This window comes from Zingiber officinale, chromosome 4A, assembly GCF_018446385.1.
Source record: "Zingiber officinale cultivar Zhangliang chromosome 4A, Zo_v1.1, whole genome shotgun sequence".
Lineage (NCBI taxonomy): Eukaryota > Viridiplantae > Streptophyta > Magnoliopsida > Zingiberales > Zingiberaceae > Zingiber > Zingiber officinale.
Window position 1 is genome coordinate 988,669 of NC_055992.1, and position 71,765 is coordinate 1,060,433.

At 39.6% G+C, this 71,765-nt stretch overlaps 4 protein-coding genes, 1 long non-coding RNA gene and 2 pseudogenes across 7 annotated transcripts; 3 read left to right on the top strand and 4 right to left on the bottom strand.

The window, feature by feature from the left end:
• Positions 1-21,412: 21,412 nt before the first annotated feature.
• On the bottom strand, positions 21,413-22,647 carry LOC121969176 (caffeoyl-CoA O-methyltransferase 4). Its single transcript, XM_042519131.1, has 5 exons — positions 22,490-22,647; positions 22,322-22,401; positions 22,103-22,247; positions 21,904-22,035; positions 21,413-21,822 (listed from the first exon to the last, which is right to left on the bottom strand). The coding sequence occupies exons 1-5, from the start codon at positions 22,574-22,576 to the stop codon at positions 21,529-21,531; spliced, it is 738 nt and encodes a 245-aa protein (XP_042375065.1). The 5' UTR covers positions 22,577-22,647; the 3' UTR covers positions 21,413-21,528.
• A 1,037-nt stretch (positions 22,648-23,684) lies between these two features.
• On the bottom strand, positions 23,685-30,744 carry LOC121969175 (transcription factor SPATULA-like). Of its 3 annotated transcripts, none has more exons than XM_042519129.1 (7): positions 30,429-30,741; positions 30,252-30,353; positions 30,081-30,146; positions 29,935-30,000; positions 24,520-24,825; positions 24,273-24,342; positions 23,685-24,161 (listed from the first exon to the last, which is right to left on the bottom strand). In XM_042519129.1, exons 1-7 carry the CDS (start codon positions 30,612-30,614, stop codon positions 24,010-24,012), a joined length of 948 nt encoding a protein of 315 aa, XP_042375063.1. In that variant the 5' UTR covers positions 30,615-30,741; the 3' UTR covers positions 23,685-24,009. The 3 variants fall into 3 exon arrangements, 2 of the variants coding, with proteins under 2 accessions (XP_042375063.1, XP_042375064.1); XM_042519130.1 differs by having other exon boundaries at positions 24,019-24,161; positions 24,675-24,825; positions 30,429-30,744; XR_006108517.1 differs by lacking the exon at positions 23,685-24,161 and having other exon boundaries at positions 24,520-24,610; positions 24,675-24,825; positions 30,429-30,743.
• Positions 30,745-32,848: 2,104 nt separating this feature from the next.
• On the bottom strand, positions 32,849-34,817 carry LOC121969178. Its single transcript, XR_006108518.1, has 5 exons — positions 34,675-34,817; positions 34,516-34,600; positions 34,386-34,441; positions 33,150-33,191; positions 32,849-33,061 (listed from the first exon to the last, which is right to left on the bottom strand). It is a non-coding gene; the product is annotated as an uncharacterized LOC121969178 (long non-coding RNA).
• Positions 34,813-35,507, top strand: LOC121969177. Its single transcript, XM_042519132.1, has 2 exons — positions 34,813-35,025; positions 35,104-35,507. Exons 1-2 carry the CDS (start codon positions 34,949-34,951, stop codon positions 35,378-35,380), a joined length of 354 nt encoding a protein of 117 aa, XP_042375066.1. The 5' UTR covers positions 34,813-34,948; the 3' UTR covers positions 35,381-35,507.
• Positions 35,508-36,040: 533 nt separating this feature from the next.
• On the top strand, positions 36,041-42,893 carry LOC121969179 (annotated as a pseudogene).
• Positions 42,894-46,045: 3,152 nt separating this feature from the next.
• LOC121969180 (pyrophosphate-energized vacuolar membrane proton pump-like) lies at positions 46,046-52,263 on the top strand. Its single transcript, XM_042519133.1, has 8 exons — positions 46,046-46,404; positions 49,138-49,712; positions 49,837-50,216; positions 50,287-50,373; positions 50,460-50,790; positions 51,131-51,541; positions 51,634-51,693; positions 51,769-52,263. The coding sequence occupies exons 1-8, from the start codon at positions 46,161-46,163 to the stop codon at positions 51,973-51,975; spliced, it is 2,295 nt and encodes a 764-aa protein (XP_042375067.1). The 5' UTR covers positions 46,046-46,160; the 3' UTR covers positions 51,976-52,263.
• A 1,916-nt stretch (positions 52,264-54,179) lies between these two features.
• On the bottom strand, positions 54,180-54,359 carry LOC121974003 (annotated as a pseudogene).
• Between the last annotated feature and the right edge of the window lie 17,406 nt (positions 54,360-71,765).

Here is a 71,765-nt window from a genome sequence, read left to right on the forward strand (position 1 = left end):
TTTTGTCCGTTATTGGACCGAGCGGGAGAGCCGCTCGGCCAGTCTATCATCCGGGTGATATCATGGCCGGGCTGATCGTCCGCTCGGCCAATGGTCTGCTGTCCAGCTCCGTCCTATCGAGCGAGGGAGCCCTGCTTGCTTGGTCAGGGCTGCGCCCACTGTTTAATCGAGCGGGATGATCGGTCGGCCTTCATCCTTATATACTTGAGTCTTTTGAGTGTCGAAAGCTCGGTATTTGGCCGAGCTGTCGAAGTGTCGGATCGACTACTTTTCATGCCGATCGGGAAGGTGGTTAGCTCCGATCGGACGAGTGCCCAGGATGTTGACCACTTTGACTATGACCCTCCACGTGGCGATGACCTTCTATAAGGCGGGCTTCATCCTTACCACCGGATCACGTGTCTCCTCTCAAGTCTAGTCAACGGAGATTGTAAGTCCAGCTGACTGGATAAGTAGTCTAGTGGCCGTTTGGCCGATCGGCCAAGGGCTGGTTGCGTCCCGATCGGCCCACGTAGGGCTGATCTCCAAGACCGTTCGGCACCCTGAGAATTTACACTTGGGAAATTTCTCCTTCGGCATCTTCAGATGGGCGCGACTCGAGCGGTCAATGCTGACATCGCCCAAATCTCCTCGGAATTCGTGTAAATCCCTCCATTAAGACCTTCTTGTAAGCGGACGCCACGTGGCGTCGCCGCCGTCACCGCACGACTGAAACGACAGAGGCGATGTGACGTTCGACGGTTCAAATTCAATGACCGGATCTGTACTTTGGATTATGTGCTCTAGATCGGACGGCTCCGGTCGAATGACTTGGATATGAATCGAGAAAATGCTATTATCTGACCGGTGAGACACTGAGCTTCCTTTAAATTTCTTAGAGGCGGATGTCTTACAATGCCTTTACTTTGTTGGGGTTCGCCTCAATACCTCGCTCGGTGACTATGTAACCCAAGAAACGTCCGCTCCTTGCGCCGAACAGACACTTGTTCGGATTTAGCTTGATTCCGTACGTCCTAAGTGTCTGACAGGTCTCCGTGATATCTGCACAGAAGTCAGCCACTTTGAGGGATTTGATCAGTATGTCATTGACGTATACCTCCATATTGCGGTCGATCTGCCGCCGGAAAACCTTGTTCATCAGCCTCTAGTAGGTGGCTCCGGCGTTCTTCAGTTCGAACGACGTCATGTTGTAACAGTAGGCTCCATCAGCCATAATAAAGCTAATCTTCTCCTGATCCTCCTTGGCGAGCAACACTTTGTGGTACTCCTGATACGCGTCCAGCATGCATATCAGCTCGCACTCGGCAGTGGAGTCTACCATCTGATCGATCCGGGGCAAGGGATAGAAGTCTTTCGGGCACGCTTTGTTTAAGTCCCGAAAGTCAATGCAGAGCCGTCATCTGTTGCCTGGCTTGGAGATGAGCACCATGTTCGCGAGTCAGCTCGGGAACTGAACCTCCCGTATGTGGCCGGCCTCCAGGAGCTTCTCGACTTCCGCCCGGATGATCAAGTTCTGCTCAGTACTGAAGTCTCTTTTTTCTGCTTTATTGACCTAGCATCTGGTGACTGGTCGAATGTGGAGTTCATGTTACACGACGCTCAGAGAGATGCAAGGCAGCTCGTACGTTGACCATAAAAAAACGTCATGATTCTACTGGAGGCAGTTGATCAGTTTGGCTTTTTGCTCGGCCCCCAGGTCAGACGCTATGAAGGTCGTCGCCTCTGCTAGGCCAGGATGTATCTGCACTTCTTCCTTTTTCTCATAAACCAGACTAGGAGGTTTTTTGGTTATGGCGTGTACCTCTAGCCGGGGCGTCTTCCGAGCAGACTTGGCTTCTGTCTTGACCATCTCCACGTAGCAGCGTCAAGCAGCCAGCTGATTCCCTTTGACTTCCCTGACCTGATCTTCGATTGGGAACTTGATCTTTTGACAATAGGTTGACACTACTGCTCAAAATTCATTGAGGGTCGGTCGACCCGGAATGACGTTGTAGGTGGAGGGAGTGTCCACTATGATGAAGTTGGTAGTCCGCGCCCTCTGGAGTGGCTCCTCTCCAAGTGATGTGGCCAACCTTATTTGGTCGATTAGCTGAACCTCATTGCCGGTGAACCCGTACAGAGGGTCATCATCGGTAGCAACTCGGCACGGTTGATCTAGAGCTGATTGAACGCCTTCTTGAAAATGATGTTGAATGAGCTCCCTGTGTCAATGAATATGCGGTGAATAGTATAGTTGACAATTACCGCTCGGATAATGAGGGCATCTTCGTGCGACACTTTAATTCTTTCGAGATCCCTGGGGCCGAAGCTGATCTCGGGTCCGCTCATCCTCTCTTGATTGCAGCCTACGGTGTGGATCTCCAACCTCTGAGCATATGATTTTCGGGCTCAGTTGGAGTCTCCGCTGGTCGGTCCACCAGCTATGATGTTGATCTCCCCTCGGGCGGCATTGCTTCTGTTCTCCTCCTCTCGAACGGATGGTCTGCCTCGTTCATGTGAGGCTCGGAGATGGTTGTCACTCCTTGGCTGATGATGGTGCTGCCGCTCGGGTGATCGCGTGGTCTCCTCCCTCCGTCCGGTGCTCTGACGCCTATGTCACCGATTGAGGGAAGGCGATCGGCGGTGATAACTTCTAGGGGTTGTTTGAGCGATCAAGGGAAATCTGCGACAATCGCGGGTGTTGTGGGTTGTCGACTAATGGAAAACATAGAACATAGGAGTCCATACCTTTCCCTTTGGCTTTGACCGCTCGGAGGCCACGTGTTGGGCGGCGTGTGGCCTTGCTTCCTGATGTGGTCGCGCTCCTTCGGCTTGGGGCTCTCTTGGCGGCTGGTGGCTGGTCGACGACCTTCGCTCGGCCGACAACCTTCGCTCGGCCAACGCCGATGGTTTTGATGGCGCTTCCTTCCTTCTGGCCGCCTAGGCTTCCTCCACATTTATGTATTCATTGGCCTTCTTCAACATATGGTCGTAGTCTCGGGACGACTTCCTGACGAGCGATCGGAAGAAGTCCCCGTCCACGAGCCCTTGCGTGAACGCGTTCATCATGGTATCGGACGAGATCGAGCAAATATCCATCGCTACCTGGTTGAATTGCTTGATGTAGGCTCGGAGAGTCTCTCTTGGCCCTTGCTTCATGGAGAATAGACTGACGCTTGTCTTCTGATAGCGCTTGCTGCTCGCGAAGTGGTGGAGGAAAGCTGCTCAGAAGTCCTTAAAACTTTGGATCGACCTGTCCGACAACTTTCGAAACCAGTGTTGTGCCAAGCCGAATAATGTAGTGAGGAAGACTCGATATTTAACTCCATCTGTGTCTTGATGAAGAGTAGCGACATTGTCGAACTTACCAAGATGGTCGTTTGGGTTGGTTGATCTGTTATATTCTCCAATCGCCAGAGGAGCGTAATGCCTCGGCAGCGGATCTTACAGTATCGCCTCAGAGAGTTGGCGGTTGATCCGCTCGGGAGATAAATCAGCTTTCGGCGCTTTGCCTTTCCTCGTGTCCTGAATGGCCGCTTTATCTGACAAAGAACCTCGCTCTTGGTTTGCTTGAAGCAATCTCGGAGGGCGTCTGGAACAAAGCCCAGTGGAATGGTATCGGGGCGGGCGGCACCTCCCCTTGCGTGTCGATCAGCCCTTTATTCTGTCCCCAAATGGACAGCTGTTCCGGCCGATTTTCCTACGCCGCTCGGCCTCCCGAGGCTAACGTCGCCTGTTGTGCCAGCTGATCGACCAATGCTCTTTGCTACTGCTGCTCGACTATTTTTGCTGCTCGTACTTGTATGAGCGTGTCGAGCTCCTCTTGAGTGAGCATCATGGTGTGAAGTCGCCCAGCTTCTTTCATCTTCTCGACTCGAATGCAGGTGCATTCCCACAGACGGTGCCAAATTTGATCATGTTCGAGAGTTGAGTCGAAGGACGTTGGGGGGATGACGCTCACGTTGACTGGATGTAGACCGAAGATGACATGGACCTCCGACGAGCTAAGCCTGCAATCACAAGTTGTTAGTGTCGAGCCGGGGAGGGGTTCCCCGACGATGACCCTCCGACACTCAAGTCAGTCACCGACAACAAGTGAATGAAGAGAAGAGAAACGAGAGTAGCGTAACTGTAGCTACAGTAGGAGAGAGCATACCTTCGTCGAAGTCTGGGGGTCCTTATATATGGCTCCCGAGAGGCACGTGCACGCTTTCCAAGTAGTGCACGTTTCTCGGAGCATACCTGGAAAGGATGTGTCAGAAAAGTATGTCTGACGTCATATCTTAACAACCCGAGTATATCCCTAACGTGACAGTGAAAGCTTCTACCGTACGATTCTCTGTCTGACCATGCCGCCTGCCGGCGACACTGTTCCCTAGGAAGATATTCCCAACTGCTCCTTTTGTTTGTTATTGGGTCGAGCGGGAGAGCCGCTCGGCCAGTCTATCGTCCAGGTGATACCATGGCCGGGATGATCGTTCGCTCGGCCAATGGTCTGCTGTCCGGCTCCGTCCTATCGAGCGAGGGGAGCCCTGCCTGCTTGGTTGGGGTTGCGTCCATCGTTTAACCGAGCGGGACGACCGGTCGACCTTCATCCTTATATACTTGAGCCTTTTGAGCGTCGGAAGCTCGGTATTTGCCTGAGTTGTCGAAGTGTCGGATCGGCTACTCTTCATACCGACCGGGAAGGTGATTCGTCCTGATCGGACGAGTGCCCAGGACGTTGACCACTTTGACTATGACCCTCCACATGACGATGACCTTCTATAAGGCGGGCCCCATCATTAGCACCGGATCATTAATATCTAATTATACAAAAGTAATTCTTCCAATTTATCCCATAAGTGAATTAGAGAGAAGGTGGTTTATCTTCAGAATTAATTAAGGGGGTGTTTGGTTAATGAGTTTGAGAATGAGAGAGTGAAATAATAGAAAAAGATAGTGTTTGATTGTGGGTTTGAGAATGACAATTTGAGAATGATTTCTAAATTTATAGGAATCAATCAACTTATATAACTAGGTGAGTTTTATTTCTATTCTCATTTTTATTCCATCTTACTATTAAATTTATATTCATAATCATTCTGATCATTCAATTAAACGCCACCTAAAATTTATAGATCTAGATTATTTAAAACAATAAGATTTTTGTTTTTGTCAAAGCATTTTAATGGTTAATGTTGACCATTTGGATAAATAAATGTAGTGAATATTGATACTAAGATGGGGCCATATGTAATTTTTTTTTTATTTCTGTAACTTTAATATTATGATCCAAACCGTAGATTTAAAGACTATATCCTAAATTTTAAATTATATATATAAAAAATATTGTAATTTTTATGTTTACTAAAAAAACATAAAAATAAAAATATGGTGCTCACAAGGTGAGCACCGCAGGATAAATTGGTAACATTCTTGTAAATCTAATATATAGAAAAATGTTTTTAATAAATGCATATGTTAAAGGTTCTGTTTGACATAATTTAATTTAAATTATTTTTAGTTCGTAGAACTCAATTGTTTTTTTTACAAATTTAATTGTACTTTTATTTATTCAAAATTATTAATGCAATCATTCCATATATATGAAAATTTTCAATGATGGACAATTACTTAAGTTTACGTTAATATGTTAGATCTAACTTGAATTATAAATTTGAAGAATAAAAGAAGTCCAAGAAGATCAAGAATTAGATTCTGGACAAGAAGAAGTCCAAGAAGGTCGGAGATGAGATTCTTGGAAAGATTAAGTCATTGCAGGTCGGAAGATCTGTGTAAGGTAAGACTGTTAGGATCTTTCGTATGGCTAGAGAGGGGGGTGTGAATAGCCGACCCCAAACTTTCGCGTTTCTTCCTACGATTAGGTTAGTTGCAGCGGAAATACAAAGAAGAAACTAAGGATAAGAAAGCAAACCTCAAACGCAAGGATGTAACGAGGTTCGGAGATTAGGGCTCCTACTCCTCGGCGTGTCCGTAAGGTGGACGAGTCCAGTCAATCCGTCGGTGGATGAGTCCCCGGAGAACCGGCTAATACAATATACTCCTTGTGGGTGGAGAAACCTCGCCACAAACGTTTGCAACAGCAAACAAAGAGTACAAGAACAAAGAGTAAGCAAGAAATACAATAAGAATACACAAGCACTCTACCAATCTTGCTTTCTCGTCGACTGGAGTCCGGATGAAGCAGCAGCTTCAAAAACTCTAACAGCAGCAGCTGTTCCAGTCGGGGAAGCTCACGCGAAGCTTTGGACGAGCTCAACAAAACTCAAGCACAGCAGCACTTAGCAACAGGAAGGAGGAAGAAGAGTTTAGGCTCGCAGCAGCAGCCCTCCTTTTATACCGCGAAGAAAGCGAATTTGCAACACACCTTTAATTCTAGCCGGTTTGTCCCGAACTCACTTTCCTTCTCCTATTTCCGGACGATCAGCTTCCTTTGCTCTTGCAGCGGCCAACAGATTAGTTGTTGTCCTCTTCGAGTAATAACAGGTCCAGCATCGATCCCGAGCGGTCTCCTCGCAATTTCTCATCTCTCCTCTATTTCGTCTCCGGACCCACTTAGATAAATCAATCGATCTCTTCTCGTCCCTCTTCCCTATTTTCAGTGCCCTTTTCCAGCCGTAGGAGCCTCTCCTCGTAATCGATTAACACAAACAATAAAATTCAAATGAGTTAATCAGAAAACAAAATCCCAAGTTAAAAGAAAAAACCTTAATTGGTACTTCATCCCTAGCATCTGGTCACCCCTTGACCTGCTAGAATTCCCCGCCAAGTGTCCGGTCAATCCCTTTGACCTACTTGGACTTTCCTCAACACCAGATGTCCGATCATCCCTGATCCATCTGGATTTTCCCTTGCCTGGCTTCACTCACCAGGACTTTCACCTGGCTTCACTCACCAGGATTTCCACACTGCCTAACATCCCAGTTAGGACTTTCTCACTGCCTGGCTTCACTCACCAGGACTTTCCCACTGCCTGGCTTCACTCACCAGGACTTTCCACACTGCCTAACATCCCAGTTAGGACTTTCCCATTCACCTAGCTTCACTCACTAGGATTTTCACCTGGCTTCACTCACCAGGATTTTCCACACTGCCTAACATCCCAGTTAGGACTTTCCCACTGCCTGGCTTCACTCACCAGGACTTTCCAATCTGCCTAACATCCCAGTTAGGACTTTCCCATTCACCTAGCTTCACTCACTAGGATTTTCACCTGGCTTCACTCACCAGGATTTTCCCGAATGCCTGGCTTCACTCACCAGGACTTTCACCTTCACCTAGCTTCACTCACTAGGATTTTTCCCCGTGCCAAACTCCCTGTTTGGACTTTCCCCGTGCCAAGTCTCCATACTTGGACTTTTCGCGTGCCAAGCTCCCTGCTTGGACTTTTCCGTGCCAAGTCTCCATACTTGGACTTTTCCAGTGCCAAGCTCCCTGCTTGGACTTTTCCGTGCCAAGTCTCCATACTTGGACTTTTCCCGAATCCGGTCAACCAGGTCAACCTTGACCTACGGTTGCACCAATAATCTCCCAAACATCTATTCTTGTCCCATATCAAGAATAGAACTCTCTCACGAGTGTCAATCATCAACATGCAACTCAACTAGGTCAACCTTGACCTAAGGTTGCACCGACAATCTTCCCAAGTCAAACATCAAAATACAACTCGAGTCACGTCAACTCGAGTCGGGTCAACCAGGTCAACCTTGACCTAAGGTTGCACCAACAATCTCCCCCTTTTTGATGTTTGACAAAACCATAATCAAGTTAGGTTAACCCGATAACCTAACTTAGGTTTTCAATCATCTTTCAATGTCCAATGTTCTTTCCTTGAACATTCTCTGGACATTCTCCCCTTAGGTTAACCCGATAACCTAACTTGGGTTCTCCAATAATTCTCCCCCTTTTTGACATACATCAAAAAGAATTCCAATGTTCTTCCTTGAACATTCTCTGGACATTCTCCCCTTAGGTTAACCCGATAACCTAACTTGGGTTCTCCAATAATTCTCCCCCTTTTTGACATACATCAAAAAGAATTCCAATGTTCTTCCTTGAACATTCCTTGACATTCTTTCCCTAGCTTAGGTTAACCCGATAACCTAACTTGGGTTCTCCAATAATTCTCCAATGAACACTCTCCCCTTTTTGACACACATCAAAAAGAAAAAGGAGAGTATCAAGGTCAAGAATTTCTTCCTAATGAAAGTCCCATACCTTTCATTGAAACTCTTAATTTCCCCCTTTATACTAAACTCAACAATCAATTTAGTGATAATCCCATATCACTAATCCTCAAAAGTCTTAAGGAGTACAAACTCCCCCAAAAGGTCAACTCCCCCTTGACCATTGCACCAACAATGTCTGTGTGAGTTCCAAACCTTTAGAAATTCATAAAACCCAACTTCTAGCTGAACTTTCAGACAACAGACTGAAATCAGCATTGGCACGTCGGTCCCGGACCGATCGAACCCCATGGATCGGTCCCCGGACCGATCAGCGGTCATTCACCGATCCAGCGGCTGCCGGATCGGTCCGCAGACCGATCCATGCTTCATCGATCGCACTGGATCGTCACTAATCGGTCGGTCCCCGGACCGATCCGACCTCTCTGTATTTGAAATTTCCTTCCCGAAATTCAGAAACTCCTAGAAAATTCCAGAAAATTCAAAAATGTGAAATTTGAGGATACATTCCTCATAACATATACTACCATGGAAAAATAGTTTTCTATGAAAGTAGTTTCCATTTTTCAATCTTGATACAAAGTTCAAAAACTTTGAAAAAGTTCAAGTTTAACTCAACTTTGTATCACAATGTTCAATGATGAATGCTATCACTAGGAAAGCTTCATCAAGGTTTTTAAATTCATTTTTAAATTGTTTTAAAACCATTTGAATTTAGGACCATAATCTTAGGGCTATATGCACATGACTTGTACACAAGCTTTCCCTATGATCCTCCATATCTTGAATTAGGCTCATCTAGGTACAAGAACTATGCACCTTGATCCTAATTCATGATCCTAATATCTCACACACATCTAAAGTGTATCAAGCACATCCATGTCAATTTTGATGTGAGATATGGGTTTAGGTATCTTAGGCTAAGGTCTCATGCATTTTCTAAACACAAATTTGATCTCAATATCAAAATATGTTTTTCATCCTTAAATCAATTCAATTGATTATTAATGCAAGAGATGATGACATGGCATAAAATGGTATCATAAATGAGAACATGTGCCAATGTCATGATGTCATGGCATAAAGTTTGAAACTAAACTAACACATGACATATAAACTAGCCTAAGTATTATCATGACATTTCAAATGATAATAAAATAAATATGATGTCATGGCATGGCATATGGCAACCAATCATGGCAAGTTAGCTCAAATAAAATACCTAAATCCGTATCTAAGTATCCTTAGCCTTAGCTAACTTAAAATCTAACCCTAGATTGCCCATATATCCCTAAGAGAAACCAAAATCCCAATTATGGTATTTCTCTAGGTTTTCCTCAAATTGTGCCAATTAAAATCATTCTTTTCCATAATGGCACATTTTACTCTTTAAGGAGTAAATAATAATTCTTTTTCATTTCCAAAGGTTATCAAGACCTTGAAAATGCTCCTTGAGTGTCAATTTCCTCAAAGTTGGGTTAACTACCCTTCTAATTGAGTTGACACTCTCTAACCCATCTATGGGGTAGAGAAGATGCTCCTAGGAACCCAATACCTATTAGAGCTCATTGGGTTCACTAAATATTCACTAGGGATAACTTCCCTAGCAACCCTCCTAATGACCCTCTTAGGCTTTAAAGCCTTGGTCATTTGGGACTCATCAAGATCAACTCTAGGGGTGACTCCCCTTGTGACCTTGGTGATGGTCTTCCTAGCCCTAGATTTTGTTCCATAATCGAATGGAACATTATGATAAGTGGGCTTGACCACTTGGGACTTAGGTTTGTGACCCAAACCTTTCTTGTCCTTGGACATTGGTTTTTGACCCTTAAACCCTAGAGATGACTTCTCCAAGTTCTTAAGAGCCTTTTCCAAAGTATCAAGTCTTGACCTCAAGACTTGATTCTCCTTCTCTAATACCTCAATTTTTGATTTGTCATTTTTCTTTGAGGCATTCCTAGGCATGTGTCTAGTTGATTTGGGATTCCTACCTAGGTTCTCCTTAACCTTAGATGAGGTAATTCTAGGGTTGGCTTTCCTAGTGTTATCCTTATCTAGGCTCACATGTTTGGCACCTAAGCATGTGTATCGATTTCTAATGTTATCATGCTTATCATTATTGACTAGTGCAATAAAATTTCTAGCATGTATCTTACTAGTATTGCACGAATGAGACTTAAATGATACCTTAGGGTTTGCCTTAGCTCCCCCTATAGAAGTGCTCGGTCTCTTGCCCTTGTGAGGTTGCCTCCCCCTCGGACAATGACTCAGATAATGTCCCTTTCGCTTGCATTGGAAGCATATCACGTGCTCCTTGCCTTTGCGTGTCGGGACTCCGGCTACCTTGACCTTTGGCGCCGGTGGAGTCTTCCTTACCCTCTTTGGACACTTACTCTTGTAGTGCCCAAATTCCCTACACTCAAAGCATATTATATGTAACTTATTTGAAATTGAAATGCTTGAGTTACCTAGGTTTGGGGATGGGTGTGAGCTCTCTTCCTCATCCCTTCCGGAGGTAGATGTCTCTTCTTCTTGCTCGAACTTGAACAAGAGGAACTCTCCTCCTCTTCTTCCTTGGATGTTGAGTAGCCCTCAACTCCCAATTCGCTCCCTCCATGATGTGAGCTACTTGGCTCACTAGGCTCCTCTTCATGGCTTGAAGTGGAACTCTCCTCATGGTACTTGGCCAAGTTATCCCACAACTCCTTGGCATTGTTGTATTCACCTATCTTACGCAAAATATTAGTAGGTAATGAAAATTCAATTGTTTTAGTTACCTCATTGTTGATCGTGGATTGATGGACTTGTTCCTTTGTCCACTTGTTCTTCTCTAGAGGCTCTCCTTCTTTATCCATTGGAGGAGTAAACCCTTCTTGTACACAAAACCAGTTCCACATATTAGTCCTAAGAAAATACATCATCCTTACCTTCCAATATGCGAAGTTGTCATTGTAAAAGGGTGGAATGGTGATGTCTTCTCCGAATTGATCCATCTCTAGCTTTGCTCCCACGGGTGTTAATCCGATGAAGAGCGACCTCGCTCTGATACCACTTGTTAGGATCTTTCGTATGGCTAGAGAGGGGGGTGTGAATAGCCGACCCCAAACTTTCGCGTTTCTTCCTACGATTAGGTTAGTTGCAGCGGAAATACAAAGAAGAAACTAAGGATAAGAAAGCAAACCTCAAACGCAAGGATGTAACGAGGTTCGGAGATTAGGGCTCCTACTCCTCGGCGTGTCCGTAAGGTGGACGAGTCCAGTCAATCCGTCGGTGGATGAGTCCCCGGAGAACCGGCTAATACAATATACTCCTTGTGGGTGGAGAAACCTCGCCACAAACGTTTGCAACAGCAAACAAAGAGTACAAGAACAAAGAGTAAGCAAGAAATACAATAAGAATACACAAGCACTCTACCAATCTTGCTTTCTCGTCGACTGGAGTCCGGATGAAGCAGCAGCTTCAAAAACTCTAACAGCAGCAGCTGTTCCAGTCGGGGAAGCTCACGCGAAGCTTTGGACGAGCTCAACAAAACTCAGCAGCACACACTTAGCAGAAGGAAGAAGAAGAAGAAGAAGAGGTTCAGCAGCAGCCTCCCTTTATACCTGCGAAGAAGAAACAGCGAAACAACGAAGAAACTAGTCGTTGCGTCGCCCGGATCGATCAGCTTTCTTCACGTAAAGTCGCCCACTTCGCGCGGTTCGACGTGGCGGTCCTGTACAGGGCCCTCGGCGTCATGCCGAGCCCGGTCTACTGCACCAAGATCGCCTCGAAGCTCGCGCGCACCTACACGGATCGCCACGGGCTGAAGGACGTGGTCCGCGAGCTGGTCACCGGACCGATCAGTAACCGAACAGAAAGCTTCTGTTCGGTATCTGATCGGTCACCAGACCGATCAGAACAAACTGAGTATCACTGGATCGGTCTGGTGACCGATCCAGAGCTTGGTTTTTGTCCAAACCAAATCCCAAGACTTCCAAACCAATATCCGGTCAACCTTGACCTATTGGTACTTCATCCCTAGCATCTGGTCACTCCCTTGACCTGCTAGAACTCCCTGCCAAGTGTCCGGTCAATCCCTTTGACCTACTTGGACTTTCCTCAACACCAGATGTCCGATCATCCCTGATCCATCTGGATTTTCCCTTGCCTGGCTTCACTCACCAGGACTTTCACCTGGCTTCACTCACCAGGATTTCCATCTGCCTAGCTTCACTCACTAGGACTTTCACCTGGCTTCACTCACCAGGACTTTCCCACTGCCTGGCTTCACTCACCAGGACTTTCCACACTGCCTAACATCCAGTTAGGACTTTCCCATTCACCTAGCTTCACTCACTAGGATTTTCACCGCCTAGCTTCACTTTCCATACCGCCTAACATCCCAGCTTAGGACTTTCCCACCGCCTCGCTTCACTCACGTGACTTTCCAATCGCCTAACATCCCACTTAGGACTTTCCCATTCACCTAGCTTCACTCACTAGGATTTTCACCGCTTCACTTCCCAGGATTTTCCCAATGCCCGGCTTCACTCACTGTGACTTTCACCTTCACCTAGCTTCACTCACTAGGATTTTTCCCGTGCCAAACTCCCTGCTTTGGACTTTTCCCCGCCAAGTCTCCATACTTGACTTTTCGCGTGCCAAGCTCCCCTTGGACTTTCCGTGCCAAGTCTCCATACTTGACTTTTCCCGTGCCAAGCGGACTTTTCCGTGCCAAGTCTCCATACTTGGACTTTTCCCGAATCCGGTCAACCAGGTCAACCTTGACCTACGGTTGCACCAATAATCTCCCAAACATCTATTCTTGTCCCATATCAAGAATAGAACTCTCTCACGAGTGTCAATCATCAACATGCAACTCAACTAGGTCAACCTTGACCTAAGGTTGCACCGACAATCTTCCCAAGTCAAACATCAAAATACAACTCGAGTCACGTCAACTCGAGTCGGGTCAACCAGGTCAACCTTGACCTAAGGTTGCACCAACAAAGACAAGTCCAAGAAAACCGATGATCGGATTCTTGGTAAACAGTGGAAACCTGAGTAGATCAGATGCAAGGGTAGATAAAGACCCAAAGTTAAGAAAGCTCCAGACATAAAGTCCAAGGAACAAAAGGTTATTTGACAAGAGGTAATAGGAATCACTTGATGTGTTTATCAATTGATTGGTAATCATTCGTGAGCATAGACAATAGTTAACAAAACCATTGTCGTATCTAAAAAAATGCTCAATGTCCGAAAAAAATCTCTAATAGACAATGATTTTTAAAAAATCATTGTCTTTGGTTAAAAAAAACCTTAAAGACAACAATTTTTGTTAAAACCATTGTTAAAAAGTAAAATAACAACAGTTTTGGATAAAATCATTATATTTTGAGTGTTGTTAAATAAGAACTTTCTTGTAATAGAGGTCTTCTACAGGTCAATCATTAAGCCACTGTGCCCAACGTGTCATCTTTGTAGTTTTCAGACAATATCAATGGTCAGTCTAATAATTAGGATATTGTTAGAGTCATTTTTGATGTATGATAAAGAGGAAGAAGTTTAAGTTTAAGTGGGAAATCTATATACCTTTGCAAGGAATCCTAGCTCAAGGGGAGCCAAGGATTAGGTTCCATTGTATATGCACGAGTAGATTGCATATTTATTTACATATATCTTGCATTATTTATTTTCCTAACCTAAAGGGTTGTCCAACTTCAAAAAGGGAGATTGTTGGAGCAATCAATATACTCTTAGATTTTGATGTCTGGGCAAAGGGTTTAAGTTAGTGTTTGCATCTGTATTTGATATGTGTTGTTAAGTGTGCAGGTTACAGGTGCAAGGAAAAACTAAGTGTGATCTTGGCAAAGGTAAAGTCCAAGCATGAGAGTCTTGGTAGTGTAAGTCAAAGTGTGACTTGACAAGGTGAAGACCTAGAGCAAAGGGCTCTTGGTAAGGATAAAGTCCCGGAGCAAGAAGCTCTTCGCAAGTGAAGTCCCAGGAGTGAGGAGCTTTTTGGCAAGGATGAAGACCCTAAGGTAAGGAGCCTCTTGGAAAATGAAGACCCAACAATAAGGACAAGGCCAAAGGAAGTTCTTGAAGGTAAGATATAAAGGATGAGGAAGCATTCGAGGGACGTAAAACTGATGGAGGAGGTTAGAAGGCAGGGTCAAGGTTGTGCAAGCGAGGACGAGTGCATAAGTGATTATACTCAGTGGTAAAACCCTAAGTTAGAGTTTACCAGTCGATTGATATATGTCTGAGTCGACTAGTGGTTGAGAACCATTAAACCCGGAATGAAATTCTAGGATTTGTGGTTCTAAGGTTACTAGTTGACTAGTAAAATTACCAGTCGATTGGTCTAGTCGACTAGGAGCGAATAGAATACTTTTGTTTGCTTAACCCATGAAGACCATTCGACTGATCCATGGTGAGTAGTCGATTGGAATAGAGCTGTTAGATTATAATGGTTGAATTCCATAAAGGTCAGTTAACTGGTAAGTATGATAGTCGAATGGTGGCAGAAACATAGCGTGGGTGTTTCCTCCCAAGCTCTATATAATGGAATTCGGATTTGCTTGCTTTTGGTGGCAAAATTAGAGGTAGTTAACCCCTAATAGAGTCTCCAAAGCTCAGAGCAATCTAAGAGTTCTTAATCGAGTTTATGATGAGGTTTCACCACCAATAAGAAGGATTGAGCTAGCCAAAGTTTCGAGGACTAATCCACCGACGGATTGAGGAATTGTCCACCTTACGGACAGCTGTAAAATAGGAGCATCATCTCTGAACCACGTAAACAAATGTGTTTGGGTTTGTTTTCTTTCTTCTTATCTCTAGGGTTATCTTTCATATTTGGTTGTGTGTATTTTCGCTGCACTAACAAGTATAGGAAAGTGAACGGAGTGGGTGCATGACCGTTTATTCACCCCCTCTAGCTCTACCAGAAGGAATAACCACTGATTGTGCACAAAAGTCATGTGGGTGGAAAATTGACTTCTAATGAAGGAAGTGGGGGTTCCCATGTCTAGATCAAGATGACCAAATACTAGATAGAGAAGTCATATTTGCGGCTAGACAATGATGACCTAGTAAGTCAGTTGGACTGAGAGGCAAGGAAGTCCTATTAGATTTGGTAGATCAAAAAGTAAGGAAGTCCTAGTGATGTGGTGATAAAGGGGGGCCCCACCTGGCATGAGTCAACTGTCGAGGTGGAGGTCAAAGTCAAGGTGGTCAATGTCAGGGTATCAAAAGACTCACCTATAATGTTCGAGAGGAGGTCAACTACAACGGTCGGTCGGGGCAATAAATGTCCGATCGGCAAGAGATTACAACGACCGATTGAGTCGATCAGTGTTCGAGCGGGCCAACCGTCCAACTCGGGCTAATACGGTAAGACAGACAAACGCTCAGTGCGGAGCAGCAAGACGCTGAGAAGATGGAAGAGTTTGTCCGAGTGGGATGGACACACTATTACGCCTAATCATCGTAAGGAAGAACAACTGAGACCGACAGAGTAGAGGAGTCCCGGTTGAGCGACTACCCCGCTCGGCCAAGCAGTGAAGCCATTGTTATCTCTCTAAGGCCGACAAAGCTGAGGTGTCCCGATCGAGCTGCTACCCCACTCGACTAAGCAGCGGGACCATTGTTATATCTCTTGATATCCTTTTGGGAGATAGTGCCACTAACACGAGACATGGTAACAGGTAGATCATACGGCGGAAGCTTCTACTGTCTTGTCAGGGATATGCATGCTCTGTTAAGGTATAATATCAGAGACACTTTCCTAACATGTCCTTTTATAGATACATTGAAGAGCATGTTCATGCCTTGAGGAGCGTGCACGTCGCCCACCAGGGCTCTATATAAAGAGGGGTCCAAGCACAGGCGGAGGCACGTGTTATTACTGTTTGCGCTTGCGTTACTATTGTTCCGCTTTCCTTTACAGTTCCCGTGATTAACTTGTGCATCAGAGGGCCAACACCGGGGACTCCTTTTCTAACTCAGCACTAACGTTACTTGTTTTATAGAGCGGAGTGCGGTCTACTGGTAGTCAGCGCAGCAACCACACCCCCAACTAACTTTCCATCACCCCATTGTCGAACAAGGTCACCTAGTAAGTCGGATGGACTGAGGGGTGAGGAAGTCCAAGTAGGTCGATTGGACTGAAGGGTAGGACAGTCCTGGTGGATCAAAGATCAGACGACATCAAATGATTAGGCTTGAGAGGATGGTCCTTCATTTGAAGGGGTAATTATTGGGTTGCAATTGTTGTAAATAAAGTTCCATATTGAAAACATATGAAAATGATCATGAACTTATAAGGGAAAGATATCTTCATTGGTATGAGATTTTTTAGATAAAATTTAAAAATAAAAATATAAGAATTTAGATTTAAAATGAATAATATCAAATTATTATAAAGATAAGTTAGGGTGTCATAATAAAAACTATTACTATTTTTATCCATTTTAATTATTCGGTCAAATTTAGTAGCAGGAATTTAATGATATTTGTACGTGTCTACAATTTTTTTAACTTTTAGCAAAATTAAAAAGTGTTTACTTTTATTAATTAGGATATATATTTTGGATATGTAAAAAGGAGGTATTATTCAGAGCATTATTTATTAAAAGGTCAAATGGCCAAGCTAACTACTTGTGTAAAAGTATTATTAGAAATTTTTGTCTATCTAATAATGATTCTGTCCATAATTTGAGTTAGATGGAGGTCGATAAAAATAACATTGGTGTCAATAGAGAGATAATTTTAACGCACCCTATGTATGCACGTCGGAAAGGCAAACCTCCACATGGAACCTCCAATGGTTGTGATAGAAAAACTGATGGTACTTAGATTTTATACACACTCAAACAGGCACATAAAGTGTTAGAAATCAAAAATCAGGAAAAATGTCTCTGGCTCAGGCTCTCCGACATTCAAGTGAAGTACTTTTTCCGTGGAAGAATAGTATATGATGGGAAAAAGAACTGTTGAAGACGAGTGCGTATGTATGTGTCCCTGGACAAGGAAGAGGACATCCCATTTTATATGACTTTGCATACATGTTGCACCTAACTGCTACTAGAGAATGTCGGATGTCAGGGCCTGTTGGTGAGAGAGGATATACGGTGGCCTCCTATTGGTGGAAAGAAGCTAAGGTTCTACTCTCAGGGAGTGACAGACCACTGGAATATTCCCTGACGTATGCCAGTTATTTTCTGACAGGAGGTTACGATTCCCTGACATTGTTGTCGCTTAATACTTTCCGTCCCACCCGAGTTCAGCTACAGACAGCTCGGGATGATTACTCAGATGTGCTACTAGGACTGAGCCTTGATGAAAATGATGAGCTGTGATGAACGGACCAAATTTTATATGAGACTGCGACGAGAGACTCATCCTTCATGATTTGACCGTTGAAGAGCCGGTCGGGAGTTGTCTTAGTAAAAGTACCAGGACCATCTATATAGCCCGAGCTTGGGAGATTCGATCAGCCAGGGGCAGGTCAGGAACTAGTCCAAACTTCGTCTTACGTCTCAGATCTGGGAACCTATCCTGCCTGTGACCAACCAGGAATTATGCGGATCTAGGGATCTGCCCTGCCTGTGACCGATCAGGAATTATGCGGCTGATGACGCTAGACGGTCTAACTCCCGTCTCTCTTTGACTATTGATTGTTACGTTCCTTTGACTTTTGACTATCACGTTTCCTTAACTCTTCACTACCTGACAAGTAAATTATTTATTAAACAATGAAGCCTTTCATGGTAAAAGAAAACAAAAACTATTAGTGTTGATCTTATGAAATTATCTGATAATTTCTTTGATGATTTAGGATTTATCTCATTTTCTCATTTACATTGCAACTACTGTTTATTCACCGATTTCCTTCAAATTTCGACCTCCTCACGAGCTCACGTTCAAGCCATCATTCAATCTTCAGCCAAGCCACTATGATATTGTGAGTTTGTGACTAATAAAGATCTTCAGTTTCATGTTTATTGGTGGATTATGTGACTTCATAATGCATGACTAAATGTGTTCAATTCTAATGAGGCACTGAATTTTTAAACTCGTTAAAAAATCAACTTAATTTTCTTCATGAAGTTTACACAAATTTACATATTTCCATGAAAATCTAAATATTATTAGAATTGCTAAATAAAGAGAGCACACTTAAATCCAATCCAAAACTGAAATCTATTTCAAGTTGGATTTAATTAAATAGGATGTGATCCGATGGTAAGGACAGGGGATCCTCATCGGCGGGAGGTCAACGACACGTGGAGGTCAATAATCAAGAAGGTCAACCCCAAGATCGTGCCGAGTGGATAGAGGTCGTGCCGAGTGGAGTAGCGGGCCGACCGAGCATCCGATCGACCGGACAGTCAAGTGGACAGAGGTCGTGCCGAGCGGAGTAGCGGGCCAACCGAGCATCCGGCTGACCGGACAGCCGGCCAGGGGTCTCCCGGACCGGACGAAAGACAGTCTGGCCAGAGGTTGGGTTTCCGATGCTCAAGTAGAGTCTATGGGCCGAGCGGACCGCTCGGCCGAGCCGCATGACAATAAGGCGCAATTCCATCCGAGCACATGAGCAGGGCTTCCCCGCCCGGACCGAGGTATGCGTATTCCCAGAGGCCATGAGCGCCGAGCAGCTGGTCCGCTCGGCCCGGGAGTAGGTAAGAGCGTTAGGAGATAAAAAGGACAGCTGGTAACTTCATCCTCAAGACACCTGCCACCGACAAACAGCATGGTCGGCGGTCGGAGTGGACAGAGTATCGTACGGTGGAAGTTTCCACCGTCACATCCGGAATATGCTCGGACGACTGCGGAATGACGTCAGACATGCTTTTCTGACACAACCCTACTGAGGTATGTTTGGGGAAGCGTGCACGCATCGAGAAGCGTGCCTGCGCCTCCCCGGGGTCCTATATAAGGACCCCCAGACTTCGACAGAGGTATGCAATTCTGATCACTGTAGCCACAGTAACGTTACCTTGTTCTTCTTCTTCGCTGCCTGACTTGAGCGTCGGAGGGTCGTCGCCGGGAAACCTCTCCCGGCTCGGCTTCTTTGCAGGTTCGCCGGAGATCCACATCACCAGTCGAAGACAGCGAAGAGCATCACGTCCCCATCGTCCATCAACCCAGCGCTCGGACAGGATCAGGATCTAATCTAATTTTAAATCTATGTCTAAATAAAAAACAAACATTTAATTTAGCCAAAATTAGAAGCCCACATTCAAATTTTAGTTTTAGTTTCAAAATGAGAACACAAAATCTTTAGAAAATTTGTATATGCCATTTTTTAATTGTATTTTCAAACTTTTTTCGCGCCGAAATAGGATACATATAGCACCCGCATAAAATATAAAGAGTTTATATATTTCTACCTTGATATATCTATCTAAAAACGTTATACTAATAGAGATATTTTAATTCTTTTTCAATCTATAATTTTTTTCTCTGTCTTTTTAATATGAAATTTTGATTGTATTCCTAACAGTTCTCCACTCAAACAAAGAGTTATTATTACTCTCATGGTTCGGATCTCTCCATAAATATCCGGTCATTCGTGACATGCTCCATACCTCTCATAAACATACGATCACTTTTGACCTACTTCAGACCTACAAGCATCCGGTCATTCTTAACCTGATTCGTGCCTCCCCTCGAGTTCGTTCAAAGTCACTCCACATGACATTCGATTTGGATCATGATTTTGATATCATTTATTGTGCCTAAAAAAATTTATATATCTTCACAATAATATGATATTATCCATATTAGACCGCATACTAACTAAGATATTTTTATCTTTTTAAAATCTATTATCTTTTTTAATCTTTTCATTATAAAATTTTGATAGTATTCTCAACCAACTTGATTTTTATAGCAACTATTTGCACCTGGCCGCAAAATCAAGGCCAACTCTTTGCGGCATATACAAATCTTTGCAAAGTAGCTCACTCTTCTCCTACTGCCGATCTGGCCTTTGAAAGATTGATTTCGTTGCATGATTCGATCTGTCGGAACTCATTAGTTTGGTTAAGTCTGGTTGGATGGTTAACTTATAAAATTTTTGGGGATGGGGTAGATTTTTCATGGAGTCATGTTTCTTGATGATGGTCGAATCACTCCAACATATGAGTTGATTTGGCACTCCTACCACTCCTAATCAAGCTAAACACTTTAATGTGGTTGGTTTTGTTTGACAAATTGAACACTCCGAAAAGAAGAAAAGAAAAGTAGGTTAGTTGTTGTTTTCCACTTGTTTAATAGCAAGAGTAGGTTAGCAGCTGACTTTCAAGTCTCCAGCTTATCTTGGGTGCAGTGATGAGTAAAATTAAATCGGTTAAATCGAATTAATTGACGTCTGAACGAACCAATTCAAAAGTTTGATTTGGTTTATTCAGAATTTTATTTCTATTTTTTTAAAAAATAGTAATTATCTTGATTCCATCTTGATTTTCAAATTTAAAAATCGATTAAACTGAACAGAACAACTATATTATAAGCAATGTTGCTAGATCGATCATTTAAATAAACAATTTAGTTATAAATCGAATGCCTCTTTCTATTTGATGTGTTTCAATCTTATGCTCCTGAATTTGGTACGGCAATGCCCCCTCGGAGCGGTGTGATGGTTAAGACATGAAATGTTGTCACATGAGGTTTTGGGATCGAAACTCGGCATGACCGAGTATAACCTCTCTCATGTCTTGACCATTTGCACTAATGACTAATAACCATCTGTGTTGACCTAGAGACGGATTAACGGGGACATTGAGAATGAACGAATCATCTTTTACGATATGAATTTGGTATGACAAGTCATCAACCATAATTTTTTTTTTTCTCTTTTTTTTTGTCTCATCACATTGACACTTGTAGTTTGGTGAGCCATCCCTTTCTCAATAAGTGCTAGGCCATGACATCAATAATTGAAGTATTTATACATCACCCCAAGCAAGATATTTATTACCATGATCAGCAACAGTTGTAGCAGAGGTGAAACTGCTCAAGCAAGAACAATGTTGAAGATTTCTCGCAGGCTCAGAAAGAATAGAGAGAGAGAGAGCGCGCGCGCAATAATAGATATGAAATTTTAACCAATTATTGCATGATTGAGTGAAGCAGGGCATATTCTCTCTTTGGGCAAAAGAAGAAACAATGCAAGAAACAATACATTTTTCTTCCCTTTCTTTAAATGAAAACACAATATAAATGCAAGCCTTCTTGTGGAAATTTCCCAGAAACTCAACTGAAAGGGAATTGTTCGCTGTGATCACACACCATCAAATTAACGTTGTAATGAAACAGGGAGATAGATTTATAGATTTGCAGTAGCAGTAGCAAGTTTTGGCGATTAATTATCAACTCATTTGACCCTACGGCAGATGGTGACGCCATCGCCGACGGGGAGCTGGCAGATCTCGATGCGCTCGTCGGCGGCGAGCGCCTTGTTGAGCTCGATGACGAAGTCGCGGTAGTAGCGGATGTACTTGCGCATCGGCGCGTCCGGCGGCGCCACCACCGACCCGTTCCACAGCGTGTTGTCGTACGCGATCACGCCGCCCACCTTCACCAGCTCCAGCAGCCGCTTGTGGTAGTTGATGTAGTTGTCCTTGTCCGCGTCCACAAACACGAAGTCAAAGGACCCGTGATTCTTCGCCTGCGCACAAAATTCAATTCTTAGTTCGTCAAGCCTTGGATTGATCTGGAAATCCGAGATCTGTAGTCGAATCGAGTTTACATCTTCGACCAATTGGTCGAGGACGGGGAGGGCGGGGCCTTCACGGAAGTCGATCTTGTGGGCGACGCCGGCCTTCTGGATGACGGGCAGCCCGATCTCGAAGTTCTCCCGGTTGATGTCCATCGCCAGGATCTGCACAAGACAAACCGAATCAAACAACCCAATCCCAAATTAGGCATCCAAAACCTAGAAATCAGACCTTGCCGTCGTCAGGGAGGGCGAGGGCGGTGGCGAGCAGAGAGTAGCCCGTGTAGACGCCGATCTCCATCGTGTTCTTGGCGTTGATGAGCTTCAGAAGCATCCCCAAGAACTGCCCCTCGTCCGCCGAAGTCGTCATCAAGTTCCTGGATCTCACACAAATCAAACCATGTCTACAAAAAAAAAAAAAAGTTTAACTCGGATTAGAAGAGTAAACTACCATGGATGCTTGGCGGTGATATCTCGGAGCTCCTTCATCGGCTCGGGCTCGCGGGGGTACACGCTCGTCTCCAGAATGTACTGCGACGGCGATTCACGCATCCAGATCGACGAATTAAAGCAGGAAGTTCAAGATCAAGATCCGCATCAGAGATCGAAGAGAGCTTACTTGGTAGAGGGCGTCGCTCTGGAGGAGGCTCTTGTGGCCAACTTCCTGGTGCCTGTGCTGCTCTCCATCCTTGGACTCCGAGGCCATGGCGGATCTCACTTTCGCCGCGACTGGAGGGAGCAGGTGCCTGTCCCATTTCCCACGGCAGGTGGAATAAAAAGAGGTGCGGGCTGGGACGGGCTCACCTACCGCGTAGTTGATTAAAAACCGAACCGGACCGGACCGGTGGAACAGTGTGGACGAGGGTCGGTTCGTAATTTGGTCGCTAGACGTCGTGGCTGGTGCTTTCCGCTTACCCACCCACCATGTTCTTTTGCATCTGCAGAGTCCCCGTCTCCACCTACCACCCACTGAACATTTTGTTTGGCTACAAAGTCAGGATTGACTAAGGTATTAACCGTGCCGGGGGCATAACCAGGATTTCGTTGCTCTTGTGATGGGGACGCAGAAGGAGATGGCGGTTGTTGCGGACTTGCTGCAGTTGGTGGGAGAGAGCGACGCGTACTGCGCCGATTAACTCGCGCATGTTGACCGCAATCCGCACCGCTAGCTCCTTAGTTTTCTCCACGCCCTTTTTGTTTTAGCTAAGAGCAGTGCTCAGGTCGTTGAGCACTGCGATTACTGAGTCAGATGCTTGGGTTGTAGACTGCATGGGATGGGATCTCAGTCTCTATCGTCCATCTTCACATGGCTACTAGCAATAGTTTGATGTATTTCACTATTAGCCCGTCTATGGCCAATCAAAGTGGCGATCCATCTCTAAAATAGTTGTTTCTAATATTGCTAATATTATTGTATCATCGTCATCATAATGTCGAAAAGAGCTAGATCTTCACCTCAAAGTTGGCACAATTACACCTGTTACGACTCTAGTGACAATCACAGGTCCAACTCTGGGACAACAACACTTTTGCGTCTGAGATAATAATCCCTCTTTGAGCCAAAAAGTGATTTGTAATCTGAATCATACGGTTCTAAACCGTAACCCAAGTTGAGTTTTTTTGAACCGTTGATTTAGAACTAACAATTCTCATTAATTCTGAAACGTCAATTTCAAATTGTTGTCGAACTGAATAAAATAATAATCACTGATCATGGTGGGATGATTAGAAACTCATTAGCTTGCCAACCAACATGCCACGTCTTTTCCACGAAATATTTGACCATTCTTCAGGCATATCCTGCCACAAGGACCTTGTACTATCAACAAGACGTTATGCTATATATTACCAAAGAAACACGACCACATTTACAGGTCTAATTTGTTTTCGCTTTTTTTTTTTCCAAGTCGAACAAAACATTGGCCTGCAAAAAGTGTTGGGTGTGTCGTCATATATTTTGCTACATATTTGAGTGCCAATAACTAGCCATAAGAGAGCAAAACATGCTATTGCCAAATTGGTGTAATCTTCGGGTAACAGCTTTGTATCAGCACTAAGTAAGTTTATCCCTGTGCTAGGCAGGTGAAGGGACAATCGCCACAAGTTCTGGGCAATGCCAGCAAGAAAAGTGAATTGAAATTAATGAGGCAAATGCTGGATGAGTTTCTCCTTTTCTGTCTCTCCGGATATGAAATCTTCTGATCTCACTGTACCCAACGTGCATTTCTGGGCAAGGTCCGCAACCACCATTGAGGATGGTTGGCCCCTGGAATGTTGGGAAGCAATGGTACCTATGGAATTCACTTGGTTTTCTTTCAAACATAGAAGAAAGGGTGCAAGAAACAAGATGGAGCTGAAAATGATGCATTCAGTAGTAAAAGCTTGTGCATCTTTGTGACTACCTGTGTGATTCTGTGCGAAATGCCTAGCCTCGGATTGCTGATGTGGTATGCCTTCTCTGGTCAAAATATCCTTCAATTATAAGAGCACAAAAGTTATGTCAGAATGCACACACAAAGCTCTAGTCGATATTGAACTTCTGCAAGATCATCAGCTACCAAAATGGCAAAAATTCCTTTTTCTAAAATTTAGAACAGGATAGGTAGCCTAGATTCAAGTGTTTGCCAAAGATAAATGCAAAAAAATAACCTCAATAGATACAGGGAATAGAAAAGATCCAGGGTGGGACTGTGAAGACTCCATTGCAAAGGAAGTCTCTGGTCTGGTCATGTTGATAGCACTGGGTGGGAATGCAGATAGATGAGATGATGTTGGTAGATTAAATGAGTTCGAAACAGATGAACCTTGGTTCAGGGGCAGCATTTCTAGTCCCGTAGCCATTGCTCGTTCAGCATCCAGACCATTGTTTGAGGCCAATTGCATGGTCTGCAGAGGCTGCAAAGCTCCATGCAAGTACAATGGATGTTGATTAAGGCTATTCCTCATTGAAAGCATCTAGACAGATAATGATTAGTCAGTATACCTTGAATCATTTTTCACCCAAAAACATATTATCAACTAACATGAATAAACATAAAATGATTATGTATACAGCAGATTTTTGGAAAAATTCAAGGAATACACACCTTCTAGAAGTAATGTAGGTTCTCAATCTGTTTATATATTTATTTATTGTAAACCTGCTGCTAAAATACACATCCTCATAGGTACTAATTTGAGTCATTGATGTTTCTGACACCAATAATCAGAAAATTATAATATCATTCTTATATAAACTGCATTGGCAGTGTGTAAATGCTAGTCATTGACCAAATGCTTGGTCAACCAACTAGCTTGTTATGGTTGGCAAATCAAGCAGCATTCACTTGATGTTGAAGATACCAATTCAGTCACACTCGATGGCGTGCCTTATAATGTGTTGGTTGGTGTTTGCATGTTCTCTAGATTGTTTCTAAGACAGAATTTTTCTTTTACTACTAATTATTCATTGTGAATCTATCATGACTCTTCATTTTGAGAATATTATGAGCTTATTCATTTGCACAATGATTTTGATATATTAATTAAATGAAATATAGTTGTCACAGGTACACAGTACAACTTTGCAGCAGACAATATTTAGGTGAACAAAATGAACATTTTAACACCCAAAAAGAGATCTAACCAATATATTACTTTAACAAGAGAACATGCTTTATATATCATCTGCAAACAATCCATATCATTCTTAATTTGTCCAAAAATGTGCACCCCAAGTTATCCATATCTTACCGCAAACTTCACTGAATCTCATTAGGTCTTTCTTGTATTAGCCATATGACAATTCACAAGGACATTCATGGAGCAAATAACTGCATCGGCACAATCTTACACCTTAGTTTTAATTATAATTAAATACACATTTCAAAATTTGACAAGGTCTCTTACTTCCTGTTACTCTTAATATCAGACTCCTTATCTAAGCTTTCACCTTTATGCTTATTCTTTTACTTTTTAAACGTGATAAAACAAAATCCTATATCAAACATATGGAGAATAAGTTAAAAGATTTTCAAATTTAAACAATTTCTAAAAGTATTTTCCAAATAACATAAAGAAGAAAAAGAAAACATGCAAGTTTTAGCCCCCCATGAGGAAGTTGAAGGGAGAGGAGACATACATAAAGGTTTTTGTACAAAGAAGATATTATTCATGGAGAAAGTGGTCAAGTGGAGGAAAAGGTGGAACTATTCTACAATCTATTTAACTCCCTGAAAGTTAGATGGAAAGAGTGTTTCATTTATCAAGATCTGAAGACTTATTCTACAATCCCTTGTTTCATGGTTGGTTTTACAGTGTGTGGTATGTTCAGAATGAATTTATTTTGAGATTTATCAATGAGCCAAGTGAATGCTACTTTCTAATGATTGAACACTCTGCATGTATGAAAATATTGAAGTAAACCTAAGCCTGGGGAAGATTTGAATGCTAACTACTTTTGGAGCAACTATAGGAAAACTCTGCTTTCACCTTCAGTGTAGCCTCCTGTTTTGGTGTTGTTCACTGCTTGTTGTAGGGCTTTTCTTCGTCGAAACTTTGTTTTTGTATGAAATATATTTGCTTTGTTAAGCAATCGTCTGGGTGAAATCTTGTTCTCCCATTTTGTTTTTGTCAACAAAAAAAAAACATATGCTGCTCTACCCAAGTAAAATGCAAAAGAACATAATCTCAAGTTTTGATCCAACTCCCTTTTATGCAATTTTAAGTCTTGATCCAACTCCTTTTTATGCATAGAAGTAATGGACTACAAGCCTTAGCTTGTGCTCTCTACCAGTAAAAAAAAAATTCTTTCAAGTATGCTTACATCCTGCGTTTATCAATTCTTAACCAGTGTTTTGACTTCCGTATTACATCACCCTTTCTCTTTTCGTCTATATAACCGATGCTCTTATCTTCCATCAAATTTCTAACTGCCATAGCTGTCAATGATAATATTGTCTGGCCTATATATAATAGAGATAATTATAAATTCCAATAATTAGATAACATATGAATGTTGTATCCAAGAAGTATCATTCTTCTAATTATGCATCAGATATCATGTATGTGGATCACCAAACTAAACTAGTATATCTCCACTCTTAAAATAAAGCTTGATTGGTGTAGTAGGTTATAATGCTAGACACACACTAGCGGTTCCTGGTTCAAACCTGGACTGAGAAATAAATTTTTTATTATATTTAAAATATTATTAATATATTTACATCATAGGTATAAACACTAGAAGTTCATCCTTAATGTTGGTGTAAACATGATGAATAAGATTATCATCTCTTAATGAATCAAATATGCATAGGCTTGTTTTATATATCCTATTAAAAATATGAAAGATGAGCCATACTTAAAGAATATATTTTACCTAAAATCATCTCCTTGGATATATAAATTAAATAACTCAATCTTGCAGGTGATAGAACGTCAAATTAATAATGTTCATCAAGGAGATGACAACTATGTATCATCTACTAGAAAAGTCATTATATTCTATTTATTCCCCAAGACAACTATAACTTATCTCATGCAAAATTCACTTGACTAAATATCAATTCTCTCTCTGAGTATGAAAATGCTGACTCACGTTGATATGGAACATCAGTAGTGGCATAAAGTATATTGGGAAAAAGTCCACCTTAGCTTCTAAGCATATCTACTCATTACACACACAAGCTTTTACAATTACCTTTTTTTAATTTTGTTTTCTTTTAACCGTAATCATGTCCTGTTCAAAAAGCATATGAAGAAAAATATGGACAAATATATTACACCCCAGTTTATTCATACACAGTGACAAGTTTAGATGACTAAACTACTATTAATTCCCACTTAGACATGTTAATAGATAATTCTTTCATTGACAATTGATTTTAAGGCGAATCGATTAGAAGACAAGTTGATAGATAAGTCTTTGATGTTAGAGTGAATAGACAAGGTAAGGTGCTGGAAAGAACTGCATATTGATGATGGTGGCTCACCATCCTTGGAAGATCCATTCCTATGCTGCCCCAAATATACCCCAAAACCTTTGGAAATGCGTGACACTCCAGAAGAAAAGGAGTATTGGCACAGTTTATTCCAAGAGCTTGAGACAGAGATGAGAAGATTAGAAAATTGCTGTCATCCATAGTAGGCAAAGGAGCAGTCAAACAGCAAATCATCTGCGGGTTTGGGTGCTCAACTACATAAGAAGTGAGCATGAGTAGATAATCCCTTGAGCATAAAAGTTTTCAGCCACAATTCAAGTCAAAATCTTAACCCTTCAAGGTATTTTCGCAATCCATATATACATTTACCAAATTTCTTTCATTCCTCCGGAGTTGAGCATTATCCCACATGAGTATCTCATTCCAGTACAGTTCCTAATTAAATTCATCAATTGAGGAGGGAAATGCTGTTCGTTTGCTCTAGTAGCTCCAATACACAAGAGGCAGCCACTTGGTACTGGAATGAGTATAAGAAGAATACTTCCATGTTTGCTTAAGCAGAGTGATATAGCCAACATCTGTGGATATGAACTGAACTGAAAGCACTCTGACAAAAGCTCATTGAGCCTATAGGAGGAAACACCATCAATCATGCTAAAAGGAGATCTTCATCTTGTCTCCGAGCTTTAATTTACATAGGTGGGAGATGTGATTTCTTGCTTGGACCAATATCCAAGACAATCTAGTTGTTCAGAAAAGCTGGTTAATTAGTGTTCATGATCAACACATTACATGTGACTGATGGAAGATAGAGAGAGATACATGGAAGTGAGGTTTTGAAGGTGACTTTTCACTGGCATTCACCTAGGAGACGCCCTCCACTTGTTATTATTCTTTTAAATGCCTGCATACAGGACATTTGACCATCATCTGCCAATAAATTGTACATCAGAAATTTGGCCCAATCTTTCTAGCACAGGACATATTTGTCACTTCTCTCACATAATTGTGGGGAATTTGCAGGAATCCAAATTGCAACATTCTTCCACTTTTTTATAAAATATCAGGTGTAAACTCCTGATTGAAGAGCATCAGAGGATGTACCTAATCAAATAGGCAGGGCATGAAACTCCACTTGTGAGTCATGACAAAATAAGACAACCCAGCCTGCCACTGAATACCTAAATGTGACTTACCCTCTTCAGCTTGAATCATAATCATATAACTCATAATTTACTGAATCTGAATCTCATACCATCCACATATTGACTCAAAAACCCCAGGAATACAGTTTTAGAGACTTCACATGCTGCAACATTGCTCCCCTACTATGAATATTAGATATTTCAATTTTTCGATGACAAAACATCCACTGATCCTGTGGATGTTTCTTCTTACATTACAAATTTGCAAAAAGTGATGGCCAGACACAGGAAACACCATTTGATGAAACCTTAAGCAAGCAGCAGGCGCCGCTATATAACTTCAAAAGATATGAAAGTGCAGCAGAGACTAACCATGTATGCCCAAATTATCATAGAGAATTGGAAAGTTCAGTCATGCCAAATAGTTACTGACTCTCCCCGTGCTGCATAAAATAAGGTCACCTATCTGTCATGCAGAGAGGTGCAGATAAAGTTGCTAATTTAACTTTCTATTGAGGACCTTTCAATGCGATTTGAAATGTGATTTATGATTAAATTTTGGTTCTGTACCATATGACAACTTATCTTTAATTGTATCTTTGATCAGATGGGTCTCACCTTGGATTGTGAAAGGGGTTGATCGATCTGTAAGTATGAGAGGTTTAATCATTAAAAGGAAATATCTATGGCTGCAACAATTCTAGGAAGAAGCCATAAGTGTGACCAAGACAGGAAATAGCTTCAACGTTGAAAGAGAAGCAGATTTTGCAACTGCATTTACATGTTCTACATTCAAACCATAGTGCCAACAGCCTACCCAATGGCCAAACCAAGCTACATAGACAACGAGTGTAAGTGATGTCGAACCATTCCGAGATTTAAGAACTCATTGACACCATAAAATGACCTTACCTAAATCAACAACTGAAAATATTCGTGTGCAGCTATAACTAAACATATGTAGATCTTTCTTTGCCAATGGAAGAAAGATAACCAACCTGTACTTGCAGCTGCAATTGTTTGAGATACTCAATAGCTTCATCAAGCATGGATGCCTTATCAGTCTGCCAAGGACAAAACATTTCTCTAAAAATCAACACTAAATTTCCCAAACCCGAGAATACAAAGTCACGAGATTTACCACCTTGCTAGAATTAGGAATCAGACTCTGCAAAGCCTTCATCTTCTCATTGATTCTACTTCTCCTTCTCTGGTCCAAACAATTACCCCATTTTCACAGCGATCAGGCGCGAGCACTTCAAAAGGGTGAAAAAAAAAAAAGGAACAACAAAAGAATGTTTAAACGAACCACCACCTTCTCAGACAAGTTATGCACTTCCGCCGCTCTATTTCTCTTCGAACTGGAGCTCCGCGTCGGCGGCACCTTCGCCGGATCGTCGGACACCTCCGCGGCATCCTACAAAGAACCAAAGACACGGATCAGCCATCCCGACCACACACCCAGCTCAATAACAGACAAAACTTCAAAGACCTCGAGGTCGCAGTCGAGAGAGTCCAACTCCTGATCCGTCAACGACTTCCGCCTCTCGGCCCCCAAATGCCCAGCCGAGGCCGCCCCCAGCGTCATCTGCTCGCGGGAGGAGGAGGAAGAAGGGAGGCGGCCCAGCAAGGAGGAGATCTCTTCGTGGCTATCTGGGAAGTAGGTATGGCCATCCATAACGGCGCAGTGCAGGTCACCTCTCCAGTCCCGCCTCAGGCTCGCAGGGTATGATTACGGTAGAGAGAGAGAGAGAAGGAAGGGAATTGGAGTGGAGATTGAAGCTCGCATACCGAGCTTGGGAATTTATAGGGGGGAGCGAGGAATGGTATGTAGTGGGGGCCTGCTGGGGGTGGGTCTCTTTGTTTCTTTAACTAGAGGACGGACCAAATTATGGCTGCTTTATCTGTCGGTGGCTTCATTTCTTTACTTCATCGATTTGTCTACTGATTTATTAATTGGTGTCCGAAGGTGGATGTGGGCAGGGAATTAATGGTTTAATAAATGAACGGTTCAGTTTCTGCGTCGCAGTCGAGAGACTCGAGACTTCTTCTCTCATCTCAGCCGTCTCTGGCCCCGTACGTCGATTATATAAGTTATTTAACGGGTATATTAATTTCTGTGTTATATATATATATATATATATATAATAGTATGAGATTATCTATTTATTTGATTAATATTTTATTATTTTATTTTATATTAATAAAAATAAATTATAAAATCACCTTATAACCGTCTAATAATGAAAGGGTAAAAAAATTAAAAATATATGACCGTCAAAAAATTGATCCGTCAACGCGAGCTGATTTTTTAAAGTGGAAATTATTACGTACAATTATATAACAATATAAAATAGAAAGACAACAAAACAAAATATCTTAAATAAAATTAAATTATGAGGAGTTTTAAAATTTTTACACTTCGCTCACTGGTTGTCATTTGGATGAGAAGATCTTCTCTTCTACGGTTTTTATGGATATAATTATATCTTCCTTTATGTACTAGTCATTATTCTCAAAGTTAGTAATTGTTCATAATTTATCTCCTCCGTATTAATACTAAAATGAATTGGCGGAGATAATGAGGACAAGTATATTCATCTTTTGCCACCACGATAGTCCACAACTTAATTATTATCGGATCATGATCATAATCCGATTCGATCATAATTAATTGTAATTTCCCTAGGTTCATTTTCCCACTCATGGTTGTGGTTTGGATTGAAATAGACAGCGGAGGCTACTGCGGTGACCGAGCACTGACTGAGGAATAACCGCTTGTCCCTACCTAAACTACAACCTAAATGAGAAGGCAAACCCATAAGAGATCGCAACTAATTACGATTGAATTATAGTCACGATCCCACACAATTAAATTGTAGATCATCTCCTCATCTATAAAAGTGGATCAGAAGATCTAATTTGGTTATTTAGACATGCCGTTGTGTATATATCATATTAGGATTAAAAACAAGGAAAAGCAAAATGGCATTTTTTCTGACTTTAATTAAGTTAAAATGATTTTAATTAAATTTAAATAATTTTATTAATTTTTTTTACATATAATATTATTTCAGCCTAGACTATGAGGGATAGGATATTCAAGTTGTCACTCAATCATCCATGATTCAATCCTTAATTATGGCATCTTCATAGGCGGCATCTCCTCCGGCTACTTTTGGTGTTCTCTTGAGCAATTGTGCTGGAGCTTCTTTGATGGGCATCCCATAAGTTGGAGTCCGATTGAGTGAGGGCAGATCGTCCGGTCCAGAAAATTCTGGACTAGAAGAGGCCATGTCTATTCATTTGTTGGATGAACTGGACCCTAAACAGGTGGGGTCCAGTTCATCCAACCAATGAATAGACAAGGACCAGGTATGATCCAGGGATTCTGGACCAGAGGATCCCTGGCCCGATCGAGTGCCCTATCTAGAGCCTCATTAAGGCGAAGCAAATACTTATCGAGTCACCTTTTGCTTAATTTGACAGAGTCTAATTGATGCAAAATTCTAAATGCTTTCTAGCAAATTAATGTGCAGCGGAAAAAGCATAGATTGAACAATGCTTTCCTTCTAAATCAAACTAGACTTAAAGGGGAAAAAATCCTTACAGCCAAAAATAACACTTTATCAAAAAATGTTTAACACGTGAACATTATTTTTAGTGAAATAAATTAATCCTGAGATAAGCATAGTTCAATTCACAGAAGATGACACTTATAGCGAAAAATATTGACAAAAATTTTCATGCGACAACAAGTGCAATAGGCTTTAAAAGATCTCTTAGATGGCAAACATGAAGATGGATAGTCATCAATGGTATTGAATATTGATGCCACAACAAAGTTTTTTAATATGAAATCATATATAACCATAGTTAATAAAAGCACCAACCAATTAGAGAAACATCAAATAATCAAAACATACAACATTTCCATCAACGCAATCAAACAAAGTACATGACAATATTTGCTAATTTACAAGGATTGAACCTAGTCCATGTGCTAAGTTCTAAATATGTAGGCAGTAGAACATATAACACAGATTATTTCTTTCCACTCTTCTTTAGACCTGTGCCTCCAAATGCACCCTTCTGGGATGCTTTAGTCCTCAATTCCTTGAGTGCCTATTTAGAAACAGGTGAGTGGGAAATTGATCAGCATTCCAATAAATTGAACCATGTGTTTACAACTGGCAAGAAATTGAAGGTATACCTTCTCCTCCTCTTTCTTCTTTTGTATTTTTGCAAGATCCGCCTTTAGACAGAAAAAGAATAATCAGGAGTGAACATTTACAACAAATGTCAAAAGTTTAACGCTATTATGTGCCCCTCATTAGCCATGGAATAATACAAATGCAAAGAACCACAACTCTCGTCAAAAGTAACTACTGATTTATATCTATGAGAGTTATCTTTATTCATCTTGGTGTAAAATGAGAGCAAAGAAAATTTATTTAAGAAGATAGCATGAAAAATGTGTCATTCGATTCTAAGTTTGATAAGTCATAGATATTAAGATACTGAGAAGCCAAGTGTAGCCACTTCTGAATCACTTGGATATCAAAGTAGTTTTAAACGATTAAGAAAACAAAACAAAAGCTCACATTTTAATGATGTCTTTTTGTTTCAATTAAAAGTGAATCAGTACATATATCTTAATTCAAGAAATTTCAAAGAAAGAGCCCGTTTTGCAAAATGAAGAAAAATAATAATTTGATAAACTCAAATCATAAATATCACAAGGAAGTGTTTACTTTCCATAGACTAATGCACGGCATTATTTAGCACCATTGAACAATGTTAGAAGCAAATAAGCATGCCATGAGTGCAAAATCCTCCCAAACATAGACAAGGGAAAATGAAGGAGCAAGTAAAGAGCAATAGGACAACGCACTACTAGCAAAATGATCAGCACACCATACAAATCAATGGTAATCTCAAATAATAACAACCTCAAGGATATCAACACCTTAAGTAAAATTATTTTCATCCTCAGATTTGAGAATATCTAGCATAATCTAGAACACAATCATGATACACAAACCTTAGCCGCAAACCAAATGTGAAACTCTACTTGTATGAACATATCCTTTGAGGGACAAGCTGAATTCTCTGATGCCAGTATGATTTGTTTGAAACCTTAGAATAAAATATTTTTCATGGAGACAGACAATACAAGGGGCGGCGCATTGACTAGTCTTTCTATTTTATCAAGCAAATTTGAGCTAATAAATCTGAACCAATAAAATCTACAATTCTACATGGTCCTACGAGACTAAGAAATAGAATTAGGAAAAACAACAAATAATTAAATTGGCAGAACCCCAAGTTAAGCCATCAAATCAAACGGTCGTGTTTGATATAATCAAATCTACCCAAACAATTTAAGCACCGATCTATCAAAGGCAAATTGCCAGATCGATGGATCTTATCAAAAAGGCGCAGATACCTCGTCATATGCCTTCTTCTCAGACTTGGGCTGCTTCAAGGGCTTCAACTTCCCACCTGGATTCGATCAAACACACATCGCAGAAATACCGAAGGTAAGAAGAAAGAAGAAGCAAAAGAGAAAAAGCAACCTTGCTTGGACGACATGATCGCCTGAGTTTGGCGGGACGGGAAGAGAACGGAGAGGCAGAGGCAGGGAAGGTAAAGCGGGGGCTTCTGCGTAATTATAATGGTCGCCGGTGAATGAATAGGTTGTTGACGTGGCGTATATTGTACGGTTAAAAACTTACGGATAAATTTCAATTTTTTGTGTAAAAAAAGTAAAATCCTTCGAGAAAGAAAATCTGGAATTTGGCAGAGTGGAGCCCAAGGAAAGCCAGAGCTGCAGAACTTCGTCGAGGCCTCAGAATATTTGTGATGGCAAATGCCCTCTCTTGTCATGGCTTTTTCACCTCCACATCCGCCTCATCTCCTTTCTCTGGTGCCGGCCACTGCGACACGCCCATGCCGTCAAGAGGCGTGGAAGATTGAGTTAAGGCTTTGGTGATCGGGACAATCACTACCATGCCCACCCAACCGCTGATGTTTCAAATTCTATTCCCCCCCTTGTATTTTGCACGAGGATCAGAAATATACCGAGGGTGAAACTGAAATTTCTAGTGCTTTTCTGTATATAAACATTATCTTCCGAAGGTACGAATCATTCGCCATAATTGCAGAGATTCTCTTCGTTGTTCAGAGATGGCTTCCACTGGCACCGTGGCGGCGGCCGCCGCTGCAAGTGGCGAAGGCGGCAAGAAAGAGAAGGGAGACGGCGCTTCCAAGTCCCTGGCTTCTCCGAAGGGCGGCTGCGGCGGCATGTGCCTCTGCTCGCCGACGACGCACCAGGGCTCCTTCCGCTGCCGGCACCACCGTTCGCAGTCCACGGCGTGGATGCGGCGGTCTAACTCCATGCCTTCTTCCGTCAAGCCTTCGTGCATGATTTCCAAGAATTAATACATGCAGCTATCAATATATATATGTGATTTGTAAATTGAATTTGTATTACGTAAATTCTCTGTCGATGGTCCAATAAGATTTGCTAGGTTTATGCCAAATCTAATAAAATCTTATGTTTTAGAAATTTTCATTTTGCTCTTGAAGAGTTTACTTATGAAAAATTCACATGATGAAAGCAGAAGCTGGTTTGGGAGTGTTTGCAGAACTTCTGGTACAATCAGCGATCTGCTATAAGAACACAAACCAAACTTCATATTACTGCAAGAGCTTAGAAGATACAGATGAAGGTATCGCTGCTGGTCTAATATTATATGCTTTTATATATATATATATATATATATATAATATTATATGCTTATATATATATATATATATATATATAACTTTTCATCCCCAGCAATTCCAGACGAACATCGAGGTACCATTTTTGCCAATAACATATCGACACGCGTACAAACCCGTTATTCCATTTCGTGCTCCCACGTGTCGCCGGACCCTTGCCGATTCCCACTACCCTTGGCTTTGTCCGCGTTGATTCTTCCGTTTGTTGACCCGCCATATATACCTGACAAGTCATTCGGCAATATTGTGGCTCCCAGTTGCTTCTTTTCGGGTATATGCTGAACGGCAGGACTGTTCCGTCAGTGTCGTCGACTCGTCGTCGTTTCGTATGAACGCTCAAATGCCCTTTCTTCGACTCCGAAACCGAACCGCCGTCATAATGGACGGGAAACAAAACTTCAAGCCTTTGCAAGTCTTCCGAAGAATCTCCATCTTTCTCTCTCGCCTGATCGCGTTCCCTTCTCGCAATCGCCAATCGCATCGTTTCCCCGGACAGGATTTCTCAGGCGGCATTGAGCATCGCCCAATCTCGGCTGTATTCGTGCCATGATTCGGCGATCAGTTCGATGAGGCGACCCTCAGATGACGACGATGCTGATGCACCGTAAATGCCCGTCTTCCTGCTAGGAAAATCTGTGCTCCAGTTTGGTTACCGCGCGCATCGGCTTTGGTCGTTGGCTAGGGCCGTCGATCTTGTGTTGCTGGATTTCTGGATGGATGCGAGCCCAGTTTAGTACGGAGGAGGTGGATTGTTACGCTGCTTTGGCAAGTGCTAAGCTAGAGTTGTGCTTCGCTAAGCAGTAGCAAGGATTATTGCGGCCTTGACTTGCTAGTATTTGCCCCTGAGCATTGGGTCCGTGTTTCTCGGGTAATTTCCCCATTTTTCTTCTTTTTAGTTAATTGTGCAGCAAAGAATTTGCTACGAGAATACTGTGTTCGGGCAATCCGCTTTACTCAGAGAATTTGTTTTCTGGGCTTTCAGTTATGTAAACAATTCTGTATGTATGTTAATAATGACTGTTTATTTTTGTGATACATTGGGCAGTTGCTAGTTCTTGGCAGTTTGTCCCTAGAACTAAAATATATAATGTGACTTAATATTTGCAAGACCAGACTGAATTCGACAATAGATATAGGTTTTATTAGGTGATAAATGCACATTGACTTTAAAAGTTACCAAGAAGAATAATAGCGTTGGCAAAAAGGGAAAGCGAGGAAACACTCATCTTGATTTATTTAGGTTTGTTTGGATTGTCTTTATTACTCCATATGTTGAATTGGTAAGCCTTTTCTGTATTCTTGGTTCGTTATTCATCTATGCTATATAAATCATAGTATAAGTACACTTCTTTCTTATAACAGCAGAAATGAGAACAATTCATGAAATAATATTATTTTCCTAATTCATACAAAAAGTAATAATTTACAGGAGATGATTTTGATCATTTTCTTAGATTATGTTGATTTTCTTTTGCATGGAGCATCCATTGGGACATTATAGCTTCTTCTAATAATTTTGTATAGGAGGCCTGATAAAACTGAAAGTGGAAACCTTCGTCTGCGTTCACCTTTTGATGCCTACATCATTGGCAAACTAAAGCAGGAGTAAAATCACTATACTTCAGGTGCAACATCAGATAGTGTTATGTTGTCTGTTTCAGAAGGTTTCTGGCTGTGTTGCAGCCTCGTTTGTCCTTGTTGTAGTTCAAAGAGCAAAGACACTAGTGAGGATCCTGTTCTAAGTGGTGATTCAACTTCGTGTAAGATAATTACTAGTCTGTTCCTCAATTCAAGTTTCCAAAAGGATTACTAATCTTAAAATTATGCATTTTGAATATCGAACATAAGTTTCATGGTGGACAGTTTGTTGTTTTGGGGTTTCAAAATGTTACATTTTATTAGATATTACCTTTCTAATTGTGTTCTTTCACATTTTTTGAATTTTAGAAGTTAATATTTTTGTCTTGACCTCATGGAGCAGCTCCTTGTGGTATATGATTTTATTTGATGCAATGAATTGTAAAGAGCCAAAGGGGAGTCTTGGTGCAACGGTAAAGTTGCTGTCATGTAACCTAGAGATCACGTTCGAGTCTCGGAAACGTGAATTGGAGAAAAGTTATTACTACAAATTATTTATAGAGTAGTAGGAATGAAGGTTTAGGAAATACTTCTGTTGATGAATGCACTTGAAGACTTAATGATTGATCTCTTAGGGCAGCGATAGCAATAAAGCTTGCTGACTTCTGAGAGTAAAATGCTTTTTGGTGAAACATAATTTTTCTATTGTAATCAGCAGAACAACAATGCAAGGATTCTTGAAGATTTGAGGCTTCAAAAATGTTGATTGACCCTTTTAGAATTCCTATATTAAAAATGTCTGTACATCACCAGAACTATTCCGTTGTATATGTGTGATAGTCAAATAGCAACCACCAATTTTGCATTTTTAAGTGTACTACTAGCCTGTAGGACTCACTGGGTCCTAACCCCAGTGCCAACCTGAAATTTTCAAATGTTAATACTTGCATACTTCAACAGTGCAGTTAGTTCACCATGAACCAAGAATTTAGTGTAGTAATTTTGGAAAATGTGATAAAGCAAATCAGATAAAAGAATCTAGCTCAAAAAATCATTTTGTGGATATCTGCAATAAACAAGTAATAACTAATAAGCAATAAAAGGTACAATGTGCTACACTTGGTTCCTTTCAAACCAGCACCTAACAACATTCAAGAAATGTTGGCAATCACCCCTGACGATATACAAAACCATTATTCTGGCATGCTGTGGAACTTATCATAACTGAAAAAACTTGTTCATAGTTAAAATGCCACAACAACCAATTATTTTGTTAGTCTAAGCAATTTTTGTTAGTTCAATTGCTTTGTACAGCTATTAATTCTTTTCGCAATTGATGTTACATGGCCCTCATAAAATGTATTCAGGTGGCGTTTGGTTCGTTCTTAGGAATCAGAATGAGAATGAGTATTATAGTATTATGGAATGAGAATGGGTATGAGCTTGGGTATCATTCTTAAAAATAATGTTTGGTTAGTTAAATATTTTCAATCGGAATGAACCTAAATTTCCTTTTTTACCCTTAGAGGAAAATAAGAGAAAAAATTAGATGTGAGAGAAAAATATGATGAGAGAGAAAGTATAATGGAAAAAAAATGAAGAGAAGGAAACTATGGTGAGAGAGAGCGTGATAGGAAAAATTGAGGAGAGAAAAAATATGATGAGAAGGAAAGTGTGATGAGAGAAAATGAGGAGAGAGAGTATGGTAGGAGAGATTGAGGAGAGAGAAAGTGTGATGAAAAAAATGAGGAGAGAGTGTGTAATGGGAGAGACAGTGTGATGAAAGAGAAAGTGTGATGGAAGAGAATGAAGAGAGAGAAAATGTGGAGAGAGAGTGTGTGATGGGAGAGAATATAGGGAAAAAATGGTAGAGAATGTGTGATGAGAGAGAAAATATGTTAAGAGAGAGTATGATGAGAAAATGAGGAGAGAGAAGTATGATGAGAGAGAATAAAGAGAGAAAAAGTGAAATGAAAGAACAATTGAACAAATATATTAAGGGTATTTTTGTCCAAAACTTAATTTTCATGCTCATTCCTATCAAAACCCAAGAGAAGAGGTGAGTTTCATCAATACCCAAGTTTTTAGCTTTCATTCCAAAATCTTGATTTCATTCCCATCAACCAAACACAAGATTTGGGAATGAATCCATTTCCTCATTCCCATTTCCCAAACCCCTAAACCAAACACCACCTCAGTTTTGGTAGAACTAGTATGACATAAAAGCATAGCATTTCACTCTAATGCACTATAAATGCATCAAGAGTCACATTAAACTACTATTGTGTCAATTTTCATCTTATGCCCTGATAACTTGACCTATAAACCGTATAGATGCACTTCCTTCATCAAAATATTATGCTATTATTTTTCATCCAGTTCCCTGTATTACTTGTGCCTTTCCTAAATTACAAGAGGTTCATTCTGGTAGGTTTTTGTAGATTTCTTTTTTCTGTGTTCAAACTGATGGCCTTCTCTGTCACAATTAATCACCACAATCAAGACATTCATCAACAATTATCTACTGCTGCTACAGTGAACTCTTTGGAGCTCGGATCAAATTCAGGAAGGACGCCAGGAACTCCTTATAGAGTACCTCCAAGTCCATCTCGATTTTCATTGTCTCCACAACCAAATAAACTTGAACCTTTAAATCTCAGCCTCAACGAGATCATCAAACTTACACGAAATTTCTCATCCACACAAGTAATTGGCAAAGGTGATTTTGCGACAGTCTATAAGGCTGAGCTACATGGTGGACAGCTTATTGCTATAAAGCGAGCAAAGAAGGTAATTCTAACGATCACATTCATAATTAAAGAAATGACAGATGTTCATACTTTTAAACATAGTATTCAAAATTTTAATCTGAGTATTTTGTTAGATGTTTTTTGATTATTCTGTTATGGATCTTGTCCTCCATCAAGTGTTTATTGTATAAAAGCTCTTAATAGCTGGGAAATTTAGAGGATATCATTTATCACTTTTACTCATTCATGTCAGAAAACGAGAACCATGCACTAATCTGGATTAATATGTCATTAGATGCAAACTGCATGCTGAATGGTTTAATCTATCATATTTACGACAACAAATTTCTCTTGTGTATTTGTCCACAATTGATGAGATCAAGAAGCACAACTTTCTTTCTCTAGATATGTGATAAATTCATTCCTATATTAGTATTTCAATTTTCAGCATCATCTTAATTTGCTTGTTTTGCTGTTATGCTTACGACTACCGATAACTCCTTTTAAGAACAAAATTCAAGATGTGTGTCTGTATTGAGAATTCAATCTTATTTTTTAATCATGGAGTAATTTCTATTTAATATATTTTTAATTTTATTATTTGGGTTGCTGTTTGAGATCACTTAATCTCAAATTCCCAGGAGCATGGTTACACTCTTGACAGTTTGTATTCTCGACAGGAACACATTGCTACTATCCATGCCGAATTCAAAAATGAAGTTGAACTCCTCACTAGAATTGAACATAGAAATTTGGTCAGATTACTTGGTTATACTGATAAAGGAAATGAGTTTATTATAATTACTGAGTATGTGCCAAATGGCACCCTGCGGGAGCATTTAGATGGTAAGAGACCTTCATGCTTAGTAAGCAATAGATGGATTAGCTTAATAAGCAATGGATGATTTAGCCTAAAGACAATTCATATTTCTACTAATTTGCAGGTAAGTATGGGAAGACTTTGGATTTCAGCCAACGGTTAGAAATAGCCATTGATGTTGCTCATGGATTAACATATCTCCATCACTATGCAGGTGACAATCTCTGAGCTCTTGTTGTTGCTTCCCATAAGAAAGTTTTCTTGATAGATTCTAGCTAGTCATACTCTCTCTCTCTCTCTCTAAAAAACCAAGAAAGAGAAATGTGACTTTTGAAATATATAATTTCACCAAGGATTCAGTTCATTTTCTCATCTTCACATCCTATTCAATTCATTTTCTCACCTTCACATCCTTAATGAAATTATTGGCGTTTCATTAACATCCTTAGTTTATAAGAAACAAAATCGATCGGTATATATGCAATTAGCAATTTTTTCAAGGATATGGAGGAGGAAGGGCAAGATAGAAAGCAGTGCTTTCTTTCAGTCTGGCAAGTCTGTAGTTTGAATCTATGTTAGCAAGCAGTGTATAGGAAAGCATTAATTTGGTTGGTTGGTAATAGACTAGGTGGACACTCTCACAAATCATGATAGAGGAAGACCCTTCAATGATTTCTTTTCATTAAGGCAAATGGTAGTCACATAAGTCATACTTCATTATACTTAAGAACTTAAAATCATATATCAATATATACTTTGAGTTTTAGTTGTTCTTTATTGCAATACACTTGATAAAGTGATGAGCAATTGTATAGCAGAAAGCATAATGACTAAAATCCTTGTAGGGACAGATTTCAACCTGCAAAGTGGCGGTTGCGCTGTTAATCGGTTGTCCTGCAAGGAAATTTTATTATTGCAAGTTTGAAGTGCATGCATCCAATACCGAATATAAAATGTCCACATTAGCAATTCTTCCTCAAAATTCGCATACAAATTAAATAACTGGAACCTGCACCGTTGCACGGCTTGATAATGTATGCTTAATGGCATTTTGATGTCTGACTATCTGAGCACATCCTGTATTTATGTGACTCTAAAAGTTTCTAATAAAATGCTTTTGATGTACTATACTGCCAGAAAAGAGTATCATTCACCGTGATGTGAAGTCATCAAACATTTTACTCACTGAAGGCTTTAGAGCCAAGGTTGCTGACTTTGGCTTCGCTCGAACTGGACCCATGGAAGCTGATCAGACTCACATTCAGACCAAGGTAAAAGGAACAGCTGGTTATGTTGATCCAGAATATCTGAAAACATGTAAACTTACAGTGAGGAGTGATGTTTTCTCCTTCGGAATTTTGTTGCTGGAAATTCTTTCGGCCCGCGGCCCAGTAGATATAAAGAGATCTGATGAAAGGATTACTGTTGAGATGGGTAAGATCATCATACTGCCTCCTATATTGTAGCATGCTAACTCGTCTCAGTATTTTGGATCGTCCAGGTATCTCGACAGGACTTGACATAGAACTAAAGTTTAGACTATTTGTTTTTCGTGAAACAGTATTGATTTCATCCTTAAATTGCCTACAATGCAGGCCTTCAACAAATATAAGGAAGGCAACGAGAGGCAAATACTGGATCCTCAGATGCATGAAGTGGTGGCAGATCTGGTAGTAAAGAAGATACTTGCTTTGGCTTTTAAGTGTGCTGCTCCTACACGCAAAGATCGACCGGTCATGCGAGAAGTTGTCGAACAGCTTTGGGGGATAAGGAAAGACTACACTAGTGGAAGTTCATGAAGTTATTATCATATTGTGCAGAAGTGTGGCCACAACAATTGAATGACTTATTCAGTGCGAATCAACCCTTTGTCGATCGTACCACAAACCTTCAACATCTTTTCAATTTTGCAGTCGAGCATTGCCTTTTGAACAGTTCTTAGTGTATGTTAAAAAGCAAGGTGTGCAATATTGTGGATTGGTGATGAAGCATACTTTTGCATACAAGAGGATTAGAGGAATAGCTGTGCAAAAATATACTAAATGAAGATATATTATGATATTTTGAAAGAAATCAAAATACAATTTGTAAGTAATAAAAAACTAATATGATAAGAATGTGAAGGAATTAAACACAAATGATCCGGGGGTAAGAAAGGAGAGGGTCCGTTCGGATGATGGTCAGCGGTCCTGTGACGGTCATGGTCAAATTTAACCTATCTGAGCGATCGGCGCGGGTAGTGCTCGAGCCGGCGCTTTGACAGCTCGGCTGTTATGCCGAGCTTCCGATGCTCACAAACCAAGCAGGACTCTTTTTGTTCTGAAGACCACGCCAGTCGCCCTCAGTCGAGCGGACAACACGCTCGGCTCAGCCGTGATGATTCACCAAACTACCAGGTGGCCGATGGGCCGAGCGTCCCTTTCGTTCGGTCCAGTACATGCCCCTTGCCAGGTGGCAGTGAGTCCAATCATCTCTCCCGTTCAGATTAGTAACGGACAAAAGGTGTGGATGAGGACGAAGGGGACAGCTGGTGATATTCTCATCGAGACATGTGTCGCCGACGAACAGCATGGTCGGTGGCTGGACCAGACAGAGAATCGTATGGTGGAAGTTTCCGTTGTCAGGGCAGAGATATGCTCGGACAGTTGCGGTATGGTGCCAGACGTACTTTTCTGACACAGTCATTTTGAGGTATGTCTTGGAAAGCGCACATGCCTCGAGAAGCGTGCACACCCCTCCCAGGGGTCTTATATAAAGACCCAAGGCTTCGACGGAGGTATGCATTCTCATCTACTGTAGCTCTTGGTCTCGTTACACTGTTTCTATCTCTTTTCGCTGGAGCTAACTTGAGCGTCGGAGGAATATTGCCGGGAACCCCTTCCCCGTCTGGTTTTGTACTTGCAGGTTTCCACGGGAGGCTCACACCAGTCGGAGGATCGTACGTCGTTCACGAGAGCGCTACGTCCCCAGTGTCTATCGACTCAGCACTCGGACATGATCAACAAATATCTTCCAGTATTTTTCATTCTCATTTATTCACATGCTCTGAATTGAATGTGTTGTAAGTAGCATCAGTTTGAATCAAGTATGTAATATGATTAGATTGCCAATTAAAATTTTTGTATATAATTCCAAATTGAAATGACCTACTTAGCCCTAAAGATAATTATAGAATTATATTATCTATGATAGTTTTTTAGTTAATAAATTGATCATTAATTATGCTTCTCTTTTAATAAAATAACTTCCTAAAAATCATATGATAATATAATTAATTATTTTAAAATTTATTTACTTAGATAAGAGAAGTATTGGGATTCAATCAAATCCTATATTGAAAAGATTTGAAAAAAATCATGAGATTAAAAGAACGTAAGATATCTTCATTACCATGATACTTTTTGGAGAGAGTCCAAGAGCAAAGTTATGAGGGTCTAGTTCCAAAGTGGATGATATCATATCATTGTAGAGATATGTACACATTCTTTGGGTGTATAACAAATGGTATCAAAGTCATGGTCCAGACTAAATATAATATGATTGGATGCACATAAAGAGGCCTAGACCATGAAAATAATGACTTAGAACTTTGTTTCCCATATTTCTCTCTTCAATTCTTTTACATCAACATTCCTTTCAATTGCAATAATGTAATCGGACAAATTAATAGTATTAACATTGGGCCCAAGATATATATATATTTGCTTATTTTGGCCAAAGCAAGATTTTATTACTTGACAATCTAATTAATGCACTTAAAAACTTACATGATGACAAACCATGCCTTCTAATACGTTTCATTTATTGTACTCTCCGATTCAATTAACAATCAAACACATAGATTCTTCCATTTCTAGTGCTTTAAGGAAATAGACTAAACTAATCATGAGATCATTAAACAATAATAAGAATAGGTCTGGTTTATTCTTCTCTTTAGTTTCTTTTTTTAAAAAAAACATTGCTGACTACTAAATGCACCTCGATTAAAAAGTAACTCAATTTCACCTAAACCAAAACACTAATCCAAGCTCAATACACCCACGTCTCCAACTTTTGAACCTAAAACCTAAAACTTAAAACTTAATTATTTAACTTTATAAACTTCACGAAAGGTCTCAAGGGGAGTTTTCATGTGGGGAAGGCACATCTCCTTCCCCATATCTACTTAAAGATATGCAAGGGCTGGGCAACGTCCATCCCACGTACCATCCAAACCAAAGCACAGAATAATTAACTTTTTTCTCATCATTCAGACTGAGACATGCATCTACCATGCCAAGTATAAGAACAAATGTCACTACTAAATGCAAGAATCTAATTAAGAACCTTATGCATTTTGGAAGCATCCCAATCCTTTTCCATTTGAACTAATTAACACGTAGAAATTAATCTACATGCATCGTTCGATCCTTGGCGCGAATCAATAATCTAGACCGTCCGTTGATTAATTAATGACATCCTACCATTCCTACCGTTAATTTAATGATTGAGACTTGAACGTTAATTATGCTTATGATGAGGACGTCGAGGTGACTAATGTGTCATTAAGTGATAGACGATAGGGAACAAAAGGTTGCGTGTTTTTGCTGGGCGTATCTAAATATGCTAATTAATCCTTATCGTATTTTCTTTTATTTTATTTTAATAAGATTGGAGGTGAGTCATTAGTATGTGTGTGACATTATCTATTTTGCAATTATGAAATTAATTATATATATAATATTTTCCTATTTGCTATTTACCATTTTACGGTCCGTGTTTCAAAATGCCAGCCGTTTCTACCCTTCTATTCGGTGGAGTAGGACCGCCGCCGTTGCCTCGTAGGCGGTGACGGTGGATTGGTGGGTGCAGATAACGAGTTGGGTTTTAAAGCGATAGGTCCCCTCCGCCACGTCACTCGCTTCTCGGAGCCGACGGCAGCAACGTTATCCGTTCGGGAATAGCTAGCCGATCGCACGCCGACCCACGCCGCCCATCTCTCCGTCCATTGTTAGATCGGACGGTTCGAATTGGCGCATGTGCTGGAAGGGGATCGCTTTAATACGTGGCAGCGAGCAGGACGAAGCGGCTCCACTACGTAAGGAAACTTTCCGATACGTCCCTATTTGTTTCCTTATTTTCAATATTCCCCCTGATTTCCGGCCTCTTTCGCCGCCTCCTCCGCTATATAACCGTGGGAATAGCGGGGCTTGTGAGGCATTCAATACCTCGAAAACCCTCACTCGACCTCCGCCACTGCGGTTGCTCTCGACCTCGTTACTGGGCTTCCCAGCTGTGGTAACCGCCAATGGGAGCAGCGATCCTTTCGGACCTGCTCACGGAGATCTTGATCCCGGTCGCGGCCGCCGTCGGGATCGCTTTTGCGCTCTTCCAGTGGTTGCTGGTTTCTCGCGTGAAGCTCTCTGCGGAGAGACAGGCGCCTGCTGGTAAGAAGAATGGGTACGGCGACTATCTCATCGAGGAGGAGGAAGGGCTCAATGATCACAACGTGGTGTTGAAGTGCGCCGAGATCCAGAGCGCCATCTCTGAAGGTTCGTCATTATCATTTTCTTAAAGTTATGTAAGCCGCTATAGTTCTATTTCATAGATCTGAATTGCTTAGTATAGGAGATGACTAGCTAGACAAAGGATACTTAGATGGGAAAAAGAGTGTTTGGACATATTCAAAGAGAACTCCTTTTTTATAATAGTAAGTTTGATCTGTATAGACGGAGACAGCTTAAGAGGCCATAACTTCCGTCGTTCTGAATCATCTAGATTTGTGATTCGAGATAATCATATACAGGAGGGGGATTTTGTTTGCAGTAAGTGGGAAATGAAATGAATTTTTTATTCAATTTAAGTTGCTCTGTCTAAAAAGTCGGCTAAAAGGGGTCGTACTGATTTAATTATTTTATCAACTTGGCTTTGTTTTCGACACTTGTACTCTTTTTTCCTTTTGGGGATTTTGCAGTTTTATTAAGGCATCTAGCGAGTTTTTGGTCATTGAGAAATGAAAATGTTGAAGTTCAGATGTCGACCTGTTTTCTTTATTTTTCAAGTGCCCGTGTATTCTAGTGTGAGGTTAAGTTTGTCATGGCCGAGTACAATGTTTAAAGTATCATCCTCACTCGTACTCAGTTATAATGGCTTTCTTTTTCTTTATTTGTAATACTAATGAGCGTAGGAATACTAATTCTTGTAGTTTCATGGTGTAGCTTCAGTATTAGGTTGAGTGGCTAATACATGTTTGGTTGTGAGATACAACTATCTATCACTATTAATTAGCTTCTTTGTTGGTCTTTGAATAGGTGTAGTATACTTTCAGTATGCCATTTTGGATTGCAACCGTACAGAACTGAGATCTGTCCAACACTTTTGGCAGTGTCCATTTACTAGATAGCTCCACAGCTAGTTACAAATCTGCACCCGAATTTGCTAAAACCACAATCTCTAATTTCAAAATATCCAAATCGCACACCTTCTTTCTCTATATACCATAAATACCTTTGGTTCTATATTGCTAGTTCATAATGAATTTCAGACTCTTTAATTCGTCCTTTATTAATATTATGAACTCGAGAGTGCTTAGTACGTACACTAATCAACACTCCAACAGATATTATAATATATTTTTCTTTCTAAAATGATGTGTTTTGGATCATCAAATCAACATGTGGACCAATAATGTTCATTTTGAATAGAAAATTATAAACGAGGATTAGTTGGAGTATTAGGTAATGCCAGCAATATCTTCAAAAATCACCTGGATGGTCCAAAATTTGTTATTTTAGAACAAAAACTATACCACAATGTTTTCGGTGACGGATAGATTATTCAAGTTTTCTGAATTGAAAGGCTCCAGAATTTACCTTGGTAGCCTAGAAATGATCATCTTGGTGGCTGAAAACAGGTCATTTTAGAGAGGAAAATGTACCATAATATATCTGGGAGTGTCATTGAGTGTTCATAGGGTTTGTAATTTCAAACATTCGATCAAGATGAGTTCAAAGGACCAAAGAAAAATTTGAGCTGAGAGGGTGAGAAAGTGTGTAATTTTGGTATTTTGGAAGGAGCGTGATTTTTGAACCCAACTTCATATGAACCATGAACCTCTTTAACATGTTAAGATGGAATTCTTCATTTGAAACTTCAGAAGGGTCATTTTTTTGCAGTCTGCTGCAGTTGTAACAGTCATGGTTAACTTCATCCATTGTTATTTATTTCCTCATGGTCACTAAAAAAAATGATTTGAATCCCAACAAATATTAGACAATTATCACAAAAAATTTTAGTGATAAAGATGTGGATAATAATATCGATTATTGTATTATCTAGCAACAATATTTTAAAATAGATTGTCAATTTGCAATAAGAAATTATTACTAATGACCAGATGATTAATACTGTCATCAACTATAGGACCTATCGTTGACGAAACTAAATAAAATTATTGTCACTAAAGGTTTTAGTGATAATCTTTTCATCATTAACACACCTTTGTTATAGTGACTATATGTCACATTGAATAGTATATATAAGCTGGTATTGTTCATCAAAATTTTTGAAAAAAATACCCAAAGGCTTTAGGCATTTGTGCCCTGTCTTTCATACCATGAAATCCAAAAACAAAATTTTACTGCCCTATCTATAACTTCCAATGTTCTTCCATAGTGAGATTCAAAAATAATAATTTATTGCCTTATCTTCAAAGATATTCACTTATATCTGTATATACAGTTTGTGGCTTTGTGACAGAATTTACTCACTTCTGACCGCTGTCTAAAACTCATGTATCTTGAAATAAACCAAATTTTTATAGTTCAACTTCTGTTCTAATTTCTCTTTGTGACATTTTTGCTCCCAGGAGCTCCAGTAATGCACCTTTTAGCATTTAGATGGCATCTTTAAGCTGTTTGTAGTTTCCTTACCATTGCTTTATGAATAAGAACTTTGAAGAGAGATTAAAATTAAATTTATCATTTTTCATATCTACAACTAAATATTGTTATTATCTTTGATAATATTTAATACGAGCTATGCGATTCTGTCACTACATATAGATTGCCTTGAAGCTATGTATTTTGCCTGCAAGTTTTTTACTTCAGTTTTTGTGTCAGTCTCAACTTAGGCAGTGGCAACTACAATAAGCATCAAATTCATACTGCCTATGTTATTCTCAACACTTTTCTCCCTCATTCTACTTATGTCACTCACTTAAATACCTAGAATAACCCAACCATGGATGCACTTTGTCTTGATGTGTTCTTTTACTGAAAAAACAGGAGCTACTTCCTTCCTCTTCACCGAATACCAGTATGTCGGAATCTTCATGGCAGTTTTTGCTATACTGATCTTCCTTTTTCTTGGTTCTGTGGAAGGCTTTAGCACAAAAGAACAGCCATGCACCTACAGCAAGGATAAGTACTGCAAACCAGCACTTGCTAATGCTATCTTTAGTACTTTATCATTCTTGCTTGGTGCTGTCACTTCTGTTGTGTCTGGTTTCCTTGGGATGAAAATTGCAACATTTGCCAATGCAAGAACAACTTTAGAAGCAAGGAAAGGTGTTGGAAAAGCATTTATTACTGCATTCAGATCTGGTGCAGTTATGGGCTTTTTGCTAGCTGCAAACGGCCTTTTGGTGTTGTATATTTCGATTAACTTATTCAAATTGTATTATGGAGATGATTGGGAAGGCCTATTTGAAGCCATTACTGGTTATGGTCTTGGTGGGTCTTCCATGGCTCTTTTTGGGAGAGTTGGTGGTGGTATCTATACAAAAGCGGCTGATGTTGGTGCTGATCTAGTTGGTAAGGTTGAGAGAAACATTCCTGAAGATGATCCCCGAAACCCAGCTGTAAGTTTGTTAGATGCAAATTGTTTGTCTGCGTCTACTTGATACTGAACTAGTAGTTGATAATTTGTTGATAGGTAAGCATATCAACTAATCTATAAGTTATATGATGGGTAATACATTGCAGGTCATAGCTGATAATGTTGGAGACAATGTGGGGGATATTGCTGGAATGGGATCTGATCTTTTTGGTTCATACGCTGAGTCGTCATGTGCTGCTTTGGTTGTTGCCTCTATTTCTTCCTTTGGAATTAACCATGATTTTACCTCCATGTGCTATCCCCTTCTTGTCAGTTCGATGGGTATCATTGTTTGCTTGATAACTACACTGTTTGCCACCGACTTCTTTGAAATAAAAGCAGTGAAAGAAATTGAGCCTGCACTTAAAAGGCAACTAATTGTCTCCACTGCTCTTATGACTCTTGGAATTGCACTTGTTAGCTGGATAGCTCTCCCATCTTCCTTCACTATCTTCAATTTTGGTGAGCAGAAGCTAGTTAAAAATTGGTAAGTGCACCGACTTAGTGCTGTGATTAAAGGTTTGAGAATAGACTGACCGCCTCTTTCTATTTGCTAGGGAGCTGTTCTTCTGCGTTGCCATGGGATTATGGGCTGGCCTGGTTATTGGGTTTACTACAGAATATTATACAAGCAATGCGTACAGGTTAGAAACTATTTATTTCCTTTTCTCGGCCATTCTTATGTAATTGTGCTTAATATATAGATTGCCTTACATTTCCTTTACTACAGCCCTGTGCAAGATGTTGCTGATTCTTGCCGAACTGGTGCTGCAACTAATGTCATCTTTGGACTTGCTTTGGGATACAAATCGGTCATCATCCCAATTTTTGCCATTGCCGTGGGTATTTTTGTTAGCTTTAGTCTCGCTGCCATGTACGGCATTGCAGTTGCTGCACTCGGTATGCTGAGCACTATTGCAACTGGTCTGGCGATCGACGCTTATGGCCCCATTAGTGACAATGCTGGAGGCATTGCTGAGATGGCTGGTATGAGCCACAGGATTCGCGAGAGGACTGACGCTTTGGATGCTGCTGGGAATACTACTGCAGCAATTGGAAAGGTACTGAATCTTCAGTTCAACGCGTACTGTGTTTCCTTCAAAACTTGAAATAATTGACAGTTATATTGTAGAACTTATATTGCGTTTGGAACTTGGCCCATTTCATATGAGGTAGTTTTTGTGAACCAGGAATCTTGTTTATAAACCAAAATTTTCTTATCGAATAATCTTTACATCATTTTAGCTATGAGAAGCACTTTTGATGATTCCATTCCACTGTTGATACATATTGATACTCTTGAAACATTTGTCATGATCTATCCTCCTAATTTCATGACTCTCCCTACACTTAGTTTGTGGATCCAAAATTGTAGTTCTAATTTTACTTCTTTTTTCTTAGGGATTTGCCATTGGTTCTGCTGCCTTGGTTTCCCTCGCCCTCTTTGGTGCCTTTGTTAGTAGAGCAGCAATCTCCGCTGTGGATGTTCTCACACCAAAAGTCTTCATTGGGTTGATTGTCGGTGCCATGCTCCCTTATTGGTTCTCTGCCATGACCATGAAGAGTGTGGGTAGAGCAGCGCTGGAGATGGTCGAGGAAGTCCGTAGACAGTTCAATACCATTCCTGGTCTTATGGAGGGCAATGCCAAACCAGATTATGCCACCTGCGTCAAGATCTCCACAGATGCTTCGATCAAGGAGATGATCCCTCCTGGTGCTCTGGTGATGCTCACGCCACTCATCGTGGGAACCCTCTTTGGCGTCGAAACTCTATCTGGTGTTCTTGCTGGTGCTCTCGTTTCCGGAGTTCAGGTACGCAGAAAGTAGCTTTCTCACAATATGAATTTGAATGAAAATCTACTGTACCGATCTCATATTGATGCTCATCCCTTGTTGCTAAACAGATTGCTATCTCCGCGTCAAACACCGGTGGTGCTTGGGATAATGCCAAGAAGTACATTGAGGTATAACATTCTTGATACTTTACATTTGCATTTTCTCGAGCCCATCTTAACATTGAGAAATCTCGACTTGTTCAGGCGGGCGCGTCCGAGCATGCAAGAACTCTTGGCCCCAAGGGGTCGGATGCCCACAAGGCAGCTGTGATTGGTGACACCATTGGGGATCCCTTGAAAGACACATCTGGGCCATCACTCAACATCCTCATCAAGCTTATGGCCGTCGAGTCGCTTGTGTTCGCACCCTTCTTTGCCGCACACGGCGGCCTGCTCTTCAAGATATTCTAAAGCGATTGTGGAGTAGTGATCACTGCCAATTTAGATCACCACAAGTTCATCTTTCACCCCTGCATAAACTAGTATAGTTTATGAACTCTAGTTCCCCTTTTGAATTCCTCAATCATTTTGGCTGCTTTATTATTGTTTTTTATATGCTGTTGGACCTTTGAGGTCGGCACCTAGATGTCCTACCGGACGACCACCGGCAAGCAAATCTTGTAATACATAGACTTGACGGTGATGATTTCTGTTGAGTGATAAGGGTGAATTGATGACAGTGATTACTCTTGGAAGAAATTCCATCAGTTTAATCTGATGCATCTCAACGTCGACTTGCCTAATTTTGTTCTAGAATTTTACCACGGCCTACATTTTAAATAAACATCCAATTGCTGCACACCAAGCAAGAACTTTTCCATTCATAATAGCACTTCAAATACATCAAATATTAGCTGAGTGGGTCTTTCCTCCAGGCCCTTGAAGCACTGGCGGCGGAGCTGGGCCTCTTCCTCCTCGTTCCACAAGAATCACTGTACCGCTCTCCTGCAATTTCAGTTATCGAACCAACAACACATTTAACTTTCTGCACGGTTAATTAAATTGAAGAGAGAGATGAGATGAGAGAAAGATTGAGGTATATAATTACAGTGTGAGAGCGAAAACCCAGGCATCGAGCACAGGCTCTGATGAGGTAGCTGATAGGATTGGTTGCCAGTGGCAGTGACTTGATCATTTCAGAAGAAGAAGAGATGGGGCTGATCCAATTGTGTTGTGGTGCCATTGTAGGCAGTGGGCAATGGTTTATTATATAGGGAGATGCTGGCGTCGGTTCCAACTGCTCGCTGTTCGCGTGGCTGATATTTAAATGGCATGCCTCCCTCCTTTAATTTTCTTTGTTTTAGGTCTACGAGATGTCTCGTATTTTCAATTGCATATACTTTTGTCGTTGTTTGAGTACAGGTGTAGTATTGTGTATGAAATGGTTAGGGTCAGGGGACAATAAGGCACATCATGCAGATAATTTAGATTTTGTGTTTGTCTACGTATGACGTCTCGCATGCATGCACATGGCCGTTGACCTGCATCTCGAGTAGAATATTGTGTGAATACGGGGAGTTTTAGTCAACTTGATTTGGATGCTTGTGTCGATTTGAATTTGTACCTCAAATAAATAAATGGATGAGGAACTTCATGGTTGGGGTAAAATTGAATAAATCGACTGATGAGCAATTATCTCTATCTTTTATTTTTTAAAAATATTTTTGATAATTTAAGTATTCTATTGGTATTTGGTTAATGAGTTTTGAAATGAGGAAATAGAATGATAGTAAAAGATAATTTAGATTATGAGTTTGGTAATAATAATTTGGGAATGATTTTTAAATTTATAGGAATTAGTTAAATCCAGATGATTTTATTTTTATTTATATTCTCATTCCATCTTACTATCAAACTCATCTCTATAATTATTCCAGACATTTAAACAAGCATCACCTCAATTGTTATGATTCAATTAATTCTTATTATTCAATTAATGTAGGAGGTGATCGGCCTAATACTATAAAAATTTCTTATAGACCACATGATAACTCCGAGAAGAGCAGATGGGTCATAGTGGACGACCTGATATCATGATTAATTCGAACACCATGAGCATATGAGAAGCCTTACGTGAGTTTCAAATCGTCATAGTATGGAATCTGTCCTACCTCTTATCATCCTACCATGACCCAGGGGCAATCAAAGTCGACTTAAGACATAGACAACTAAGGCCTTTGCTTAGGAGTCTTATTATATTTGAGTCCAAGAGAGAGAGAAATGTTAGTTTGCACGCCTGTTTGGTGCACACTTCTAGGCGACTCACAACTCCGGGCGCCCGAGTGCACCCTAGACGTCCTGATTCAATTTTGAGAATCTAGATACCTGGGATGTACTCGGGCGCCCAGAGTTGTAAGGATCGCTCAACTATCTTTGGTAATTTAAATTTTTAATAGTCAAATTATATTTGGTCAATAATTTTTAATTTTTAGATTTAACTAGTAATTTTCTATAGATTAAAGTTGAATTTGATTATTTTTAATTTTTGACTTGTTAAAATTAAATTTGATTCATAATTTTAATTTTTTACTAGTCATCCCGCATACACATTATATGTATAATACAGTATATGAATATGCATAAATTAGTGCCTCCAAACTCATAAATTAAACTTGTAAGGGTGCAATAGGCCTATGCATTAGTATAATGCAAGATCGATGCTCGAGAACCCCAACAACAAACTACTGTAATAGACTCTCTCTCATTAAACAGTTATTTTAATTTTTTATATCAAATATTAAACTGATAAGAATAAATACTACACTTGACCTTAGCCAAAAAGTCGATAAAGGTATACTTTATAACATCGTCGACCCAAGATATTTATAAAAGTTTCTCCGCTCGCGATGTTTTCAATCCTAATATATAAGACTAAAGAGAACTATAGCAGCATATATTTTTTATATAAAAATAATCTGAGAAAATTACTAATAATCCTTAAATTTATTTTTAATGCGAAAGAAAAAAAAATATTAACATAATTTAATTTTAGACTTTATCAAAATTAGTTATTACATAATCTAGATTGTTAATTAAATAGTAAAATTATTAAAGTAAGATTTTTGATCGGTAATTTTTAATTTTTATGATCAAATTTAAGTTTGGTTAATAAATTAAAAATATTTATTGATTATACTATTAGTAATTGATATTTTTTTATAAAAATATTTTTAAAAGTCAAAAATCTATTTAATATTATACTATTATTATTGCTCTTTAAATTTTCTTTCTTTCGTTCTATGCACCACCACGAGTTATTATGCACACTCTTTTTTTTATTAGTTATTATGCACACTTTATTTTTTTATAATTTATAGATGCACCTCCACGAGTTATTATGCACTCTTTTTTTTATGAGTTATTATGCACACTCTTTTTTTATAATTTGTAGTGATGTCTACTAGCAAAATATATTTAGTTAAATACATTTGATTGATAATTTATTAAAGTTAAAATTGATAAATAAGAATCTCGGTGCACGAAGTTCTCGCTAATATGGATTTTGGGGGAAAAGCGTTATGGTCGATTTGTAGCTAGAAGAGGGGGGGGGGGGGTAAATAGCTCGTCGCGCTTCGTTGCTTGCTCTTTGATGATGATATGCAGTGGAATCATGTAGCTAAAGCAATGCTAACATTAGGATTTACTTGATATCCACCTCAAGATGAGGTGACTAATCCAGGGATCCACTCACACAAGCACTCTCCACTAAGAAAACACTCCTTTTCGATAACTACCGGAGGTGGAGAAACCTCGTACATGACTCACATAACAAGATACACTCAAATAAAAAGAAAATACACAAGTGTATAAATAAAAACTTTCTCTTGCTTGATCTTGTTGATGTAGATCACCTCTGGACCCTTTGGAAAGTGTAACAGCATTTCTCTTCCAAGCTTGAAGTTCGGCGGTGGGTGTCGGAGAGAATCGTAGTAAGATCAGGGAAGAAGCGTTGCGGAGAAGAAGCTCGCCAACAACTATATACTTCGCGCTTCTAGGGCTCCCAATCGATTGGGCATGCTCCCAATTGATTGCCACGTCAGATCCACGTTATCCCAGCCGTCCATCGCTCGCTACTTGCGCAACAGTCACTTCCCAATCGATCAGCTGATTGATTGGGGAGGCTGAATTGATCGGTTGATCGATTCAGCCTTCTTCTGTGCTCTCGTGTCTGCGTGAGAAAACTTACTCCAATCGATTTACCAATCAATCGGTTGATCGATTGAATTCGAGTTCAATCGATCGGTTGATCAATTGACTTCCCTTTGACTTGCTTAACTCAAGTCTAGGGTCCCCAATTTCAACATTCGGTCAACCATAACCTGTTGAAACTTCTCATATCTAGCATTCGGTCAACCTTGGCCTGTTGGGATTTCTTCATCAAGTGTTCGATCAACCCTTTGCCCCACTTGGACGTTTCTTCTCGTACCAAGTGTCTGGTCAACCTTGACCCACTTGGACTTACCGTCTCATGCCAAGTGTCCGATTCTCCATGACCCACTTGGACTTCCACAGATGTCCGATCAACCTTGACCCATCTGGGTTTCCTTGTGTCAAGTATCCAGTCAATCCTTTGACTTACTTGGGCTTCCCAACACTAGGTGTCCGGTCAACCTTGATCCACCTGGATCTCCACGTGCCTAGCTTCACTCACCGGGTCTTTCCTTCTGCCTAGCTTCACTCACTAGGGCTTTTCATCTGCCTAGTTTCACTCACTAGGACTTTCACCTAGCTTCACTCACTAGGGTTTTCACTTGGCTTCACTCACCAGGATTTTTTCATTGCTCGACTTCACTCACCGAGACTTTCACCTGCCCAGCTTCACTCACTAGGTCTTTTACCTAGCTTCACTAACCAGGATTTTCTAACTGCCTAACTTCACTAACTAGGTTTTTCACCTGGCTTTACTCACCAAAATTTTCCCTTGCCTAACCTCTAGTTAGGACTTTCTTAGTCAAGTATCCGGTCAACCTTGACCTACTTGATTCTTCTTCACATCAAACTGGTCAGTCATTGACCAAAGGGAAATTGTATCAACAATCTCCCCAATCGAACGATTGCATCTACAATCTCCATGTATTGTCAAACATCAAAACCCAAATATCAAGACTCAAGATTGAGCCAACTCAAGCTTAGTCAACCTGGTCAACCTGACCTAGAGGATATTACACCAACAATCTCCCCTTTTTTGATATTTGACAATACCTTTACATTAAGCTAATCCTATAACCTCAACTTATTCTTCATGCTAATGCCCTTTGGATAATGAAGACATAATTTAGACTCTACATTCTCCCCTAAATTTTTCTTGAGGGAAAAAGACTTAACTTAAACCTTACATTTCTCCTCCTATTGACACACATAAAAAACTCTCCCCTTGAAGAGTTACTCAACGTTGTTCACAACCTCACATGTTGTTCACAACACCACAATGAAGGTCTCATACCCTTCATTGTCTTCAATGCTCACCCTTGAGCATTAACCAACTTCACACTCACAATGAAGATCTTATACCCTTCATTATATTCAATGCTCATCGTTGAGCATATTCCTTTTCTACAATGAAGATATCTAATCTTCCATTATTCTCCAATGCTTAACCTTGAGCATTTTTCCAAACGAAGAATTTACCATCTTCAATGGTTTCGTAAAAATAATTCCATATTTTTAAAGAATAGCTCCCCCTAAAAACATACTTCAAACTTTTGTCATTGCACCAACAATGACTTAGAGTTCCTAAATCTTTAGGAAATCCAAAAATTTGAAGTTTTGAGGTTTAAAAGATTCAATGTTGAAACTAACCTCATCCTAAACTTCAACCTAGTGTTTCTTAACCATTTCTCCTTGTTTTCATCATGAAAACTACCCCTAAATATATACAAATGTATTCCAAGGGTTTAGGAGTGGTTAAAGAGGCTAAATATAGCTCAAAGTGCTGAAATAAGACTTTTTCAGTCAAAATCAGCCTTTTCAATCGATTGGTTTGAGACTCAATCGATTGACACTTGCCCAATCGATTCACCGATCGATTCAGAGAGGTTTTGTTCACAGAAACTGCCTCTGAATCGATTGCCCGATCGATCCAAGAGTGAATGGATTGATCGGCTGATCGATTCCATGAGCTACTGCTCACAGGAAACATATCCCAATCAATCGGATGATTGATTGGGGCACTCCAATCGATTAGTTGATCGATTGGGGCTCTGATTTCCTCAAATTCAATTTCAGCGAAATTCAGAAACTCTCCAAAAATTCTATAAAATTTTTAAAATCATAAATATTGTTATAGACATTATTTAGGGTATGTACTATCATGCAAAAATAGTTTTCTAAGAAAATACATCTTATTTTTAAAGATTGACACAAACTTGGAAACTTACAAAAACTTCAATGTTTCTTTCAAGTTTGTGTCTAACTTTTCAATGATGATTACTATCAAAAGATAGTCTTTATAAGGTTTTCCAAAGTATATTTAAAATGTTTTTCAAAATTAATTTCCATCCATGTTCTTTGGGCTCAATGCACATGACTTGTACATTAGCTTTCCCAATGATTGGAGTACACATAACTATGTGTTTAGATGAAATCAAAACTCAACTAGATGCACTAAATCAACATCTTAAGTCTTGTTCATTATCCTAACATCTCACTTATATCTAATGTGCACTAAAACACATACAAGTCAACTTATAGTCTTTGTGAGATGTAGATTTTAGTTTTGCCCTAAGCTAGGGATCATGCATATCTATCTAGGTATTTTAGAGATTTTGAACATCCACTTAGGATGTCACTTGTTAGTAAATGTCATTGTCTTTAATTGCAAGAAAATTAAAATAATGCATGATGATTTATGACATACATCAAAATAAATGATTTTCAAAAGAAAACATACTATAGCTACATGATGTATGTATGACATGATATAGTATTTTTATATTTTTCATAATAGACATGAATACAAAATATGATGTCATGGCATATGATGAGCAAACAATCATAGCAAATTAGCATAAATAGTATACTTAGATTATCTATCTAAGTTTCCTTAAATAAATACTAAACATAAAATTGATCCTAAATTGCCCAATTTTCTTCAAGAAAATATCAAAACTCAACTTGACATTTCTTTTGTTCTTTTCTTTTTGTGCTAATGAAAATCAAATCCATTTCCTCAAATTATGGCACATTTTACTCTTCCAAAGAGTAAACATATGATTCATTTCATTTTCAAAGATTTACAAAAATCTTGAAAATGCTCTCCAAGTGTCAACTACATCAAGGTTGGGTTAACCACCTTCCAATTTGAGTTGACACTCTCTAACCCTCTAGGGTGTAGATAATATGCTCCTAGGAATCCAATACCTATTGGTGCTCCTTGAATGTTTAAGGTATTCACTAGGGATAACTTCCCTAGATACCTTCCTAATGATCTTTCTAGACTTCTTAGAAGCCTTGGTCACTTCCTCTAAGTCAACTCTAGGGATAACTTCCCTTGTGACCTTCTTAGTGACTTTCTTTGACTTCTTAGAAGTCTTAGTCACAATGATCATGACAAAAATACTTCTAGAGATAACTTCCCTTATATCTTTGACTTGACCCCTAGACTTAGGGTTGGTTCCATAATTATATGGAATCCTATGATAAGAGACTTCATCTTTCTTGATTTTAGGTTTGTATCCGAAACCCTTCCTACCATTGGATGATTCTTGTCTAATTATCCCTAGGTTATGCTCATTTTGACCCTTAATAATATTTTTTTATTTTCTTTAGGGTCTTTTCTAATTTATCAAACTTTGACCTCAAGGTTTGGTTTTCCAACCTTAAATCCTTAGATTTGGATTTTTCTTGATTTCCATGAGCATTTTTTATTTTTGGGCTTATATACAAAATTTATAAGGTTCTTGCCCAAGTTATCTACCTTCCTAACCCTAGGTTGAGTTGTTTTAGCATGATAAGTCACATAATTTTCTTTAATTCTATCATGCCTTTTATTTTTATGATAAATAGCATTAAAATGATATAAATTAGACCTAGCATGCTTTTTATCATGACTTAAAGGAATAAACTCAATAAATGATACCTTGGGTTTGCTTTTAAGAGTTCCCCCTTGATTTGAGCTTCCTCCCTTAAACTTGACCAGTTTCTTCCCCTTTGGACATTGGCTCCAGTAATGTCCTTTTTAGTTGCAAGGGAAGCACACAATATGCTCCTTGCTCTTCCTTGTTGTGGGGGCGGTCTCCTTGGGCTTTGGTGTCACTTGGCCCTTCTTCTTGGTCAATCCAAAACGGGTGACTCATTGGCCCTTCTTCATGTTCCCTACACTCAAAGCATATAATATGATTTTGATTTTTAATTGAACTAATTGTACCTTCATGTGTAGGGATGACACCATCTTCTTCTTCTTCTTCACTTGATACGGAGGTAGAGACTTCTTCTTGCTCTAGAGTCAATGATCTACATGCTCCCTTAATCCAAGAGATGGAGGCTTCATCATCTTCATCTTCTTGCCCGTTGAACAGAGAGTATGCTTCCTCTTTGCCCTTTTCGTTGTGCCTCGTTGAAGATGAATGTTCTTGAACTTATTCTTCAGAAGTTGAGCATCTCTCAACTTGGGAGTCCTCTTTCTCTTGATCTTGCTTCAATGAGTCATCCTCTTTGAATTTCTCTTGGTCTTGCTCCAATGAGTCACCCGTTTTGGATTTCTCTTGGTTTGGTGCAGTGGAAGGTTCTTCAGGAAGCTTGGCCAATTTGCTCTATGGTTCATTTGCATCCTTATATTCTCCAATTTTGTAAATGATTATACTTAGCAATAGACTAACCAATAATTTAGTTACATTGTCGTTCGTTTCGCACCTTTGATTTTTCTCCTTGCTCCATTTGCTTTTCTTGAGAATTTTCCCCTTTGAGTCTTTTGGAGTTTCAAAACCTTCCATTAGAGTAAACCATTGCTCTATCTCTATCATGAGGAAATTTTCGATCCTTGATTTCTAAGAATCGAAGCTCATTGATATGAATGGTGGAGGCACCCTCGTGTTGAATCCAAGTCCATCTTGGAATTCCATTTGAAGTTGAGCCTTTTGATGAAGTCTTTGACTTTTGAACTTGCTTCAACTTCTTCTCCCTCTAGCTCGTTGCCCCTTCCGACGATGATTCCGGTGAAGAGCAATCTCGTTCTGATACTACTTGTTAGGGTCGATTTTGTTGGATTGAAAAGCGCTAGAGGGGGGGGTGTGAATAGCATTTTTCGATCCAACAATTGGTATCAGAGCGGGGTCGTTTTGAATCGGTGCAACCACCATTCAAAACAATTTTACGTGGTATTTTTAGATTTTTCGGAGTCAATTAGAATTTAGCTTTATAGCTATATTCTAATTATTTTCTCGATTCGGTTTTTGCTCGAAGTTGGTGCAACACCACTCGAGTCTGTTTTCTTTTAAATTATTCCCGCACTACTAATCCAAGACTTAGTTTTGGAACATATTTTTGTTGTTTTTTCTCGTGCAAAATTTCAAATGGCCCATCAAGAGAGTTATAGCACCGTTCGTGCCCCGCTCTTCACCGGAGAAGACTTTGGGTACTGGAAGGGGTGAATGGAAACATTCCTCAAAACCCAGTTCGAGACATGGATGATCATCAAGACTGGACTACAACTCCCATTCGTCGAAGACTGGGAGTCAGCCCTAATCAAGAAGGTGGAAGCTGATGCAAGAGCAACCTGCACCCTCCAGTGTGGCCTGACCAAAGAGGAGCTCAATAGAGTTGGTCCGTTCACATCAGCAAAGGAGCTCTGGGAGAAGCTGATCGAACTCCACGAGGGAACCTCCGACACGAAAGTAAGTAAACGTGACTTGTTGCTTAATAAATTATATAACCTAAAAATGTAGGAAGATGAGACGGCCTGTCAACTCCACGCACGTATACAAGACATCCTCAACTCTCTCCACGCAATCGGTCAAAAGGTAGAGAATAGGGGCATCATAAGGTATACACTCAACTCTTTCCCTAGGAGTACATTGTGGGCATCAATGGTAGATGCCTACAAAGTCTCCAAAGATTTATCCTCAATTAGATTAGACGAGCTATTTTCAGAATTCAAACTTCATGAGCAGACTAATACACAGCCTTCCGAGAAAGGAATTGCTTTGCTTGCAGGTACCGGTGGAGCTCGCGAATCAAGATCACGACGAAGAATCGAACAGGAGAAGGAAGCAGAAACCGACTCAGATGAAGAAGACAATGAACTAACCATTGAACTCATGAACCTTGTGAAGAGACTCTACAAGAAGAAGCAAGGCTTCAACAAGAGGGACCTAAAGAAGGTAGTCCAATCCAAGGAGGCCCAACCGAACTCTAAGGTAAAATTTGAGGTGATCTGCTATGGATGCAACCAGAAGGGGCATATCAAGGCCAACTGCCCTAACCAAAAGGAAGCGAAGAAGCAGAGAAGGAAGAAGGCCCTGAAGGTGACATGAGATGAATTTTCCTCAGAAGACGACGACGATGAACTCGATCAGACGAGTTTACTTGCTCTGATGGCTCAGGACCAAATCAACCTGTCCGAGAGCGAGAGCGAGTCGGAGGCCGAGTCCAAGCGAAACCACGGATCCGTATCCGTTTCCGAAGGGCCCAATAGCTCTGAACATAAAGAATTGGATCAATGGATGTTAGATAGTGGATGCTCCAGACACATGACTGGAGATAAATTAAAGTTCACAAAGCTCAAACTAAAGAATTTAGGGTCTGTTGCTTTCGGCAACGACGACAAACTTAAGGTAATCGGAAGAGGTAACATCGAACTTAGCTCCGATTTTATTATTCGAAAAGTTCTATTAGTTGAAAACTTCAATTTTAATCTTCTAAGTATAAGCCAATTGTGTGATAGTGGATACTTAGTTACCTTTGACAAATTTAGTTGTTTAGTTAAAAATATTGAAACCCCTGAAATCACACTTAAGGGGCTTAGGAAAAATAATATGTATTCAATTGATCTACCCACTTTCTCAATAAAGTGTTTTCTAACACAAGAAGAGGAAACTGAGTTGTGGCATAGAAGATTGGGTCACACTCACACCAGACTCATTTCAAAAATGAGTCAAAATGGTCTATTTAAATGTTTGCCCAAATTAAAATTTATTGAAAACTCAATCTGTAATGTTTGTCAATAAGGAAAACAAACCAAGTCAACCCACAAATCAACTAATCTAGAAAGAACTAACTCCTTACTTGAGCTCCTTCACCTTGACCTATTTGATTCACATGGAGCCAAGTCACTAAGCAAGAACTAGTATTGCTTAGTTATAATTGATAACTACTCTAGGTTCACTTGGGTAAAATTTCTAAAAACAAAGGATGAAACTTTTGAAGAATTTAGTAATTTTTGCAAGTTAACAGAAAATGAAAAAGATACTAAAATTAAAAGAATAAGAAGTGATCATGGGGGGGGGGGGGGGATTTGAAAATCATAGGTTTACCCAATTCTGTAAAATCAATTGATACCAACATGAATTTTCATGTCCTAGAACCCCCCAACAAAATGGTCTAGTGGAACGTAAAAATAGAACCCTACAAGAAGCCGCTAGAACCATGCTAAATGAATATAACTTAAACTATCAATTTTGGGCTGAAGCCATAAATACAGCAAATTATATTCAAAATAGAATTCTAATTAACAAACTTCACAATAAAACTCCTTATGAAATGTATTATAATAAAATTCCCAACCTAAACTATTTAAAAGTTTTTGGGTGTAAGGTTCATATTTTAAATACTAAAGATTACTTAGGAAAATTTACACCAAAATCAAACCAAGGAATCTTTTTAGGGTACTCTACAACCAGTAGGGCCTATAGAGTCTATAACCAAAATACCATAAAAGTTGAAGAAACAACTAATATAATATTTGATGAAGAAAATAACCTACCTAACTTAAATGAAAATGTTGACATTAATCCAAGAATTATTGAAGACGATGAAATTCATCCCAACACTAATAAACCAGAGGAACCAATTTCTGACCCAAACATAAGACCAACTAGAGCAAGTACTTCTCACCCACCTGACCAAATTTTGGATGATCCAAACCTAGGAGTCAGAACTAGATCCTCTTATAGAAACCTTAGTCAGATTGCCCTTATTTCTAAAATTGAACCTAAGACTATAGAAGAAGCTCTACCCTACCCAGATTGGATCATTGCTATGCAGGAGGAGCTAGCACAATTCGAAAGAATCCAAGTCTGGCAACTTGTACCTAAACCCTTAGATAAATCAATAATAGATACCAAATGGGTATTTAGAAACAAGTTGGATGATTAGGGTGAAATAATTAGAAATAAGACTAGACTAGTAGCCAAAGGATTTAGTCAAGTTGAGGGTTTAGACTATGACGAAACCTATGCACCAGTAGCTAGACTCGAATCCATTAGGATGTTATTAGCCTATGCAACACATAAAGGGTTTAGGTTATACCAAATGGATGTAAAATCCGCGTTCCTAAATGAGTTCATTAAGGAAGAGGTCTATGTAAACCAACCCCCAGGATTTGAAGACTTAAATTACCCTAATCATGTATTTAAATTGAAAAAGGCCTTATATGGACTTAAACAAGCTCCTAGAGCATGGTATGAACGGTTATCCAATTACTTAACATCCAAAGGCTTTAACCAAGGTCACATAGATCCGACTCTATTTGTAAGAACTATAGAAAAAGACATCTTCATAGCCCAAATCTATGTTGATGATATAATTTTTGGCTCAACTAACTCTAAATTTCTAAAAAATTTTGTTAAATTAATGGAAAATGAATTTGAAATGAGTATGGTTGGGGAACTAAATTTTTTTCTTAGGTTTACAAATTAAACAAACGAAAGATGGAATCTATATTTACCAAACTAAATATGCTAAAGAACTAATTAAAAAGTTTGGCATAGAAAATTTAAAAATCATAAATACCCCAATGGCCACTAACATCAACATTGACTCTGGCCCAGAAGGAAAATCAGTAAACCCAAAGTACTATAGAAGTATAATAGGAAGTCTACTCTATCTAACTGCAAGTCGACCAGACATAATATTTACAGTTGGTATGTGCGCAAGATACCAATCTTGTGCAAAAGAATCACATCTAACGTATGTTAAAAGAATACTTAGGTATATTAAGGGCACCCTCAATATAGGACTTTGGTACCCTAGAACCATCACCTTTGACCTTTTTGGCTATTCTGACTCAGACTATGCAGGGTGAAAATTAGACAGAAAAAGTACAAGTGGTAGCTGCCAAATCCTAGGTCAATGTCTAGTAAGTTGGTCAAGCAGAAAGCAACATTGTGTTGCTCTATCCACTACTGAAGCTGAATACATAGCCCTAGGAGAGTGTGCCTCTCAACTTTTGTGGATGATGCATACCTTAAAAGACTATCAATTAGAATACAAAAATATAAAGATTTTAATTGATAATATAAGCTCAATTAATCTAACAAAAAATCCAATTCACTACTCTAAAACTAAACACATAGAGGTAAAACACCACTTTGTAAGGGGTCACGTAGCTAAAGGTGAACTTGCACTCAACCATGTTGAGTCCAAATCAAACCTAACTGACATTTTCACAAAACCCTTACTTGAACTTGAGTTCAGTGTACTTAGAAGACAAATAGGAATGTGTTGGGTAGAATAGTTGTTGATTTTCAGACTCATTGTCTTACTTCAAAACTCTTATTCTTTTTTTTTTTTAAAAAAAAATCTAGGAAAAATAATGATTTAAAAAATCCCAATTTCTTAGAATTTTCAAAAGTTGGACTTAGTTTAGGCTCTACCCTAAAAATCATGTTCCCCTAGATTTAAGCCAGAGCATCTCACAAACACCTAGGTATACCTTGCTTGTGCTTGAAATACATAGAATGACGTGAGATGCATAGGGTACAACCTGGACTCCAGTATGCTTATATCTGTGCATCATTATGAGTCTGGGCGTTAGATACTTTATTAACAGTAATCAGTTTAAGTCATCCAGCCTTATTCAAATCTAACTGGACCAAAAGACTTCACTTGACTAACCGAGTGAAAGCTATTACCTTCTAGGCAATCAGCAAGTAGCTAAAAGTTAGACAGTTGGTGAAGGAAATGGAGATTTTAAGATTGAACATGCTTGTACTTTAGGGCTCTGATACCTAATCAAAACAATTTTGATAACTTAACAACTATTTAACTTGACTCATGCTTGGACTTAAGGACCAACTAAATTTGATTAAATGACCTAAATTAAATATTTAAGTTACTCCCTCTTCGTCCTAAAATTTAATAAGTTCTTACTCCTATTTTTTCAAAAATTAAGTTTTTTAATTAAGCTAAGTACCTTTTTAAACTGAAGCTACATTTTCTAAATTCAATGATTGCAAAAGCCAAAAGGCTTAGCTAAGTGACTCATATAGCAACTTTCAAACTTTCTCAAACTTAGCCACCTTTATAAATTTTTGCTAAAATACTTTTCTAAGTTACCTCTTAGATTCATTCTATACTTAGCTAAAAGTATTAAAAAGTATATTTCTTTACTTGCAAAATTTAACTCATTGCTTTCAAAAGATTTCTGCTAAGTAAAAAGAGAGACTTCAATTTTTTTTTCAAAAATAATTTGGCTCCAAAAATTCTTTAAAATTTAGCTAAGTATCTTTCAAAAAAAAAAAAACTAAGTTTCAAACGAAGCCAACCATATATTAGCCTTTTAAACTTAAGTGAAAAATATTCCTTTTAAGTCCTCTTTCTCTCTCAGCTAATAATTTTTTCAGTCAAATTTAATTATAAGCTAAGTGTTACACAAGCATTTTTACCTTCTTTCAGAGCCTAAATCTGTTTTTTTTTTCTAAAAACTTAAAACTTACTTTCAACTGGCTTATTTTTTGATAAATGGCAAAGGGGGAGAGTAGGGAAACTCAAAAGTAAAAGTCTGATTCAAAATGAAAGCCCTGTATTAAGGGGGAGCTTCACAAAGTTTAAGTGTTAGCTTAAGTTATGCTTGTATTTGAATTTATATACTTAAGCTTGCTCACTTAAACCTTTTAAATATATTTATGCATTTGTTTTACTTAACTTTGAATTTGGGTTGCCATAATAAAAAAGGGGGAGATTGTTGGTGCGGGAAGCATCCGACGATCGAACCTGAGTTTTGATAATGGCAAATGATTCAAAGTTAAGGTTATGTTGTGATCTAATGCACTTGATTGAGTGTTTCAGGAAAAGTCCTAGCTGCGGTTAGGCAAGGGGAAAACCCTATGTTGGGGTTGCAAGGTTACAAATATAGTCCCATATTGAAAACATATGGAAAAGATCATGGGTTTATAAAGAGAAAAGATATCTCCATTGGTATGAGGCCTTTTGGGTAGAGCCCAAGAGCAAACCATGAGGGCTTAGGCCCAAAGTGAACAATATTATGCAATTGTGGAGATATCTAAATTCTTTTCGATCCAACAATTGGTATTAGAGCCCTAAACTGCCAGAAGGTTTAACCACCGACTGTGCACAAGAGCTATGGTCTGATTGAGCCATGTGAGTACAATATTGACCTCGAACAAAGAAAGTGGGAGTTCCTATGTCCGGATCAAGAGGACCAGACACCAGGCAGGAAGTCCTAGTTGTGACTAGGCAAGGAAGTCCTACTAGGTCGGGTGGACTGAGGGGCAGGAAGACCCGGTGGGTCGATGATCGGACATGGGAAGTCTATGGTCCTTTGTTTGAGGGGAAGATTGTTGGGGTTGCAAGGTTGCAAACATAGTCCCATATTGAAAACATATAGAAAAGATCATGAGTTTATAAAGAGAAAAGATATCTCCATTGGTATGAGGCCTTTTGGGTAGAGCCCAAGAGCAAAACTATGAGGGCTTAGGCCCAAAGTGGACAATATCATGCAATTGTAGATATATCTAAATTCTTTTCGATCCAACAGATTTGTAGCTAGAGGTGGGGTGAATAGCTCATCGCGCTTTGCTCCTTGATGATGATATGTAGCATAATGTAACTGAAACAATGATAACACTAGGATTTACTTGGTATCCACCTTAAGATGAGGTGACTAATCCAAGGATCCACACATACGAGAACTCTTCACTAAGAAGCCTTTGGATCCTTTGGACAGTGCAACAACACTTCAAGTCCGATGGTGAGTGTCGAAGAGAATCCCAATAAGATCGGGGAAGAAGCGTTCCGTAGAAGAAACTCACCAACAGCTATATACTTCGTGCTTCTAAGGCTCCCAATTGATTGGGCATGCTCCGAATCAATTGCTACGTCAGATTCGTGACATCCCAGCCGTCCATCGCTTGCTACCTGTTCAATGGTCACATCCCAATCGATCAGCTGATTGATTCAGCCTTCTTCTGTACTCTCGCGTCTGCACGAGAAAACTTGCCCCAATCGATTGATCAATTGATTGGGGAGCCCAATCGATTGGTCAATCGATTAGAGAGCATTCTGTGCTCGCCATTTCACTTCCCAATCGATCGGTCGATCGATTGGACCAACCTTCTTCACATCGTACCTTCAATTGATCGACAGATTGATTGAACCACAATTCAATCAATCGGTTGATCAATTGTCTTCCCTTTGACTTGCTTAACTCAAGTCTAGGATTCCCAATTCCAACATCCTGTCAACCGTGACCTGTTGAACCTCCTCATGCCTAGCATCCGGTCAATTTTGACCTGTCGGGATTTCTTCGCCAAGTGTTCGGTCAACTCTTTGACCCACTTGGATGTTTCTCCTCGTGCCAAGTGTCTGGTCAACTTGACCCACTTGGGCTTACCATCTCGTGCCAAGTGTCCGATCTTCCATGACCCACTTGGGCTTCCACTAAATGTCCTGTCAATCTTGACCCATCTAGATTTCCTTGTGCCAAGTATCCGGTCAATCCTTTGACCTACTTGGACTTTCCAACACCAGGTGTCCGATTAACCTTGACCCACCTGAATCTTCACGTGTCTGGCTTCACTCACCAGGTCTTTCCTTCTTCCTAGCTTCACTCATTAGGGCTTTTCATCTGCCTGGCTTCACTCATTAGGACTTTCACCTAGCTTCACTCATTGGAGTTTCACCTAACTTCATTCACTGGGATTTTTCCACTGTCCGGCTTCACTCACCGGGGCTTTCACTTGCGTAGCTTCACTCACTAGGTCTTTCACCTAGCCTCACTCACCAGGATTTTTCAACTGTCTAACTTCACTCACTAGGTCTTTTACCTGACTTCACTCACTAAGATTTTCCCTTGCCTAACCTCCAGTTAGGATTTTCCCAGTCAAGTTTCCAATCAACCTTGATCTACTTGACTCTTCTTCATATCAAACTGATCAGTCGTTGACCAAAGGACGATTACATCTGCAATCTCCAGGTATTGTCAAACATCAAAACCCAAATATGAAGACTCAAGCTTGAGATAACTCAAGCTTAGTCAATCTGACCCAGGGGATATTACACCAACAAAGAATCTATTATATATTGTGACTATATTTGCTATTCGAATCTGTTATTTTTATGTCACATAATAATAATTTTATAGTTACGTTAAGATTCCCCTTCAAGTTAAAATTCATCTATAATTTTTTTTAAATGAAAATGAAAATGTATATTTATAGTATTGTAATAATTTTTTATTTGTTGTCAAATTAGTTAATATTTTATCGATAAAATTTATTTATTTAACTAAAAATATTCTACAGATAACTATATCACTCTTTTAATAAATTCTGCCCGAAAGTTTAATATAAAAAATTTTATTTTAAAAATTTTACTAATAAAGGAGTGAACTTTGATAAAGATGAAGTTACCGCTATCCAATTGATCATGACTCCCAATTACGAAAATAATATTTCAATTATTAAATTGTCCTTTTAATTTTATTAATAAAATTAAATGTATTTAATAATGTTTTATATAAAAATTTATTTTTAAAAAATTATTATATATTTAAAAAAATATTAAGACCTAAAAAAAATTTTACTATCTAGGTAGTTCTTCCTTCTGAATATTCTCAGTAAATGACATCTATCGCACGAATACTCTCCTAGCAGTTACAGCTAGCACTTAATGTTAAAATAATTGGGTTGAGAAATCTCAACACAAAATATATGCATTCTATTCAAATTCTTAAGAAAGTATAAACTGGATAGATAAAATTACGAAAGCGTACCAGAATCCATAGTATGCAATTGATTTTGGGCAAGATCTTCAATTTGCAGATCTTCCTTAGTATTCAGAGAGTTTTGTCGATGAGGAAACAAAACAAAAGCGCCATCTGCAAACTGGGACCATAACCCTTATTTATAGAAGCCTAAGTTGCTAATTTCTAATTTGGCCCCTCAACAAATTAGAAATTGCACATGGTATCCACATTAATTTGTTCATAATAATTAAACCCTTAAGTCATATTCCTTAATCATAAATTAGATCACATTAAACTATGACTTTTTTAATTGATGACATTAGACATTTATAATTACAATTATGGTCCCAAAATTCTAACAATCTCCCACTGGACCATATGTGTAAACTTATAAATGTTAACCTTAATGAGCTCATAACTTTTGTCATCATAGCTGTAGGGTTTCCTTAACAATCTCGTCCATTAATTATATAGACATAGGATCAATGTAGTCTTCGTTGTATCTTTCACAACTAAACCATCAATGGTCACGTACATCAATATAATCAAATGACATAGATCAATTATGAATATGTGGCATGAAAATTACATGCAAGGTGATCTATTCATGTCAATTTTCAATTGGTCCTGCTTATAACCAAAGTGAGATCAAAACTTTAACTTAAGTTATACAAAGTGTAATGAAGTAAACATTGAACTTTATATCTGATCAGATAATCTTCAAATACATATGTTTCATCAACATAACCAAACATATATAGAAAACATATATATAGTACAAACTCCCACTAGATCTAGATTTCACTAAACTGAATAACATCCATATGAGTGGTATGCTCATAGAAGACATTGGGTGGTAAACCCTTTGTAAAAGGATCTGCTATCATGGAGTTTGTGCCTATGTGTTCTATCGAAATCTGCCCACTTTGTACTCTTTCTTTCACAACAAGGAACTTGATATCGATGTGGTTCGATTTTGTCGAGCTCCTATTGTTGTTAGAATATAATACAACTGATCGATTGTCACAAAATAACTTCAGTGGTCTTTCAACCTTTCCTAAAATACGCAGCCCAGTGACAAAATTTTTCAACCATATTCCATGATTAGATGCCTCATAACATGCTATAAACTCTGCTGCCATGGTGGAAGAAGCTGTCAATGCCTGTTTGGCACTTCTCCAAGAGATGGCTCCGCCAGCCAACAGAAAAGCATAGCCTGAAGTGGATCTCATGCTATCTTGGCATCCCGCAAAATCAGAGTCAGAATATCCCATGATCTCAAGAGTATCTGACCTCTTATATGTGAGCATGTAATCACTAGTTCTCTTTAAATATCTCATTACCCTCTTTGCTGCTTTCCAATGATCCATTCCTGGGTTGCTTAAATATCTGCCCAACACTCCAACAATGTACGCAATATCTGGACGTGTACAAACTTGAGCATACATAAGACTTCCTACAGCTGAAGCATAGGGAATCTTTTGCATTTCTTGAGTCTCGAGGCTTCCTTTAGGGCATTGTTTAAGACTAAACTTGTCTCCTTTAGCGACTGGGGTATTACCTGGTTTGCAATCTTGCATGCCAAATCTTTTAAGCACCTTATCGATATAGTTCTTTTGCGATAATCCAAGAATACCTCGAGAATGATCTCGGTGTATTTGGATTCCTAATACAAAAGATGCGTTACCAAGATCTTTCATTTCAAAACATCTAGATAGAAATCTCTTGGTATCGTTCCACATACTTATATCGTTTGTGGCAAGCAAAATGTCATCAACATATAAAACCAGGAAGATATGCTTACTCCCACTGAACTTATGATACACACAATCATCTACCATATTTACCTCAAAATCAAATGAGATTATTATTTGATGAAATTTGTGGTACCATTGACGAGATGCTTGTTTTAACCCATAGATGGACTTCTTAAGTTTGCAAACCATACTCTTTGGATCTCCTAATACAAAGTATTCTGGTTGCACCATATAGATTGTTTCCTCAATGTCTCCATTGAGAAAAGCTGTCTTGACATCCATCTGATGGAGTTCCATATCGAAGT

Excerpts from the sequence above, each read along its gene's own strand:
- LOC121969176 (XM_042519131.1), bottom strand. The coding sequence starts at position 22,576 with ATGGCCTCGGAGTCCAAGGATGGAGAGCAGCACAGGCACCAGGAAGTT. Across the intron at positions 22,248-22,321 it reads ATCACCGCCAAGCATCCATG|GAACTTGATGACGACTTCGG; the intron begins GTAGTTTACTCT and ends TGTGAGATCCAG. Across the intron at positions 21,823-21,903 it reads TCGACCAATTGGTCGAAGAT|GCGAAGAATCACGGGTCCTT; the intron begins GTAAACTCGATT and ends TTTTGTGCGCAG.
- LOC121969175 (XM_042519129.1), bottom strand. The coding sequence starts at position 30,614 with ATGGATGGCCATACCTACTTCCCAGATAGCCACGAAGAGATCTCCTCC. Across the intron at positions 30,354-30,428 it reads CTCTCGACTGCGACCTCGAG|GATGCCGCGGAGGTGTCCGA; the intron begins GTCTTTGAAGTT and ends GGTTCTTTGTAG. Across the intron at positions 24,343-24,519 it reads TATTCCCTGTATCTATTGAG|GATATTTTGACCAGAGAAGG; the intron begins GTTATTTTTTTG and ends TTATAATTGAAG.
- LOC121969177 (XM_042519132.1), top strand. The coding sequence starts at position 34,949 with ATGCCCACCCAACCGCTGATGTTTCAAATTCTATTCCCCCCCTTGTAT. Across the intron at positions 35,026-35,103 it reads GGATCAGAAATATACCGAGG|AGATTCTCTTCGTTGTTCAG; the intron begins GTGAAACTGAAA and ends CCATAATTGCAG.
- LOC121969180 (XM_042519133.1), top strand. The coding sequence starts at position 46,161 with ATGGGAGCAGCGATCCTTTCGGACCTGCTCACGGAGATCTTGATCCCG. Across the intron at positions 46,405-49,137 it reads CCAGAGCGCCATCTCTGAAG|GAGCTACTTCCTTCCTCTTC; the intron begins GTTCGTCATTAT and ends CTGAAAAAACAG. Across the intron at positions 49,713-49,836 it reads ATGATCCCCGAAACCCAGCT|GTCATAGCTGATAATGTTGG; the intron begins GTAAGTTTGTTA and ends AATACATTGCAG.